At 41.7% G+C, this 71,489-nt stretch overlaps 5 protein-coding genes across 7 annotated transcripts in view; 4 read left to right on the top strand and 1 right to left on the bottom strand.

Annotated features, from left to right (window-relative positions):
• The window catches only part of LOC128502597 (connector enhancer of kinase suppressor of ras 2-like), a 162,232-nt gene extending 161,650 nt beyond the window's left edge, over positions 1–582 (top strand). Inside the window, exon 23 of the mRNA XM_053472436.1 lies at positions 1–582. This exon is cut by the window's left edge and continues 4 nt beyond it. Coding sequence (XP_053328411.1) covers positions 1–212 — 212 coding nt within the window. The 3' untranslated portion in view covers positions 213–582.
• Positions 583–12,960: 12,378 nt separating this feature from the next.
• Positions 12,961–18,656, top strand: APOOL (apolipoprotein O like). Its single transcript, XM_053473076.1, has 9 exons — positions 12,961–13,051; positions 14,796–14,900; positions 15,012–15,131; positions 16,116–16,170; positions 16,549–16,647; positions 17,045–17,136; positions 17,486–17,596; positions 17,728–17,890; positions 18,233–18,656. Exons 1-9 carry the CDS (start codon positions 13,040–13,042, stop codon positions 18,328–18,330), a joined length of 855 nt encoding a protein of 284 aa, XP_053329051.1. The 5' UTR covers positions 12,961–13,039; the 3' UTR covers positions 18,331–18,656.
• Positions 18,657–21,674: 3,018 nt separating this feature from the next.
• On the top strand, positions 21,675–27,559 carry LOC128503870 (protein SSXT-like). The gene is made up of 7 exons (XM_053474064.1): positions 21,675–21,830; positions 23,192–23,297; positions 23,518–23,703; positions 24,382–24,415; positions 25,124–25,212; positions 25,552–26,059; positions 26,726–27,559. The coding sequence occupies exons 1-7, from the start codon at positions 21,761–21,763 to the stop codon at positions 26,861–26,863; spliced, it is 1,131 nt and encodes a 376-aa protein (XP_053330039.1). The 5' UTR covers positions 21,675–21,760; the 3' UTR covers positions 26,864–27,559.
• A 1,445-nt stretch (positions 27,560–29,004) lies between these two features.
• Positions 29,005–41,063, top strand: ZNF711 (zinc finger protein 711). 3 transcript variants are annotated; one of them, XM_053473068.1, is made up of 9 exons: positions 29,005–29,140; positions 34,322–34,424; positions 35,817–36,347; positions 36,740–36,898; positions 37,041–37,187; positions 37,303–37,440; positions 38,167–38,214; positions 38,439–38,582; positions 39,612–41,063. In XM_053473068.1, the coding sequence occupies exons 2-9, from the start codon at positions 34,346–34,348 to the stop codon at positions 40,787–40,789; spliced, it is 2,424 nt and encodes an 807-aa protein (XP_053329043.1). In that variant the 5' UTR covers positions 29,005–29,140; positions 34,322–34,345; the 3' UTR covers positions 40,790–41,063. The 3 variants fall into 3 exon arrangements, with proteins under 3 accessions (XP_053329043.1, XP_053329045.1, XP_053329044.1); XM_053473070.1 differs by lacking the exon at positions 29,005–29,140 and adding an exon at positions 34,558–34,562 and having other exon boundaries at positions 34,330–34,424; XM_053473069.1 differs by lacking the exons at positions 29,005–29,140; positions 34,322–34,424 and having other exon boundaries at positions 36,231–36,347; positions 36,717–36,898.
• Positions 41,064–45,765: 4,702 nt separating this feature from the next.
• Positions 45,766–69,378, bottom strand: POF1B (POF1B actin binding protein). The gene is made up of 19 exons (XM_053473075.1): positions 69,289–69,378; positions 66,437–66,701; positions 58,292–58,357; positions 57,898–57,960; positions 56,892–56,951; positions 56,083–56,175; positions 55,091–55,195; positions 53,959–54,006; positions 50,518–50,648; positions 50,145–50,169; positions 49,716–49,793; positions 49,135–49,227; positions 48,741–48,854; positions 48,333–48,485; positions 48,047–48,166; positions 47,616–47,744; positions 47,238–47,302; positions 46,460–46,574; positions 45,766–45,932 (listed from the first exon to the last, which is right to left on the bottom strand). Exons 2-19 carry the CDS (start codon positions 66,653–66,655, stop codon positions 45,918–45,920), a joined length of 1,692 nt encoding a protein of 563 aa, XP_053329050.1. The 5' UTR covers positions 66,656–66,701; positions 69,289–69,378; the 3' UTR covers positions 45,766–45,917.
• Between the last annotated feature and the right edge of the window lie 2,111 nt (positions 69,379–71,489).

The raw sequence follows: 71,489 nt of genomic DNA, 5'->3' as shown, positions 1-71,489 counted from the left end.
AAGAAGGGGATCTTGCAATCGTCGACAGCCTCCTCGATGACCCGAATCTGACGTCAAAGAAGTACAAAGAATGGAAGCAAAAGAACCATGAGTTTTTCGTGGACATTTGTGAGTACAGCGGAACCCTGAAACCTCAGAACGGTGCCTCCGAACTCGTTGTACCGGCACCCATGCTGACACACACACATTCATTTATCGAAACACACGTCTGACGAGCAGTGGCACCGCGAACAATCCAATTGCCAGGTGCCACGGGGAAAAAAAAAAACAATCCAAAAAAAAAACCACTGTAATATTTGTATATAATGTAATCATATGGATTGTAAAAAAAAACATTGGATAAGAGAATAGTGCCACAGGATGCCTATGACATTGCATGAACAAGTCAGTGTTATTTCCTAATTTCTTTTTCTTTTGATGTACGTACCAAGATCTGCATTCCACAGAAAAATCCACGTTCAATTATTATAGAGGCCCAAGTACTGTACTGCAGTAACACGACAAGGACAAAATTCCTAAAACCCCCCCACATTTTATATATTTAGAAGTGTATCTATGTATATAAAATGGCAGTCGACCATTTCTATGATATTTCTTACTTTTCCTTATTCCATGCTTAAATAGAATTCAGGAACCGGCGTGGGTCATCGCTATCATGACATGAATGGTTTTGTAGAATTATCATCCCCAGTGCGGAGAATGGTCTTAGACGTAAAGAAACGGCTCAGCCCCTTAGTGCCTTAAGATGTAAATTGTGCGTCCTGCAGAAAGCGGCTTCCTTGTGCAATGGGTTGGCATGACGCGTACCAACTGGGCAAGAATGAACTGATGGTAACCTGTGAATGAATTATCTACATCTTAAAGGGGAAGTATTCCAAGTCATATCAATTAGAGTATTCACAAAAGGTTTATTGATTAATGTTTTATAAATGCAGCAAAAAACATCTTTTAAACCATGATCTTTTGTGATAAATATTTTATTGAACAAACATAAATTTGATTACATTTTTTTTTTAAATTATTAAAAGGACAGTCTAGTTATTTTAATTGTATTTTTTATGCAGGTTGGCGTCCCGACTGCCTCCACCGAAGTAGTATGTAAGCTTCTTGCACATGCTCAGTAGCAATTCCACTGAAGTCAGTGAATCATGAGCCAATCACATTACATCTCAAAGCCTCAGTATTCAGCACTGTGATTGGCTGATGCTGCTTCCATTGATTTCAACAGGAGCTCAGCTCCCTTTGAATAGAATAGGAGTTCTACCGATCACATGCAAGAAGCATATTTGGGTATGCTCCCTGCTTTCAGTAGCGGCAGCTGGGGGTGGAGTTAAATGAGACAGAAGGACCGGTTTGAGGCAATTAACCTTAAAATAGGGACAGTAAAATGCCTATATTATTATTATCTCAAATACAATACCAGTTGGTAAAAACTTGGTAAACTTACATTTATATATTAAGATATATATTATCGGCTGCCCTCCAATCAGAATAGAGGAATATGATATTGGGTTCCGGAAACCCTTCAACATGAAAATATTACGTTTTAAAAGATACTTCTCCTTTAAGATGGCTTTAGGACAATCCCAAAGAGAACTTGGGATCAAGAGGACTTGTACGTGCAAGATAATAGTATTTACTGCAGGATTACCAATCCTTCCACTGTGACTTTAGTGCCACTATCCTGTGACTTCTTATAAATTGTTATGCTGGTTTATAGTTTGAATGGGAAATGCAGCCGACCAGGTATATATCCACTAAACCAGAATGGGCGAAGTTATTTATATTTTTGTTATAGAAGGACATGCTGCTGAAATTAGCGCGGAATAACGGGCAAGCTGAACAATCCAATACGTTTGATAACAGCAGGTGCTGATTCCTCGGTTCTTCCAATTAACCACCGATCAATGGCTGCCTGTATGTGTCTCCTGTTATGTTATGTGACAAGTAGTTTACATTATCCTTTGATGATTAGATGGCCCTGTGGGACTGTGGTCAGACATGCTTGTGATAATGTATCATTTGTGGAACGTTCACACTCGGTAAGGGGGATGTGCAACCCTCATGCTGTGATTAAACTAACATTCCCATCAGTGAGGCAACGGGCCACCCAAGTCAACCGTGGGACCACCAATATACAGTGAGAAGAATAGCGGAATTAAAACAGGGTGTTACAAGATGGTTCTAAATCGACTAAAACTCAAATCTCCACTATATTAATGCATCTGCAGGTTTTTGTAGAAGATTTGAGATCTTTTAGGAAATATTTTAAGAAAAATATGTATTTATGGAAACATTGAGTAAAGGGTCCATAAACTCATCTAATCAGGCAATAGGAACATTTGCCGATTCCATTATTTGGTTAAAGATTGACTTTTGGTTTCAGATTCTTTGGAATCTCTGAATATGGAATTGGTGATCAGTGATGGTCCACCATTCTTTTAATTCAAGCACTGTCTACGACATTACAGTTAGATCAAAGTGACAGAGTCTGTGTAGACTTTCTCCAGAGCTCTCTTTGGTATTATAATCCCCTCTCCTCTCCCACAGTGGGGTAGTTTGAAGTCTATAGCTTCCCACGGTATTCACTAATTGCACGAACTTAGACATGATCATGGCCCAAACTGTGTGAAAATAGCCCAACAAAGCTGGAGGTACCCAGCAGGAATCCATACACTGACTCTTAAGTCCAACTCGATAATGAGGTTACGGAAATAACTATTGATTAAACCTACGGGGCGAAAATACTGTGGAAACGTGTCTAGACGCTCTACTGAACAGATCACCTGGTACTTCACAGCCTATTGAAAAGAACTTGAGCTACTAAATAATTAGCAACCAGTTTGAGAGGACTATCAGCTTATGCCTTACTCCCCTTGCCTTAGTTAATATAAACTCCCCATTAGTAATGCATAGCAAAGGCGTAAACATGATGTCCTATAATGTGAAGTGGGAATGTTCACCTTGCAAGAGAGACCCGAAGACAAATGCCAGTGTCATTATTCTGTTTTGGAACCATGGATGGATGGTACGTTTAAATACGTCACTGTGATAAGTGCACTTTAATTCCAAATGGGACTGACCTCTTAATTACACAAATATTCCTTTTGTCCTAAGAGAGATCGACGATATAGCGTATCCATCCCATTAGTATATCGGTTCTAGCTCCGACTGACCCGTTTAACTGTGATTCACTGTGATTTGTGGAATTAGGTCTCATAATGGAGCTTCCCCTTACATCTACCGCTGCCATTATTACCCCAAACAGCTGCCACAGCCATTAGTCATGAAAGACATACCATATACACATTTCTGGGAGGACTATCCCTTTAAACATGTCTGTCGCTGCTTTTAATACAACATTGACTCAAAAAACCGCGCTGTCACGCTGTACTTTACTAAGGTATATATTTATATTTGTGTTTTATACCTGGTAACCCAATTTGTTTATTTTAAATTTTTCATCTTTATACTTTTTTAAAAAATAGATATCTGGAAAAAATGCATGTAGGAATCTGGGAACTATATTTATCAATATAAACTATTTATTTGTCGTGCAAAGATGTTTTAAGGATGGAGAGGGTAGTAGATTAGTGGAACAACCACCCAGCAGAAGTGGTGGAAGTTAATACAGTGAACAAATTCAAACATAGAGGAAATAAGAGGCCAGGAGCTGATTATGATTCAAGGTTTTAAAGCAGAAATAATGGGCAGACTAGAATGGTTCTATTCTGCCGTCAAAGTTTCCTTTCCATGCATCTAAATATTTCTTTATAATATACCCAATTATTATACTCTATATGCCCCTGTCCATTATATTTTGATTGCAGCATTGTGGTTTTTGAGCTGGGTGGTCGAAGTGTGCCCCGGGACGCTGTCCCCCCTGCCCCATGGATGTTACGGCCCTCATGGATCGCTTCTGATTCAACGTTTTCCTCTGAATTCAACAATTCATAAAACATCCGATTATTGCCCCTGCACTTCACCTGAAAAGCCGACAGGGGGCAGTCATCACGGCTACAGCAGTTTAGTAAATAATTAAAACTCAGGGATAACAAGCCAAATTTTCTGTCCATTTCTGTAGCACAAAACTAGTGTGTAGATTGCATAGGTTTGATACGCCGATATGCGCATGAACGTTAGCTCAAAGATAACACTTTATTGGCGGCAGTAAATATTAATTGGGTAGTTAGGTGCAATTATGATGCATAGTAGAAGAAATAGTGCAATCACCATGGCAACCAATGGACCGTTCCTATTTCATTGTCATTTTTTTGGCAAGGATCCCATTGTACACGAACTAATCACTAGGTTATCTCAGCAAAAGCATCTGAAAGCATGAGCGGCCATAAAGTTATCATCTCATATTCGTTTGCTAATAGCAGCAAGTTGACAGACTAACAAAGGATTATGGGAATCGTAGTTCATCAACTAGTGGAGGACTAAAGGCCGCCTGGTTCTGCAGTGAACTGAAGTTATCCCCAAGCTCCTGTCTCCAAAGGTTCCATATAACCCATCAAACACATGCGTGAAGAACGCATGGGCTTACAATGTAGCTAAAACTTGCCCCACTGTCTGTTTGGGACTCGATTTGGGGGGTATATGAAGCCACCTAATGTGAAGTGAATCCGACTCCCAATACTACTTCTTACTGAATCAGTTCTGTTACCCATAAAACTACCTCTTGTAGACATCCATAGAGCTTTCCAGGTGCACTGAGGTGGCCATTCTCTATTAGTCGGGAACACATATTTCTGCATTTATTATATTATTTCTGTGTATTAATAGAAAAACTAAAAAAACTAAAATAAACCTCAAAATTGAAAAATGAAAAAAAAACATATCCATGAAGAGAAGTGGAGGATAAATCGGCCATTTTGGATACAAAATATCAGTGAAGAAGCAAGCTATAGTGATAACATTCCGATAGTTCTATGGAATATATTCATAAAGAAGGAATAAGTGAAGGACCTCCATACTGCATACCTAGGGACATAAGGCTGTGCCAAACACACCTAAAGTAGGCCTGGAGCAGAAGTAGGCCGTTGCAAACGGGCCCTAAACTCATGTGAATGGCATCTGTATTTTTATTTCTTACTGAGCATACCCAAGGTGTTTGTCCGCATATCTAATATTTTTGAGCAAAATTGAATTAATTTTCTCCATAATATTTCTATTATTAAAACAGGATACATATATAGGAAGGGGGGCCCTCAATAGATAATAGACAAGGGACGCGGGAATTTGTGTTACATGTCGAGACATCATGGCATCTCTGCATAGATGTGAAACTCAACTATATTAAGGGTTGTCTTAAAACCGACTTTAAGTGAACTGTCGCCATCACAGATTCTAGAAAGCCTAGTTTATAAAAACTACCTATAACTTGTGTTTTTGACTTATTAATCAGGGTCAATTATCGATTGACCTGAAGCCGAGATCAGTTGCAGTCTGTGGCAGATCCAGGATTATCTCCTGTCCTAAAGTCCTTTTTCTCACCCACCCTTACAAAAGGCTGCGCAAACCAATCAGCAACAATCAGCAACTTATCTATAGAAGAGAGAGAGCAATAAGGAGGAATAATCTTGGAGGTCCTTTGGACGTCTTTCTCCATGGCATACACATTAGGTGGGGCTCTAAAAACGGGAATATCGGTTATTTTAATGCAAATGCGATTACATAGATTTATTTCATGGACAGAACCGTAAAATACAGGATTTTTGGAAAAGTGACAGATCTGCTTTAATGACTTTTATAATAAAGATTGTTGCTCGATTGCATAGAAAACTTTAAACCTGGGAATTGTTTTAGGATTCGAGAACCACGGCAAATAATTTATTAAGAGAACAAAAAAGAAACACACAGGATATACGTGCTTAAGTCCAATTAACTAGACATTCTTACCACGATGCCAAAAAAACTCACAACTCCTAATGAGTCCGCCTGGAGGAATAAATAATGAAGCTTTCGCATTTTGTTTGGATTACTAAATTATGTATGCATCTAAGAAGCTTCTTGGAAAATGAAGGTCAGATTCAACAACCCGAAAAGAAAAAGCCATTAGGCTAAATGTAATAGTTAGATTGTTTGGAATAAAATTGTCTGATCCCAATGATGTTTTTGTTTCGGAGAATTGTGAAAATTATTCCACCAGATGACAAAAAAAATAAAGGATCATTTTAGCATTAAAGGTCTCTGGAAAGAGGACCCGTGTGTTCCCGGGAGCTATGTGTTCATCAAGTGATAAATAATAATAATGTCCAATTAACAAATTAGTTCAGGGTAGTCACCATGTAGTCATCACTTCTTGGTCTGTTGGCTTACATTCTGAGTACATGTGAGAGTTGAGCTTCTGAGCCCATGTGGAGGTCCACCCTGGGCTTGGTTCACCGGTGAGGTATGGTGGTGGGCTACACCAGCCACTTAACTCAGTATGTGCGGGGGCACTATGGACCCTTCAACTGCATCTTTTTTATCCACTTGCTTAAGCCTATTGTCTGGCAGCTGGGACCTTTTATTTATTATTATTTTGACATTTTATTACCATTTTAGAATGCCAGCCAAGTGACTGAGACCTGTATGGTCTATGGTTTTTACCAATATTGTTGTATTGATATAGCTATTCAAACCAAGTACATTGTCACTATGGCACATTTTTGCTTTTTGGATGCACTGAAATGGCCACAATGGATCCCAGAAGAATTGGCTTTTTGGTGTGGGGGGGGTAGGCTGTCCTTTTGGACACTAACCTCCCCTTGAAGACTTCAGAGGATCCCTTTTTGAGGCTGGACCAAGAAGATCTTTGCCTCTCTAACGTATTTTGGCTGGAGAGGGAAGGTGGAACATATCCATTCAAGAAGATGATTTGGGATCCGCTGATCTCCTGTGGCTCCTCTGGAATTTAATTTCTGTTTCACCTCCACCCCTTCACTAGATATGAGAATACTTGCACCTCATGCTTCAACGAAAAAAGGTGACCAACAGGTAGCTCTTTAGCTATTTGGGTTTATAGGGAGATGCAACAGAACGATGGAGGTGACCCTATCAATTTATGTGTAACTTCAAAATTGTAGGACTTAGCACTGTGCTGGAAAGCAGGGACGTAATTAGCGTAGACAATGAAATTAAGTAACATTCTGTAATTTGTGGAAAAGTTCTTCTTTTTTATAAGTATAATTAGTAGTCCTTACTGCCACCATAAAAGATCAAGAACGTGTAGAACGCCAGAATGCTTTATCAACTAGCATGCTATAGCTTATAAATTAAAGTATCCAAGTAAATTTAAATATTTATATAGGTGCATATCTTTATCATGCCTACTTCCCCAAAATATCTCCAATTCCAAAACCCTCTAAGAGGTAATACCAGGGATTACCAGGGATATGGTATGATGACCCATGAAGAAAGGCCGTGTCCAAGAACTCAACTTCAAGCGCAACATTACAACCGGGGCTAGGCGGACATCTGGAAAGACGTGTGTTGGTCAACCCAAAGATTCTACTAAGTAATTGTTTAATAGCAAATGACTTTCTTTGCTGAGTTTTTTCTAGGAGCTGATATAGCGTCTGTTGTCTTAACTCAAAGCCTAATCGCTAGCCAAAGGAGCTGCTCGTACATGAAGCACAAACACGTCCTATAGATTGTGTTTCACCAATGCAACAATGTAGCTAAATGCAAAGGCCGGTGACGGAGGGGAAAATGCACTAGAATTTCTATTGTTTGACGCCGATACTGTATTACCAATAAAAATACATGATCAAGATACTTCTAGGTTGTTGGTGACATGTATAAATGGAAAAGCTTTTTTTATTTTAAAAAAAATGCTTATAACTCTGTGAAAATATACATTTCTTGTACAATGGCTTGCACTTTACCTGCGTATATACTGTGAAGTAGGCTGTAGCGTTATTTTTTGTTATATTATTATTATTTCTCTTTGTGTAAAGAGGTTGAAGTATTAAAACACTAGTTTACGGCTGGTTTTTCAACCCATTCCTATATAACAAGTCTTCAATATATATATATAAGATGTATTTCCGGTAATTGAACACTAACGACATACAGGGATGTTACCGGATTGTGTCTGTTATATGTAATATGTTCCGGATTTCTGCAGCAATAGGTTATATACCAAACTCTTAAAGGACTGTTTCAACAAAGGGGTTTATTCACTAAACAGTGAGTTGTGGGTGAGTCGTCCTTCTTAGAGGCTCAAGGAATCAGAGATGGTTCCAGGGGGGCTCCGGTGCAGAATTTGATCTCGGGGCTGGGAGGCATGTCTCCCCATCCCTTTCTTTTCGAGATCTCTAAAGAAATTCCCAGTTATGGTTGCTCACCATTTAGTGAATAAACCCCAGAACCTGCTTCCTGCACCTTTTTGTTCAAAGGGGCACTTCATATTTCTGTACATAGAGGCTGAACTGTTATTTTTTTTACTCCATCTTATAATTATAATTATGATCTATTATTTTAACAAAGAACGACCTTCCAGAAATGTATTATTTCAGTGTTAGTTATGTGACGTATTCTGCTTTCAGACAACGAGAACGATAAATACAGAACGATTATCTCATTTAACAGTAGTACTTACAGGATGAAAAGTATTCGAAAAGGAATCTTTAATACAAATTGTATGTACAATATCAGACACACGGCTGTATGTAGGTTCACTAGTGAATAACGCAGGACCTGTCACTCAAAACTGTAATTAAGTTGCATTAATAAATATATATATATAAAAAATGTACATACAGTATATTGTATTAATATTTTTCTTAAACTGTTTAGCAGTTTTAAAGATATTTTAAAAATAAATTCCCTATGTTCATTATTATCTTACTAGTCTCTCCCCATCTCATAATAATTTCCAGCATGCATCTGCGTTCCGCTTACTCATTGGTTACTTTTTTTAAGAAGAAGAAAAAAAAAAAAGGTTCCTCGGGGGCGGGAATCATAAGGTATGACGATAATTAAGTATGGCACAGAGGCGACAGGAATTATATGTGCATGACGAAATGTATTATTAAAAATAACTTGAAATATGCAGGCCTGTTTTATATATATGTTTTACACGACATATAGCATAAATAAACATAAATACGAACGCAACACTATGGATTTCATAGCGCTGATCTTTATTATTGTCTAAAGGGATTAAATGGAAAAATAATGTTTTGCAGAGCAAACGAAAAACTTCTTTCTTCATGTGAAATGGGTAAAAACATTGGCTTTTTAGTACTGCTGCTTTCCAATGATGTAAACAATACAATGTATTTTCCATTCGCTGTGGTTTTATTTATTTGTAACTAGTCCATGTTGGGTAACTCTGGCACATAGGGGTTTCACAAGCAATACTACACCAAAATCCTACCTGATTTTATCTAAGAATCTTTCGGTAAATATTCTAGTATTGCAGCTGCCACGCCAACACAAATTATCAGGCTCCTAGCTATCAATGTAAGTGTGCAAAACTTTACTATTTCAGTAAAAATCTATACCGAATGTTCAATTATTTAATATAATCAGAATAAACTAAGGACCCATTTTTCCCAAGAGGTCATCAATTTTAATCTAATAAGATTATTAAAAAACAAATAATGAGGGAGCTAAATTTACAAAATAGTTAAATGGTAACCAATATGAGTGATTCTTCTGTTATTTAACATTATTATTTTTAATTTATTATTATTATTATGATTATTATTAAATTGCTGCAGTCTCTGTCAAGATGTGTTTCAGTTGGAAAGTTGAATTCAGAGCTTGGTCCAAAAAATGTCATTCAACCACATTTCATGGATAAACCATAGAAAAGGATGTATTCCCAAACAATTCACACGCAATGCACGAGGGGTATATTTTAACAGGATATGGCAAGGAGAAGACGTCTCACTCTATATTTTATATGCATGGGGGGTATAATCTCTTCAGTGGAGTTCTGAATCCCAATGACCCTTTTTGGTGCATACTTGGGAAATCTCTGGGTTTGACCCGGAGTCTCTGGGAAAAACGCAGCATCCCTGGGTCTCAGGGTCAGTTTCTTCTTTCTTTGGGCAGGGGACCAGCGTTTTTCCATACCCAATCCACTCTCCTTCCCAAAGGCTGTCAGGGGCTAGCTCCATATGCAGCTAGCCCTGCCACCACACATGGCTAGCCTTGCCTTTTCTTGATGGTACTCCCCCCAGAAAAGCAATAGTCCCAGGTAGCCTACCATTTAAAGATCCCATGTATGCCTAGTAGATGTCTAACCAGCTTTCCTTATCTCATGCCACCTCCACTCAAACCATATCCAATTTGTTCCTATATCGAGCTGTCACTTGGACCCTCCAGCTTGTCATCAAGCCTCTAATGACATCATCGCTTGGAGGCGTATCGGCATATTCCAAGTATATGAGAGCAATCAATGACTCCCGGTACAATAAACGGCCAATGGAAGATCTAATTTCCCAACGGATCAACCTATACTTCTTAGAAAAGATCTGTTTACCTGTGTGGTACCTTTTTAAGGATTTTGACGTTTCCCAAACACACCAGAAAAATGGAACATAAATGACATTCCGATGGCATGTGGCTAACCAGGTTATTTTTTTCCGAATGCCCACTTATAATATATGGGAACAGGAACGTTATGCCTTTCATGCAACCCCAAAGTAGGTGAAGAAGATAGTCCCGCCAACATTCATCTACTGGGACTTGCTCCTAGACCATATAAAAAACGAATTATAAAAATATGGTTAAAACATTTTATGGTCATTAAAGGTCGAATATATTTACAAACTGTGACTTTAACAGCCCATTGTGAAGATTCTATGTAATGACCAACACCAACGGCGGACTTATCATTTTTTAAAGATAAACTCAACCGAGTCACCTGCATTCAAGCAGGTATATCAACCACAACATACTGGTAGAAAAAACACCAATCGGGAGCCTTACTTACGATCTTGGCATATAGGAAGCACAATAGGAAGAAGTCGGTCCCTACGTACACTCATTCATCCCCACTATAGTTCTTGATCTAGAACCATTCACATAAAAGTCTGGGTTCCTTTTTTCACTCTATATATATATATATATATATATATATATATATATATATATAATCATCTAAATAATATGTGTTTACTTCTCTTAACGGGGTTGGGCATCCTGCCGCCGACAGCCGCTGTTCGCATGTCAGCTTGGGACGGACGTAACCAGATCCGGGGGTGCGAAGGTTGTCCGGCCCCGGTCTGCAGGGACAATGTTATCGAACGGGAATTTCTCTATGTGTTGTTCACTAGGCTGATACCTCAAGGTAAATTGCACAGACGTGTGTGTTGTAAGTTGCGCTGCAACATTAAAAAAAAAAAAAGGAACATATTGCTCTTTTTTTCTAATATATACACAGATATATATATATATATATAACTTAGTACAAAAAAAATGTATTTAAATATATAATCTGTACATTACTGAAAACATTTATTCCGCGTTAATCTAAAGTAGCTTTTGTTTTCAAATAATAAGTTTGGAATATACTGTTGTAAAACTTGGACTTCAATAAATTGAATTATCTTCACCGAATCCGACTTTATTGGTTTCATTTATTGGTATTAATTACATTGAGACGAACTCAAAGGACTGAGCCTTAGGGAAGAAAAGACGGGCCAAATGGGTCTTATTAAGACTCAAACATTTTCTTACGCATACCACACATTTCAGGCCGTTTAAGGATTTATTAGCATTTTTCTCGCCACATGCTGATCTCTAAATAAATATGTCAATAAATAGAATTGATTGGGCAACAGGGAAGGTAATACAGGGAGTCATATGTTGTCATTTAAGTGGACCCGTCATTCACAAGCATGCCGTTCATTACAGGTAAGTATGAGAGCCGTAGCTGGTAACTCTCCCGGGGTTTGACTTGAAGTCTCATGTTAAAGTGCTGCTTTTTCACGCTTACGCAGGATGCTGGGGTGCATATCCAGCCCAATCTGGAGAGTGGGGGTCGCATGTCAGCCAGCAGCCCACCAGGCATTTACCCACCAAGCCAGATGGCCACCAACTGGAGATACCGCACGTTCCCTGTAAGGAACCAAAACCTGTTGCATCCCCCCCATCCAACTCTAATAATCCATCCGAGTCTTGGTGATCACTCAGTGCCGGGTCGCGCATGTTGGCCAAGTTTAAATAGTAGTAGCTGCCATCTCCTGCTTTATCTCTATTAACTCCTAAATCACTGCCGGCCGGCCGCGCCTTGCTGTCAGATTCCAGCCCTAGTTTTCAATAGGTGTATTAGGATCTAAACATATACATGTATACGGTTTCTGAACACGGACGCCTCCTACGCGTTAAAGCAACACGGCTGTCGCCCTAACCTATTGCTAGGCGCCCCTTCATTAACATTTTTAATAGGTTTTTTTTCCCCAAATCTCTCTTTTTTACTATTTATATAGTATTGTATAGTTTTGTTGTACGCAGAAAGCCTGGGTCTACGGTTCCGGTAGAGGTTTTATTGGGATATTCACAAAGACCAGTGTGTTGCCAAGCGGTGAGGCCCCTAGCAACCATACATATTTGTATTTTTTCACAGGATGGCAAGCGTTCTTTTCTTTATCTGTACGCCTCAATGAGTCTATAGGTAGCCATTGTACAGCACTGGGGAATATGATGGCGCTATATAAACAATAATAATAGGAGCCCAGTCAACTGAGTGACTTCTGTTGTAAATATCCTCAGAAGCAAAGCCATAAGCTGAACGGAAGAGGATAAACGTCAAGCCGCTTACAGACAACAGAATTACAAAGACTTCCAACAGAATCCAGAAGGGAAAATAATTATTTCCCAAATGTAGTATAATAAGATATAAAACACACATTTATGTATATTATGGCAGGTGCAGCAGGTATCTGACACCTTCCTCCCCCCCCCCCCAGCGCCCGGTGCTCAGTGTGAAAGCGGCCAGAGCTTGTCACGTGATCACGTCGAGCAAGCAACGCGATTGGGAGGTTTGTCCCTCCGTGGCCGCCGTACTCACTGTCTGTGGTAGGAGGTGGGCGGCATGGTGTCCAAGGTGAGTCCCAGAGACCGTATGACAGCTCGAGAGCCGGCGGCGGTCTGAGGGAAAGTAAAGCCGGGCGTGTGCGGGAGCCTCTAAAATCGCAGGCCTGCCTCTATCCCGGCACACATCCCTGCCTACTGTCCCCTGATCTCACGGGGAGTCCCTACAGCACAGCTCCTCTATTCCTGTGTCTCTATAATACACCTCTGTATGAACCCCAATTACACCATATAGAACTGTCTCTGAGACCTCTCTGTGTATATAATACACCCCAATTATATTTATAACTTTAACTTTATATATAATAAACCCCAATTACATTCATAACCTTATATATAATAAACCCCAACTACATGTATAACTTTATATATAATACGCTCCAGTTACTATTATAACTATCTCTCTATATAATACACCCCTGTTACTATTATAACTATCTCTCTATATAATACACCCGGTTACTATTATAACTATCTCTCTATATAATACACCCCGGTTACTATAATATCTATCTTTCTATATAATACACCCCAGTTACTATAATATCTATCTCTCTATATAATACACCCCGGTTACTATTATAACTATCTCTCTATATAATACACCCCGGTTACTATAATATCTATCTCTCTATATAATACACCCCGGTTACTATTATAACTATCTCTCTATATAATACACCCCAGTTACTATAATATCTATCTCTCTATATAATACACCCCGGTTACTATTATAACTATCTCTCTATATAATACACCCCGGTTACTATAATATCTATCTCTCTATATAATACACCCCGGTTACTATTATAACTATCTCTCTATATAATACACCCCGGTTACTATTATAACTATCTCTCTATATAATACACCCCGGTTACTATTATAACTATCTCTCTATATAATACACCCCGGTTACTATTATAACTATCTCTCTATATAATACACCCCAGTTATTTAATAACCCTCCAGATCATCGTTCTGATTTTGGGAAAATTGACATCTTGAAATTCTTTCCTACATTCGCTTTAGATATGAATTAAAATGTTTATTGCTGCACGCTCCTGGGTTTTTTTCTATTATTATTTAAACAAGAGACGCCTTTTATTATAAAATAATCGCTCCAGACATGTGTTAGACGGTAAAAGCGAGCAGCGAGAGGTCCGGGATCTATCGCGCGGGATACTCTCCAGCATTAAAGCGGAGAAGCGATTAGCGTCTGTCACAGGCTGAGCCGCTTTCGCGGAAGCCGGGATTCACGGTATTTGCGCCCGCTGGCTCACAGCAAATTGTTCGAAGTAATGACTTCATTGGAAAACGCAGCGCAGTCGTAATTTGTCCCCGGCTTCTTAGAAAGTAGTTTAACTATATTACAGCTATGATGTCGTCACGATGTCATTTTTCTAATGTTTTGAAGTATACTGGGCCGCTTGTGCATTGCGATGTGAAGCTGATTAAGAACCCAATTGGCTTTGGGGAGGGATTTATATGAATTATGAGGCGTGAGTGATGTCATATATGTTTCTGCATGTCACACCTATCTAAGGCATAAATATTGGGGATTGCTCAGCTCGTCACTACGTCAAGTACCCCACGCTTGGCGAATCCAGTCTGTTCATCTCAATAATGAAAGTTCAAAATCATGATTGTGGAATAAATGTTGGCCACGATTTAATATTTCTATATATCTTGTTCTTTTATTGAAATAATTTCCATTGTCTTTTAATGAATCTGAAGACTTTTGACCTCTTCTCCAGATATTCAGATTGGCCGCTGTGCCGGCTGGGCTAGCCCTCACCTCTTATGGCTTGTATGCTGTGTCCGACCGAGAGCCTAAGGGTAGCCTCCTGCACCCTAATCAGGTAATATCCCTACGGCGATCCACTCGCCACCGTCCACTTATCTCCTTTAATTAATCCACGCCAACGCCACTCTAATTCCTTGATGTGTTAAACATGTGCGTCTCGTTACAGTTGTCCATTTATTCGGCTCCTTTGAAAAAATCCAAGTACGTGGAAGAAGAGCCGGGCCGTCTGCAGTCCGGGATCTCAGTCGTGCGGCAGACAGTTTGGCCTTTTGTTACCTGGGGACAGGTAAGGACGGGCAAACTGGTCGTCTGGTTCGATATCTGAGGAAAGCTGTGGTCGGGGATAATGCTTTTCCTTGAAATAGCCTTCCTTCACAAGCTCCGACCATAGACTGGTCAGTTAGTGCTGGGTATCGCGGGACTGATGCCGGTGGGCGGTCCCGCTGATGTCGGTGGGGGGTGCTGCCGGTGGAAAACTTCCCCATGTAAAGGGAAAATGGGCGGGGAGCAGGGCGTGTCAAGACCCCCGCGACCCAGAGGATTCGGGTCTTGACCTGGAGAAGTGGTGCTTCGACCGGAGCTCTCCGGGTCAAACCGAGAGAGTTCCCCGGTGTGGGAATATCATGTGGACGCAGGGAGTAAGAGATATTGTCAGCCAAACGCATCTCCAGCAAGGAGCTGGAGGGCAGGGACAGGGCAAATGCATTATTCTGTACAATCCCACCATGCATCTAAAAAGGGGGCCAATATGATCATTTAAAGGGCCGCTCAGCTGTTAGTTTCAAGTGACCATTCTATATGTTTTAGAAAATGCACCTGGGCTTATGTTGCTTCTCTTCAGGTGGTGACCCACTTACATTAATATTTCTCCATAATGCGTTCCTTGCATTTATAGCCCATAAAGGCTTTGAATCGTTTATAATCCGAGAGCATGTTTCAGAATAGCTCTTCTTCATAAATGTTGAGAGGAATCCGTGTCTTCCCCGTCTCCTCTCGGATTAGTGTGTTCATTTCACCGTCTAACCAAATTGCCTTGTGACCCAGAGTACCTTCTTCACAAGTCGTATTTTTTAATATTTATGCAAAAACAGTTTTTTCCAATGGGTTTTTAGTGGCGCCTAGTGGCCAGAAAGCAGAATGTGATACAGGATTGGAAAGAAACTTGATGTACATCCGTGACCTCTTCTAATCTGTATACGTGTACAGTATGCAGCTCTTACACTGGCTTTGATGTATGGTGTAACACTAACAGTTCCTGTATTTTGCACAGCATGTCGGTTCTTCAATCAAAATGAGTGTTGAAGATACTGTACAGTTTGGAAAAGGTGAGAGTCTTTAGCTGAAACTTTACGTTTATGCAATGTATGTGAGCGATGGGGGGTGAGTGTATGTTTTAGTGTTAAGATGTGTGTCAGTGTGTATGAGGTGGATTGGGGGGGCAAGCGAACACAGCTTATATATTTATTTAAGCTATTTAAATGATAGAAACTTATTAAAATATGAATTATTATATTAAAGATATTATTTTCACTCCATTGTCGTTTGGTTTATCACAAAAGTACCTTGATCCCTGCCTATGATAAAGTAATTATTAATTATACTTAAATAGTTGTGTAAAGGTTGGCACGCTATACGTCTTGTGTTACTGAGACGTAGGTCTTATTTTTTAACGTGATATTAATCTATATTTTTCCTTCATTCAGATAGTTATGTTTATCTAAAGAATCCGCCACCGGAATTCCTTCCAAGAGCGGGTATTATCGCAGTCAGCGGGTTAGCTGGACTGGTTCTAGCCAGGAAAGGTAAGTCATCTTATTTATTATTATTATTACTTTTATTTATATAGCGCCAATAATTTCCGCAGTGTTTCTCACAGTCCGCACGTTCAATGGGTCCGATAAAACTAGAATGGTGGGACTAAGACAAACCGAAACGCTAGGCAAGGTTACTCCTATACAGAGTTCACCAGGTGGTGATGGATAAGGGTCTTACTTTGCTTCAGGGGGACATGTAAGCAGGTGTATATGATGGGAGCATACGTATGTTATAAAAGTCATTCTGTGACCCCTATGGAGTCAGGTAGTGTATGTTACATGTGCCTTCGCACGATTGCAGATCTTTCTGTGACCCTTCTAATCCCTACAAGGTCGTTTTTAAGAAAAGTGGTAGTCAAATGCTTCACGTTTCTCATCGTTCCAGGGTCCAAACTGAAGAAGATTCTGTACTCTGCTGGTCTCACCGCACTAGGTGTATCCGTATGTTACCCAACGCAGGCAGTGATTGTTGCAAAGGTTAGTATTATTGTCTCCCATCAACTCTTAGTTTGGCAGGTTTTTTTTGTTTTTGTTTTTTTTGTAAAAACATCTGAATTAACCCTAATTACACAGTACTATCTTGAAAGAAGTTTCTCCAGTTTAACAACGTATTGTATAAACACCCTGTGATCTATGCCTTAGACTTACATATTTCTTTTCTTTAACACCTTGATGACAATTGACGGTCCGGGCACGTCATGCAGGACTGTCGTGGCATTAAAAGGGCCCCCAGCCATTGTCACGAAGGGTACAAGAAATATTTTCCTACAAAGTTCTCTGTTTTGGGGCAAAGTTTAGTTTTTTATTATTTATTCTTTTTTTTTAGTTAACAGGAAAAAAGATTTATAACGGAAGTCACCAGACATACAATGCAATTAGTAGTTTATGGAAAGCAAGTCCCAAGAAAGATGAGAAACCCCAGTCTGAAGATGCAAAGGTATCGTCCCTGAATTGGAAATTTTAGTTGCACTTGTATTTGCAGTAAGCAGTCCAGTGTTTTGTGTTGTTTGATCGGCTCAGTAACGCATTATACAGGATCATTTTATTGTGAGATGATTAACCCGACAGGTGGTGCCCCCTGTAACAGAGGCGGCAAATAATGCGTCCTTGCGGCACAGCGGCGTGGAGGAACGTGCCGACTCCAGCACAGCGGAGCCAGAGTCGGAGATACAGAATCCACTAAACGGAGAAGCAAAAAAGACTGAGAGTAATCCAGCCGCTGGCTCCCTAGGTATGAGATTACTGCACATTTATCCGCTTACCAGCAATGTTTTTATTATTATTAAAGAGAAAGTGCCGTGTGAGGACAGATGCTTGATACAGGCCTCTGAGTTTATGTTGTAAGACAGATCGCTGTACTGTAGTGTGAGGGCATTCATCCACATCATATATGTTAATGGTACATGTTAATGGTACGCTTCTATCTAAAGATCTTTTGCATAGAACGTAACAGATAATGGTTCGAGGTAATGCCGTGTTCTTAGCGGACAGTTGGTTGTTGGTCTCCAGCAGCTCCCGCTATTTAATAAAAGACCTACAAAAAAGCTTATTATGTTCTTTATTTTTCTAACAGTGTCAACCAAGGAGACAAAGTTCCAACCTGACACAAACCTTTTGGACCACGGACAGGCAAACCCCGAGGATGTGGATATGTACAGCACCAGGAGCTGAATACTACCGAGTAACTTATTCCGAAACCTTAACAGAACGGAAGAAACATGTAACTTATATAATATGTATTCTAAAGCACTTATTTTCTGCAAACCTAACACCTTCACAACTGTTTTGTATCATTTTTTAATATTATGAGCAGAAATAACACATGAAAATGATGCCGTTGTGTTTGCATAAATAAAATCACTTTGTTCTACGTGCCTTAGTATATGATGGCTGCCAAGATGTGTTACGGCTTCTTTTCTCTGTGATGTCAGAGTAGGAAGTATATAAATCGGATTCAGTTTAATTTAAAAACTAATAAATTGATGGTTTTCAATGCCGCGTTCTGTTATGTTTTATGTGAGACGTAATTGTAACTCGTTTTAAGTTTTACCTGACTAAACCCCTTCAGCATTGCGGATCCTATTCCCAAGCCTGTATTAAAATGCTAATAAAAAAATATAATTAAAATAAAAAAAAAAAAATACCCATGAACAAAATACTGAGAATTTACCATCGCATATAAATCTTACCTCGGTATCGTTGCATGACAAAGAGTTCTTCCAGATAAAGGACTTTCCCTACCCAGGGATCATATGTGTAGTAGTACATGGCAAAACCCACCTTTGAACTGCCTGAAAACCGGAATAACAAGACTTTGTTGGGTTTTTTTTTTATTTCTTTTAATAGATTTTCATTTGAAATACATGTGATTCATACAAACATACAGGGGTCTATTCACTAAAGCGAGCATTGTGTTTCAGCTCCTATATGTTTTGGCTGGCCCTGTATAATGTATAGTTAAATCAGAGTACTACAAGGTCTCTTCACCCATTGAATCATGCATTATGCAGGGTAAGCCGTTCCTGCTGGGGAAACCTGCCAATGTTAGCCCTCATAATGAATAGTGAAGTAGAAAGTGTCTTAAAAACTCTCTCTTTAGTGAATAGACCACAATGGACCTTGAAGAAGAAGAAAAAAGGCCACTGATCTATGTCACAAGTAACACGGAAACTAAATTGGGGAAGTAATATAATTACGGAATCATCTTTTATTTTCCCCTAGATTAATTTATCGCAGCTTCCTGCTCCATAATTGTTTATAACCCGGGCAAAGTAGAATCGAGAGGAATGTCAGGGCTGTGAAACTCCCCAACCTACTTCTGTCATCCGGTATTTCTGTAACGAAGCAGTAATAGTACGCGTGATCTCCAAAGCCGTCTTCAAGCAAATCCAAGTAGAAGAATAAAATGTGGTTCTAGCAGGGGTTAACAAATTTGGTTCGGATCTGAGTGCTGTTTTTTTAACCCCTTCATGACAAAGCCCGTACATGTACAACGCATTGTTTTTAATGGGTTTAAGAACAATCCATTGTCCTTAAGGGGTTAATCCATCAATCAGGTTTTTTTATTTTAACCCCTTACATATACGGGCTCAAAATGCATTGTTTTCAATGGGTTTAAGGACCGCCCATTGTCCTTAAGGGGTTAATATATTTAAAGGTCCGGTCATATCTCCCCTCACCCTTATCTCTTCTTAGATATTCTTTCACAGTCATATGTTCCAATAATATATATATATATATATATATATATATATATCATAATTACAAAATAGGTCTACGGATCATAAAGAACTTGCAAAATATATGCAAAATACAGAAAAATTTGAAAAGTAAATTCATTTATTTATAAATAAATAAGCAAAAACATTAATCCATTTAATAAACTGGAAAACATACACCTACAACTATATGATTTTTTGGTAGTTGCTATGGCAACAAGATCATGTTTGAAACTTTGAAACAGAACCAGAATGATTGATATGCAATGTCTTGTATTCATAGTATCTATTGTCCAAAAATCAGCCAAATTAGTTAAAAACATTTTTTTAAATCCCTATTCTCCTGTTTTTTGGTTTTTTTTTTTTAAAAAAGGGATATTATTTGTAAAAACATCTCATTTGACCTTTGACTTTATATAGCATATACTATGTTAACCTTTCTCTGTTATTGTGACCGCATGTGCCATGTTTTCATAAACAGCAAGTTCCTGTGGAGGAAAAAAATAGAAAAAAAACTATTTATTCCATTGACAAAATAAATGCTTCCGGTTCATAAATTTGATGTGAATTTCCTAGTGTGTAAAACATCAGTTATTTCACTTTAAAGAGCAGACCCGAGAATTGTTTTAATATTTGATGTCTGAGAATCTGGCGTGTTGCCCGGCAAAAACAAACGCAACTTTACAGGAATTGGTAAACCTTTCTATATAGCGTTAAGACCGTGGTGTATTGTCCGGGGGAACCTCCATTGGGTGGCTGACTGCCCCCCCCCAGCCCGGTGCAGCTCTCAATAGGGCTGTTGGTGATAACCAGAGTTCTTCCTTGAGAACAGCCCATTTGAGACCTCTATAGTATCTTTTCAGCACCTCTGATAGTGGAGCACTGGGGTATGATGTCATAAGTCACAAGGAATATTATTCAGCAGGCTAGGAATGATGTCTCCAGTGCTGCATTTAGTCATAGATTAAGCCGGTGGAACAACGCTTTTAATTTACCAGTCTATGCAATTCATGTTGCTGTTGATGGTATATTTTAGAGGTGTCCAGACTGCGGCCCTCCAGCTGCTGCAGGACTACATCTCCCATAATGCTCTTTCAGCTAAGGGGCTGGTTCAGAAGTATGCCAAGACCATTGGGAGTGCGTTCCACATCTCAACTACCCTTTTGCTTAACGATAGGTCCCTATTGCTCTTTATACAGATGGCTCATTGAGGGCTTAGGAGGAAAAGCGGTGCCATTTCCAAGTCTCTTTGTTGTGATTCTTTGGTGTTCCTGTGTCTTTGCCACACAGTCCCGACGATGGGTCAGTTGGGGAGATCCAATTTTATTTTTAAAAACAAAGGCACATTCATACATAACACCATAACCCCTCGCATAGGGATTATTTACCCCTTAATGGGGCAAATACAAAAATATGCCATTATCGGCTGTTTTCCAGCCCTGTAGAACACCGTGAAAGGAACGCTTCCGATTTGTTTAGTATCTTCTGGGAATAGAGTTTTACATTTAAGCAGAGCTTATGGAATGGGGGGAACATTTCTAAGCGAAAAACTTTTTTTCCCCCAAAAAAACATTTGCCATTACTCTACTTTCATTTTTTTGGGGGGAAATAACTATTTTCAGAGGCTTCGAGAGCTTCATATTTTTTTCATTTCCGGATTTCTGGGTTGACAGATTGTAGAAACCATTGATGAACAATGAACGAGATGACAGCAATTAGAGTGCAAAGATTCCTGTTATCAATGTTTGGTAGGCAGCTCGGGTTAATCAGTAATCTGACCGCCAAGGGGGGGAACTTCTCAAAGACAGAATCACAACGCATAAGGAACCAGCAAGTGTCGTCGTGTGTCCACCACCATCAAACTTCTCCAGGGGAAGAATAAAATGATCCCCAGGAAATTTGCACCATTTTCTGCAGTGATATGTTACTTGTTGGTGATGGCAGCGGCTGAACGTAAGAACTTTTTTTTTTTTTCCCTTCTAGGGGATTTATGTGAAAATTGCTGATATGGCAACCCTACTCCAGCGAGACCTAACTGTAGGGAAGGACACAAAATATGTTGATGCTATATGATTGTACCAGGACTTATCTCATTGAGGGTCTCAGTATGTTGACTGTATACGTCGGTTATTATGTTGATTTTTGTGTTTTGCGCTGCTTTTCAATCTGCCTCCCAGCAGAAGTGGTAAAGGTGAGGGAATTTAGACACGCATGGGATAGCCATATGGCTCCTGAATCTAAGATGAGGCCGATGAATACATTCTAAGCAAACAAAAGTGTCTATTATTTTTTTGAGAGTTTATACCCAGGAATAAGTCCTTGGTTTGTCTGTAGAAGGAAATGTTATGTTCCACGGCCGTGATGACGTCTGATGTTGCACAATCAAGAGCTTTATCCATAATGATGATACTACCAGCCCTTAATTGCACTGCGGCAACAAAAGTCCTGAATTGGGCAACACAACGAGTCCGCCCTGCGTTCTAAAAATAGTTTCATATGTGACGGGAGGCAGTAAAAAGTTGAATTTCAGTCATCTCGGTCAAAATGCAATCAAATTCTAGTTATCCCGTTTTGGTTGATAAACAGGGGTTCTTGAGAAGAAGAATAAAACAACCAGCAAGTGAAGTAAATAAGAAAAGCTTTCAGTGTGATTGTTTTTGATGGAGCCGTTGACTCGCAGCGTCGGGCCAGGCTAGCAAAGTGGTGCGCGAGGCACGTAGAAATCCCAGATTAGAATTACAGGGATAATCGGGGGCCAACTTGGCACTTAGGAACCAGATCTGCAAGGATGTGCGCTCAAGACAAATGAAATAGCTGAAAGCTCCAAGCTTATGTTTAATGTTATTTGATTTAATATATTATTAATAATAATATTAATTAATAATAATAATGTAACAGTTGTATTTTTATTGAGGGCTAGCTAGAATATATATATATATATATACCGTATATCCCTTACAATGTCACAGGTATATAATGGAAGTGGAGATCACATTTTTATAATATAATTTCATATTTCTGTTAACGGCAGACTCACGCAGAAGGACACCAATTAATAAATGTCTTTCACTGGGTTTCCTCCACTATCCTGAAAAGTTGTGGTTTTTGAGCACACGCCATACAGCGTCCCGTTGATTTGGTCATTTCCTAATTTTTAATAAACCTAAACTACCTTTCCCTAACTTCATTGGGCTGTCGATGAAAACCCACCGAATGAACGTTTGCTCTGCCATAAACACTTTTTTTTGTAAAGTTCTACCCGATGCTGTCCGCGTGTGCGTCAGAATAATGGAAATGCTTCTCTCCGTAAACAGCCCAATGTGAAAATGTGGAAGATTTTGGGAGCTGCGCTGGAGACCCAAACAATTTCTGCCCCCCGGACATCCAATGTGTTTGTAGAGATGCGACCCCGTACTGCAGGTGGGATTCTTGGGCTTAATTAATAAAGCATGAAAACCAATATGCACTAAAGTGAATATGATGAATATGATGCCTCGAGTGTCTCTTTAGTGGAGTCATATGTTTTATGACACGGTATTGCGCAATTCTATATCATTTGGTTATTTTTTTTATATTTTTTGATGATTTTAATTGCTTGTAACATTTTAGCACCATATTAGAGATGTCTATTTTTTTTCAGCTGTCCTTACTACAGGGGTCCAAACGGCAATTACTGGTATATGGGTGAAAAATGCGACCAGCTCTGGAACACGCTTGACCTGATCCTTGTCACGGTGCTTCCCGCGGTGTCCCTGGCTTTTGTAGTCGGTGTCGTGGCACAACTCATTCATTACTGCAAAACAAAACCCAGCAAGAAAACACGCAGGTACGTGTCCACGGGGTGACTTGGTACACCACATGCCACATGAATAGGAAACAGAGATACCTCTAGAAAAATCAGCTTTGGGAAGATATCAGAGGTTTTTCATAAAAAGTCATTGAAAAATGGTTGTATCTCTTGCTGATTAGGTCCAATGGCCAAGAGGAATCCATTGGTTAATAATGATAATGCATATTTTCAACTTTGCACTAGAATCATGTTTTATACATAACCCCAATGCTTCTAACGGAATTCTGCAATCTGAGCATTCTGATTGGCTGCCAGGAGTAACCAATAGGAACACACTGTAATTAGTCCCAGAAGTTACTTGGACTTCTCTACACCACTAGTGAGAGAAGATACCTGGATTCAATTATAAGGAATTATCTTCTAATTTCAACCAGACATGTTTATTTAACCCCTTAAGGACAATGGGCGGTCCCTAAACCCATTGAAAACAATGCATTTTGAGCCCGTACATGTATGGACTTTGTCATTAAGGGGTTAAGTATCCCTAAAAAATATATATATATATATATTTTTTTTTTTTTTTTTAAAGTCGTCAGAGAGAAAGAGTCACAAGCAATTCCCATCACAATCAGGGATACGTGCGGGAAGCTGACCCAAACCCACTCCATCCGAACCTGCCTCTGGTAATTTACTGTTTATAAGTTCATGATGAAGAATTGTCTCTGGGCGAAACCCAAAGAGTTCTCAGGTACGGTGACTGGAGACCCCGTGCTGACCCTGCTGACGTATCCTTCCAGATCTGAATTCAGGTTCAGACATTCAAACACGTTCAGCGTACCCAAGAGCTAAAGTTACACTGAATCTATCTGTACAGCAGCTCCGTGCATCATGAGCCGTATATTGTACAACCGTGGATTCGATAACATTGCCTGCCACATTAAGGCACAGATCTCAGTTTTAACGAGGTTTATTTTTTAACTAAAAATCTCCAAATTACTCAAACACACAAAATGTTGGTTCTGCTAAAAGCCGCTCTCCTTTCACCAAAAGCTGCAGAAGTGACAGCGCCGCTTTAATTGCCAACATATTTCCATACTAGATACTGAAATATGTAGCTCTTACTCTCGTTATTACATCCCATTAATGTTGCTACATTTAGTTTCTCCCATTCTGTTCAAATAAATGCATCCCACATTTTAGCAGAGTTTAACATTCTGTGAAACGCAAACACATTTTAACTACACATTTATTCCAGATTTATGAAATATTAAAGAATTTAAGAGAAGTAAGAAAAAAAATCCTATTGTTTTATTAAATACCAACATATTCATTAGTGGAATTGTAATTTGCCATTCATAACCCTTTTACTATGAAAAGCCGATTACGCAGATCTCTTGATGGCTTTGTTAAGAAATGTATTAATCTTTCTTCTTTTTTGTTTAATTACACCATAAAGGTTAATATCAATTTAGAGAAGTTGCAGCCATCGCAGGGGATTCCGCAGAACGCAGTGTTCCTCGGGAACCTAGGCGAACAAAGATTTCAGTATGTATTATCTTTCTTCACGTGGAACTGTCCAAGTTAATGTTCAAAAGAACTGTAGACGGAAGCATGAATGTTTTTGTTCGTGTTCTAGATCACAAGGGATTGTGGCCCCTACAATGGTGGATAAAAAAATTATTTTGGACAAGGGGCCCTTCCACAGCAGGTTTAGTGACTGATATTCCGACCCACGCTGTTACTGGCAAACACACCGGAACAAAGTATTATATTATATTATTACATGAACAAGGCTCCTTCATTGTTTATTGTATATGCATGTTAAGGTATGTATAATATCCTGTGCTTATTTACTATATATGCTGTGTATTATTCATGTACTAGGTATTCTGATCCAACTCCACCACAGAATTTTCCACCAAATACTCCTATTTATTTTCAATCGGCCTCAAACCTGGGAAATGGAGGGATCACGCTGCCACAGCAGGGGTACAATGTGACCAGCCGCCAGGAACGGCCACAGCAGGGGTACAATGCGACCAGCCGCCAGGAAGCGCCACAGCAGGGGTACAATGCGACCAGCCGCCAGGAACCGCTACAGCAGGGGTACAATGCGATCAACAGCCAGGAACCGCCACAGCAGGAGTACAATGCGACCAGCCGCCAGCAACCGCCACAGCAGGGGTACAATGCGACCAGCCGCCAGGAACCGCCCCAGCAGGGGTACAATGCGAGCAGCCGCCAGGAACCGCCACAGCAGGGGTACAATGTGACCAGCCGCCGGGAACCGCCCCAGCAGGGGTACAATGCAACCAGTCGCCAGGAACCACCACAGCAGGGGTACAATGCAACCAGTCGCCAGGAACCGCCCCAGCAGTTTAACCGCATTCCGGTATGTAATTCCATCTCCTCCATCATAAATCAACCCCTTTCATACTGCATGAATTACTAAGCGATTAGTAGATTAAAAAATAGAAAATTTACATGTGCTATTTCTGTGAATGTTCCTCAAGTTCATCAGTTTTAGCTTCATATAGTACCATGGAGGAGGAGAACATGGGATTATCCTAATCAGTACATCATTTCATTCAACTAGTAGTATTCTAAAACTAACTATTCTAAAATAACTACTATATACAGTATATAAACCAACCCCAAGCTTCCAGCTGAAAGACCGGGCTCGTAGCTTTCATGGGGTAAGAGGATCAGCTGCCCTTGACTTGATTGAGTTTATTCAAGAACTGAACATAGAATACATACAAGGCAAACACAGACATCTGCTTTCCGGGGTCAGGGTCTTCCTTCCCCCGGGCAGGGAAGTGACACGTACCCACTCTTTGCCCATGTTTCCATCTACTCCACCCAACTTTCATTCCTATGTGCAGCTTGCCCCATCCCTACACAGAGCTTCCCCCCACTGAGTAGCTTCAAGTAGCATAACTTGGGAAGTTCCCAACTATGTACACTATCACCATTACCTGTTCATGTATGACCTAAACATCGATACCTTCGCATGTTACCTCTACGGGACACTCATCCTTCCATTTTTCCCCGCTAGACCCAGCAGAACTACGACAGCCTGGAACTTCCTGACCCGGACTACGGACAGGAGGCTCCTTTTACCAGCTCAACAGACTGGTCAAGCAAACCTTTCACGTTTCGGCGTCCGCAGATTCGAAATGACTACAAATATTAAAAGGGGCCGCTGCTTCCTGCATGTTTCTAAGACGCCCCAGTGATAAATATGTATCTTTCTTCTTGGTTCGGGGGATGACATAATGTTTCCTGCTATCTCCGAGCAGAGCAAAGGGTAAAGGCCATTCACTAGAAGCCAGTAATTTCTTACAAATGATAAAGAGGATGCAGAATCCGCAACTTATACGCCTTTTAATCAGTAAACTGTGAGTGGAGACATCTCATCGCGTCAACTTAATTATGAGGTCGGCCCTTCCTAATGAATAGTTAATGGAGCAAAATTAGATTCTTCACGTTGGAGCAACTCACTATTTAGTGGATAAGCCCCTCTGTCTACCAATCAAACAGCCTGAATAATGGACAACCTTGATAATATATATACGTGGAGTGGGTCTCGTTTGTAGGCGTTCTATTGCGAAGCACCAACCATGATTTACACATTAGTCTGTAACATATTCTAAAGAAGCCGCAGCCATCAGAACAAAAGAAAGAAAGGAAATAATGCGGTATTACGGCCGGAGTGACACCCGGGGTCGAGGGGATCATTTGAGAGGTGGTGCGGAGATGAGCCGTCCTCTTTGAGACCGCTACTGATGTTTTGTATATATATATGTATATATATGAGGCTTAAATAAGAAATTGATAAAAGCATCATCACCTTCAGCAAATTAATACAACAAACACAAAAACAATAAAACATCTTTGCGCGCATTTTTCTTCTGCTTCTGTAAACTAATAGCGAGAAGAAAAACCAGAAGGATGAGTGAGAACGCCTCATACAGCCATCAGCAGGCTTTCACCTACAACCCAGGTGTCCGAACTTGATACCTTTTATTCTTAACACTCACTACATAAGTTGCGGTGGGGTAAAAGTGATGGAATACCCCTCCACTTATGACCAAGGAGAAGGAGAAGAATTACTAAATACACATCCGCATCCACCAGGAAAGCCAGAAGGACCTGCTTTTCTCATGTATACCATGTAGCGCTACCACCAAGGGATTCTGGGTAAATATACGTAAATCTATGTAAATAAGGCCAACAGCATCCCATTAAGAACAAAGCAGCTAGCTGTCTGTCTGTCTGTCTCGGGCTCTGTGTAAAGGCTGTCTAGTACAGGAGACATTTGCTCCAAGCAGTCTGTGTATAAAGTGGCTATAAAGGCAAAAGGTGATCATTGTTGCCTTTACCCTAATACCCTATTACTAACATTGAAAAAGATGCATCGTTACATAATATGTCAGGACCTCAGGGGTCTCGTCTTTGATTCTATCCGAAGAAGAGACCTCGGAGATCAGGAAAGCTTATGTAACTTTACGTTTGTTTTGTGTTGCCCCGGGTACAGGGTATGTTAGCAAAAACTTTTAATACAAAAAAAAAAAAATAATTTAATACAATTAAAGGAGCCGTGGCGGGTCTGGGGAGGATGCCATGGACAACACGGCTGTGCCAGGCCCAGAATACCAGGACTGGTTTACTTTTCCATAAAAGCACCAGCGTGACCAGTCTGGGTTAATGTGAATGAATGAGCTCTGGGGGAAGCTGGGTCTGGGCAAGTCGGTACACCACGCCACACTGGGTTTGGCAAGGAGTATAGAAGTCACTGCTAAGCCCAGGCACAGGGTGCTGGTTGGGGTGCTTGTGCCTCTAAGTGCCCTTCAGACTGGCCGGGGCAAGAACAGGCCATGCCAGGCCTGGTGCACCCAAGCAGGGTAGGGAAGCAGTATTAGGTGGGGTATGCCCGGGGCTAGTAGGCACTTACAGGCCCTGCACAGTGATTGTGACTCCAGGCCGCCCTCATATTACCACAGATGAAAGCCTCGGTCACGGGCCTGGTGCTTGCCCTATCCCCGCCGCTCCATGACCTAGGGGGCCTATAATAGCGGGTCAGGTGCACCCCGGAGGCCGCTTCGGGTATTGGAGGCCGCAGGTACAGCTCATGACGGCTGGTTGGATGTAGGAAGCCCTGGTCCTGAAGCACCTGGGTTGCTGGGATACAGGATGCCGGGCTGGGTACGGGATGCTCCGCTGAAGGCCGCCGGTGTTCCCCCTCCCTCTCCCCGAGCGCTGCGGCCCATGACGTAGGGCTTGTCGGCTGGCAGAGAGAGGCGGAGGCCGCGCCAGGCCGGGGGGGAGGAGGAGGCCGCGCCCGCTCCCCTCGTTGTCTCCGCCGCGCTGATTGGCCGCGGCCCCCCAGCAGCCCCCCGCTCCGGATCCCGCGGCCCCGGAGGTGGCTCCGGACACAGCGCGGTGAGGGGAAGCCCGGGACCCCGGCCAGGTACGGAGGAAAGGCGGGGGAGATGGAGCGGGCGGCCGGTACAGGCCCGGTGTGGGAGGAGGCCTCTGCAGGCCTGGGTATACATCACTGGGAGGGCGCAGGGCCGGCTAACGGAGATGCGATGGTTGGGCAGGCCGGGGCATCAACGTTATTCATTACCATTCAGATTGTTCTGCAAAATGCCCTCCGGGGCGTCGGTCACTAAGCAGGGTAGTCGGCAGATACAGTGTGGGGTATTTATTATAAGGGAGGGCATTCTGCAGATATAGGCTGGGGTATTATTATAAGGCAGGGTATTCTGCAGATATAGGTTGGGGTATTTATTATAATGGAGGGCATTCTGCAGATATAGTCTGGGGTATTATTATAAGGGAGGGCATTCTGCAGATATAGGCTGGGGTATTTATTATAAGGGAGGGCATTCTGCAGATATAGGCTGGGGTATTTATTATAATGGAGGGTATTCTGCAGATATAGGCTGGGGTATTTATTATAATGGAGGGCATTCTGCAGATATAGGTTGGGGTATTTATTATAATGGAGGGCATTCTGCAGATATAGGCTTGGGTATTTATTATAATGGAGGGCATTCTGCAGATATAGGCTGGGATATTTATTATAATGGAGGGCATTCTGCAGATATAGGCTGGGGCACTTATTACTAAATAGAATATTCTGCAGAGACAGGATGGGGTATAAATTACTAAGGGGGTATCTTGCAGAAGGAGTATTCTCTTCTACCTCCAGCACAGACAGGAATGGTCATGGTGTTGAATGTTACCGATGAGGCGGTCTGGGGTATTTATTAGTAACGGGGGTTATTGCGCAGAAACAGGCCAGGTGTTTCTGATTAATGGGGGTATTCAGCAATAAGAGGCCGGAGTGAATGGAGCGGCACCTCTGGGCAGCCTTTATAAATAAGAGGAAGGGAATGGGGGCTAGTTACCTCTACAGACGTAGGCAGGGGTCTTCAGATAGGGGCAAACAAGATGTATATCTATCAAGCGGGCACAAGGTTTGCCCCCCACCAGTGTCTCAAGAACCACAAATTCTCCACAGACCCCCTGGGAATATCGAGCATCCCTGATCTAGACATGTATGTGCCAGCAAACCTATAGATCAACGAGAAACACCACTAAACCAGCAGCTTATTTACCAAACTCACAGCACAGCAATATATATGAATGAATGAATGAACGAATAAACAAATGATCAATTGATTGATAGATGGAGGGAGTACACCGATCGCTAGTACCACCTCCTCTGTTTTACCGCGTTAGTAGTGGAGAGAAGAATGCTGCCATATAGCGGCAATTGGATGTTAATTTGCATAATTAATATATGTACCTGTTTCCTGAGCATCATGGGAGCTTTAATTCATTCAGCCGACGCTCCTTAGAAAATCTCCCATTCGTAGAGAAAGACTACCAGCCCTTATAATGTGCGGCTCATAAACAGTATCTGTCTGCGCCTAACCTTCTGATAACTCGGCTTTGATGAGAGTCGTTTAGTGTGGTTATTGTTATTAATTATCGTTAATTGTTATCAATGTTAAAGAAGTGCCTACATAGGGAGGAAAAAAATTGCACAACTCCAAATTCCACTGTTCTGTAAAATAAATAAAAACGCCAAATTTATTGCCCAAAAAATAAATACTATTCGAAAGCGCAGATATGTAGAGAGACATGTGATGGAAATGTACAAATATGCAAATTCCATGTGAGGAGCAGCGGGGATCATCAAAGTTCAGTGTATTACACCATCACTCTACTTTGTTATGTTTATGCACCCCATTTGGGTACAACAAGGAGTACACTTACAGGTCACCTGGGCTTCACCTTTAGCTGTATTTCCCATTACAGACAGTGGACCCCTGGATTGCATTACATACTTCCCACAGGTGATAACGGGTACTAATTACAGTGCAACATCTGGCTCATTTGCTATAGTTCATTTTGAAATCACCCTGCGCATGATTAACAGCACAGAAAAGCAATCACTCCCAGGATACAATGTGCATTTCCCTAATCGCTTCAGGTTTTTCATGGGTTTAATGGCAGGTCCACATGATGACTTCTCTTCTCACTTGTGGCGAGAGATATACCAAGAACACCCAACTGATGGGGAGCTTTTTGTTTGGCACAGAGAAGCAAAGGTGAGAGCCAGCACTCTCAACACCCAGGCAAAAACTGCCTGTCAGTCTGACCAATGTTATTGGTTCTAATGGCAGGATTGTGTAAATTGGTGCGGGGGGGGTTCTGTTATAACTAATGTGCATATGATCTGCATATTGTGTTTTGCATATGGTGTGATGCATGCTGGTCATAACTCACCGTCACTCTGTTGAAAGGCTCTTGGAGGCTGGTAGTGATTGTTTCCTTAAATAATTCTTGTATTTTGAGAGGGGGGTTGATCTTGGCATGGTTTAATTTTTAAGTAGATCTGTACTTTGTAAGTTTCCCTGTTGCTGGCTCTTTCATGATAGTAAAGCACTGTAGTGCTATATTGCAGTTCCCCTAAAGCTCCTGAGAAGGGTATAGGTTATTCCTATAATGATATGCTATTTTTTTTGTTCTTGATGGTTTTATTTGTATGGCTATTTACAGGCTGTAAATTCGAAGGTCTGAGTAAACTAGAATGGACACAGTGAGCCGATGCGTTGGGGAAAGAGAGCTTGGCCCGCAAGCTTACAATCTTCTTCTCGGGAAGCCAGGACACCAGCTCTGTTGTGTTTCTGCAGTCTGCTATTATTATTATTATTTATATTGTGCCAACTATTTCTGCAGTGCTTCTTACAGTCCCTACATTCAAAGGCTAAGACGAGACCGACTAAGATGAGCCGACACGTTAGGCAGAGTTGCCGGCTGACCAGCTTACAATGTTACCTAATCTCTTGCCCCGCTGCAATGATTAAAGTATAAAGAGTCGGCTCTGTATCTGCCGGCGCATATCAGTCCGAATCCATATAGAAACCATACCATCCACGTCTATAACACGCCTGGGGATCCGTACTCCGGGGCGAGTCCTTTACTATTATATACATACAGAGGGCCGTCTGGTGTGCGGCGCGGGTATGCTAAGCTGTTTGCTATATGTCGCTGCTGTTGCCATGGTACTGAATTTAATTGGCAGTTGTGCATTAAATAAATATCAGGGGATTGCGACACGTTAAGATGAACACTCCAATGTGACATTTGTGTCGATAAACGTTTTGCTGTAGGGAGTCCGGGGTAGGTGAGGATCTGTAGGGTTCTAGAGCCTTAAACGCAGCATTCTGTGGTAAGAACGTGTTCTGTCGGAAGGCATCCGTATCCGCTCCTTTCTCGTGTTAATCGGAGGCCATTTTGATATGAATCAGTCGGGGGATTTTCCAGGAGTTATCGCGCCGCCAGGAGCCTTACAATCAGAGCTGCCAACCATCAGAGGCTGCTTCTGTTCACTTAACAATAAAGTTTATACAAAGAATAGCCGGCGTAAATCGGGGCGAGATCGGCGGCCCACAAAAATATGATTTAAACATTTAATTAAGTAGAATTTGACGGCAGATCGGCCCGTCGAGTCCACTTATTTTTCCTGTGGTAAAGACTCAAACCTTAATCAGTCGTTGGTCTCGGCTTAGATTCAGGAGCATATCCCTATCCCAAGCATGTTTAAATTCCCTCATTGTATTAGCCTCTACCACTTCTGCTGGGAGGCTGTTCCATTTATCCACCACCTCCTCAGTAAAGTAAACTTTCATTTGCATCTTCTGTTTTTTATTTCACGGAGTAGTGGCTATACGGCTTGTGTAACCCGGCGACGTTGATAATGCATCCGCTAATCCATTAATAGACTCCGCTTAGCCACAAGTAGTTCAGAATAAAGTTTAGTTGAAATAACTCGCTTGCCATTGTTGTTTGGGCAAACACAGCTCTCCTTCCTAACAAGGCTCTTTGGTGCGTCATTTTATTTCTGCGGATCACACGTTGTCACAGATTCCCTTTCCGGACCATGAATAAGAAGATCACACGTTATCCTTAAAAGAGAAGCGCCAACTCCCCCCCGTACGGCAAAAAGAGATTTAAAATTCCTTCAAGCAGCAAATTTGTGGAATTCTCCCCAGTTTGTCTTTTTTTTTTTTAAAAAAAATGTATTTATATATATATATTTTTTTTATTACTCTATACAGCACTGGGTGGGATATATTATTGTATACAGCGCTGTGGGTATATTACTGTATACAGCACTGGGTGGGATATATTACTGTATACAGCACTGGGTGGGATATATTATTGTATACAGCACTGCGGGTATATTACTGTATACAGCACTGGGTGGGATATATTACTGTATACAGCGCTGGGGGTTAGTACGGTATACAGCACTGGGGGTTATATTACTGTATACAGCACTAGGTGGGATATATTACTGTATACAGAGCTGGGGGTTATATTACTGTATACAGCGCTGGGGGGTTATATTACTGTATATACAGCGCTGGGGGTTAGTACGGTATACAGCACTGGGGGTTATATTACTGTATACAGCACTAGGTGGGATATATTACTGTATACAGAGCTGGGGGTTATATTACTGTATACAGCGCTGGGGGGTTATATTACTGTATACAGCGCTGGGGGTTAGTACGGTATACAGCACTGGGGGTTATATTACTGTATACAGCACTAGGTGGGATATATTACTGTATACAGAGCTGGGGGTTATATTACTGTATACAGCGCTGGGGGGTTATATTACTGTATACAGCGCTGGGGGTTAGTACGGTATACAGCACTGGGGGTTATATTACTGTATACAGCACTGGGGGGGATATATTACTGAATACAGCACTGGATGGGATATATTACTGTATACAGCGCTGGGGGGTTATATTACTGTATACAGCGCTGGGGGTTATATTACTGTATACAGCACTAGGTGGGATATATTACTGTATACAGAGCTGGGGGTTATATTACTGTATACAGCGCTGGGGGGTTATATTACTGTATACAGCGCTGGGGGTTAGTACGGTATACAGCACTGGGGGTTATATTACTGTATACAGCACTGGGGGGGATATATTACTGTATACAGCACTGGATGGGATATATTACTGTATACAGCGCTGGGGGGTTATATTACTGTATACAGCACTAGATGGGTTGTAGGATTCCAATGAATTTGGTTTTTGTTCTGCAGGTTCTTGAATGTTCGGAATCAGTAATGGATCCCGGTGGCGGAGGTCTGGACCTGCAAACCCAAGAGGCCAAAATGCCTCACACCATGATAATGCAGGACTTCGGTAATTCTTTTTCATGCCCTGTAGCATTTCACTTATTAATTTACAAATAGGAAAAACGTGGTTTTTTTTTTTTGTTTTTTTTTTTTCTTCTAATCTCCCTGAAATATTATGTTTTAGAATTCCATTACATAAGTTATGGTGGGTAAAGGTGATGGGAAAACCCTTCCACTAAAATTAAAGGGGGGTAGTAGAAGTATTATTACACACTCATCTACAGACACCAGACAAGCCAGAAGGCTTGTTTTTCCCTCAGAAATCTCATGGTGCTGCCACAACCACAAGGGATTCTGGGTAGGCGCATGCAAATAAGGCTAATAATGATCACCTTTTGCCTCTATATCCACTTTATACATGGATCCCTTGATAGTAATTGCCCTCTGTACAGGACAGCCTTTAGGCAAAACTCAGGGAGCGGTGCAGTATTCAGATCACCGCTCACGGACAGCTGTTTCACCCCTAATAGAACTCATCAGCATGAGATTAGGATGCTGTTTTAATAGTTGAGGCTTGGAGTAGCCAAGAAATACGATTACATAAATTATGGTGGGTAAAGGTTTTAGAATTCTAAAAACTATCAAAATGTTGCTTTTATATAAATACGGGCATATTTACTGATTTTATGAAATTCACTGTCATATGTTGACCATTTAATAGCGCTGTCATAAATAAGAAAAAAAAAACAGAAATTCCACTATTTCCTTCTGCAATGCCTATTCTGCCCCCCCCCTTGCCATAGACCTTTTAAACCAAATATCTCCCCAAAATGCCCTAATTGTCAGTCGGTAAGCCGTGTAAGTGGGATTCATAAGTTAATTTACTAAAGTGACATTTCCCCATCAGATTGATCCTTATAATTACGTCTCATAATAATATTAATAATGCCCAGCTAAGCACTTCTGGGGAAAAAAAACTAAATGCAGGATTCTTCCAACCTCATTCTCTAATAAATAAAAAAATCGAGTTGCTGTTCCATTAATTTTACTCTGTAGGCAAATAAACCTTTAGCAGATCTGTCATTTATTCATTAAATTACATAAAAATAACACAAAAACATTTAAAGAAGCCTTTTTCAGTGTCTATGGAAACCACCGATCAGCGTCCGCTTTGGTGTCATGTGACAATTAAAATAAAATAAAAAAAACAGAGGGGAAAACACATGAAGTCGCCTATTTGAAAGGATGATCTCATCCCTCTTATTTAAAAGATATATCACAGAAACGAAACGGAGTCTTGAAATGTGGAACAATTTCACATTTTGATTGATTTTTTGGGGGTAAAACATGCTCAATAACCTGCTCGCCTCTTTGTAGACGTGTGATGTGTGATTTTTGAAGATGCATATAAATTCTCAGCTTGATAATGAACAATAATCTCCCCTGCTTCTTCCTCCAGTAACTGGAATGGCCGGCACCGCGCATGTCGATGGCGACCATATTGTGGTGTCCGTCCCCGAAGCCGTGTTGGTTTCCGACGTGATCACGGACGACGAAATCACCTTGGAACACGAGCTTTCCGATGACGTGGTCCAGGGTCCGGATATTATAACGGAGGCCGATGTCGTCACGGAGAGCGTTATCATCCCCGAGTCTATGCTGGAAACGGACGTCGCTATCGAGGAGGCGTTGGATGATGCCCATCACGTTTTGGAGTCGGACATTATCACGGAGACCGTCGCCGTTCCCGACCAAGTGTTTGTGGCCGATCTGGTGACCGATCCCGACGGGCAGCTGGAACATGTGGTTCAGAACTCTTTGTCGGATCCTCCGTCACCAACAATGGTTTCGCAAGAGGTTCTTGTGGCAAGCTGCGACTCAGACTCCTTCATCCAAGCACCCAACATGCAAGCCACCAGTTCCAACGTTACGATAAAGACAGAAGATGATGACGTCAAGAGTGCATCTGAAGACTACTTAATGATCTCATGTAAGTCAATTAATAATCCTCTTCTCCCCGTATCGGCTCCGTTGACCAGGCCTCCCCGAGTGTGGAGTGTCCGCTCACAACCTCTTCCCCGATTCGAGGAACGGGGGCCCTTGTTGTATGTGCCGTGGCCCTACCCTTTTGTATTGTATAGAATATCTGGCACAGTATATGTCCTAATTTTTCATACTGCCATATTTCCTTTTTTCTCAAATTCATTTTTTAATAAAGGTTTCAAACTTACAAGAGACAGAGCCCTCGCTACCTGCGCCAGGGATTTACCCCTCTCTTCCAAGCGCGCCGCGCGGGGTGTTAAAGTTCCCCCCGGCAGACTGAAGTCCTCGCCAGAGAAATGCCTGCTTTCTAATTTAGGAAAACTGATTTGTTTCGTTTAGTGGACGATGTCGGGGAGAAGCTGGAGCACATCGGGAGCGCGCCTCTAAAGATCAGCACGGAAGTGTCGCACAGGGACGCCTGTAAAGAAGACGCATTCGGTTCCGAAGTCATTAAAGTTTACATATTTAAAGCGGAGGCGGACGACGACGTGGAAATCGGTGAGTGTCTGTATATATCTTATATCGTATATATATGTTTTCGTTCACCTTTTCTGTTTTTCAAGCCCAATAACCCTATTATTTATTTCAGTAAAATTAATTGGTTTATTTGATGTTTTTTTTCCCCCCTTCTTCCATCAAGGAGGGACTGAAATCGTCACCGAAAGCGACTTTCATAACGGGCATCCCGTAGCTGGCGTGATTGAACAAAGCGGCCTTGGCCGAGTGCAGAGAGAGAAGATGGTTTATATGACAGTAAAGGACTCATCTCAAGAAGACGAAGATATTGGTAAAAGGAAAAAAAAAAAAAGAAGTTTATTTATTAGTCACTTCTTTTATTTTATGAGGGCTGCTCATCACAAGCTGTACAGCTCGGGGAATTGAATTTCCTCCATCCCTCTTAGGTTGCGCTGAAATAGCAGACGAAGTTTACATGGAAGTGATTGTCGGAGAAGAAGAAGCCTCTTCCCTTCCAGAAGCCCAAATTGAAGACCCCGGCGTAAACAAAACATTTGTTCCCGTAGCATGGGCGGCTGCGTATGGTAAGTAATTAACTCTCCATTACGCAACAGTGCAGTTTGGCTCATATCCTCTATGACCCTCATGTATGTCTTAAGTGCCTGACTTTATTAAGCCTTTCAGTCCCGTTAGGACGTACCAGTACGTCCCTAAACCTGAGCCAAGAAGCCCATAGGGCTTATTGCTGTGGCAGGGTCAACTATTGACAGCCTGGACTTACCGCTGTCGGCAGAAGCCAGCATCAGGGATTACCTTTCTGTAGGTGTCAGTGCCGACACCCACAGGAAGTTCACTGGAGGACCAGAGAGTCCTGCTTGCCTCTCCCAGTGCTCCCCCTGGTGGCTGATCGCACGTATTGCAATATGGAGCCCTCCTTGCTGATCACAGTGTGGCCAGCAAACACAGACCAGGAGGAGGAGAACCAAAGAGGAAAGAAAAAAAAAGGGGGGGGGGATATGTAATAAATTAAAAATAAATAACATTTAAAAGAAGCACAGCGATGTCACCATGACATCACTGGGATCAAAAATGTATGAGAGGTCACCAAAGGGATCTTGCCCTTGCCGTACTGCACTGGGAACAGTTCAAAAACAGAAAAACACACAAAAAACAAAAAGGAAAATAATAAAATAAAATATATATATTTTTTTAAAAAGTTTCCCTTAGGCCTAACGCTATAAGTAAACAAGTATATTAAAAAAATAATAAATTCAGCCAATTTATATATATTAATGTCTGCACTCCCACAGGAGAAGAACGAGATCTCCCTCGGAAATTCGGAGACTGGCAAGAAAATGGTGAGTTTCTCATCGATCACTAAAGGGATATGTGGGGGGAGATAATGGTTTCACAGCCCCCCAGTCTGAAAAGACCTTTAGTGTTATAGGTCAGGTATCTGTAATCATAATGGAGCCCAATGAAGAATAAGAGGAAGGGGTTTGATTCATGTAAGTCATTCTTTGGGGTGTTTTTTTCCTTTTTAAATAGTTATAAATGTGTTTATATTTTTCTCCTCCTGCAGGAAACATTATTGAGTCGCGGGTGGAGGGAAAGACCGGTCCGGCAACCCAGTACCTACAGATCTGCGACAGCGTTACGGCAAACCGAGCACTTAAACAGAAAACCAAGAAACGGAGAAGAGGCGACCCCAGACAGTGGCAAACAGGTACCCGCTTCCAAAAGAGTCTCTGAGCCTTCAATTCAACAAGCCAAATAGGCTAGCGCTAGGTGTAGGTGACATTTTGCCCGGTTCAATGTCATTTTTACAATTTTTAAATACCTTCCTATTCTGATATTCCTAATTCCAAACCTGGCATTACTTCGGCATGGCAATAGGATGGTATAGCTCATCCGTCACATTATACCCGTGGTTGCATATAAATAGAAAGGAGTGTTATGTGGCACACAAACTGAAAGATCCATCTGCAGAAACATAGTTTCATGTAAAAAACCTGTGGAATGAGGACATTTTTGGAGCCGATCTGCAGAATGTGTTTTGTAATTGGGAACTTGTTATAAATGGAGTCAGGAGCCGGATGCCCCGCAGAGCTCCCGGCATTTAGAGCGGCCGAGGACTGGGCTTCACCAAGGCTTTGTCAGTAGCTTTATGATCAATTGGCAGCTAGTTCTGTGAGAATGAATGAAGAATGAATGAATTACACAATTTAGTTTGTAAACCCATTCATGCTTTTTCTATACACATCATTGGGGCTTTTAGGGCTGTAGAACCTGCGATGCCCTCAGACCCAGCAGACATTCTGAGCTCCTAGACAAGAGGGGCATCAGGAGAGGAAAAAGAGATAGATTCAGGGTCCTGAAAAGGGACTATACCTCCATCACATGGACACTTGGCAGGTATGGTCCTGTGTATATTGACAAACCCCTGGCGACAGAAATGTACTTAAAGGCCAGATTTAAGTTGAAAAGGCATAATTTCCTGTAACGAAGAAACTCTAGTTCTGCACCACGATATATTTTGTAGGACTTTTGTGACGGTAAATGATAAAGTTATTATAAAAAGTAGATCAGGAGAACCCAACAGCGAACGTACCCAAGAAGAAGCATCTGCTGTTTCCGCTGCCCTTCCTTGGCTCCTTTAAGTTCATAGACTTTTTAATATTGTTTATTATTTAGCCTCATCTAGTTATTGATATTTTCACCGAGTAATTGTTTCCATTTCACGTTTATTACTCAGCTGTCATCATCGGACCTGACGGACAGCCGCTGACCGTGTATCCTTGCCATATATGCGGGAAAAAGTTCAAGTCCAGGGGCTTCTTGAAAAGGCACATGAAGAATCACCCCGACCACATGATGAAGAAGAAGTACCAGTGTACGGACTGCGATTTTACGACAAGCAAGAAAGTCAGCTTCCACAACCACCTCGAGAGCCACAAACTGAGCAGTAAGGTGGAGAAACCCCACGAGTTTACCGAATACACCAGGAGATACCGCGAGGCGAGCCCGCTGAGCTCCAACAAGCTGATTCTGCGCGACAAGGAGCCCAAACTTCACAAGTGCAAATACTGTGACTACGAGACCGCCGAGCAGGGGCTTCTGAACAGGCATCTGCTGGCGGTCCACAGCAAAAACTTCCCTCACGTGTGCGTGGAATGCGGCAAGGGATTCCGTCACCCGTCAGAACTCAAGAAACACATGCGGACGCACACGGGGGAGAAGCCGTACTCGTGTCACTATTGCGAGTTCCGGTGCGCAGATCAGTCCAACTTAAAGACCCACATAAAAAGCAGGCACGGCACGGACTTGCCCTTTAAGTGTGAACAGTGTCCCCAAGCGTTCACGGACGAGAAGGAACTCCTGCGGCACACGGAGCTCTTCCAGGGTCACAAAACCCACCAGTGTCCCCACTGCGATCACAAAAGCACCAACTCCAGCGACCTTAAGCGGCACATTATATCCGTCCACACCAAGGATTTCCCCCATAAGTGCGAGGTGTGCGAGAAGGGATTCCACCGGCCTTCCGAGCTAAAGAAACACAGTGAATCGCACAAAGGCAAAAAGATCCATCAGTGCAGACACTGTGACTTTAAGACCTCCGACCCCTTTATACTCAGTGGGCACATACTCTCCGTCCACACGAAAGACCTGCCTTTTAAATGCAAAAAATGCAAGAGAGGCTTCAGGATTCAGCCTGAATTAAAAAAGCACATGAAAACCCACAGCGGGAAGAAAGTTTACCAGTGCCAGTATTGTGAGTACAGCACCACGGACGCTTCCGGTTTTAAGAGGCACGTGATCTCCATTCACACCAAAGACTATCCCCACAGGTGTGAGTTTTGCAAAAAGGGATTCCGTAGGCCTTCCGAAAAAAATCAGCATATAATGAGACATCACAAAGAGGCGATAATGTAGCTGTTTTGTTGGTTTCTTTGTTTTGAATCATGTTGTGATTGTGTTCAGTTTGCAGGCGGTGGAATGATCTCATGAGATGTTCTCCTAGTTCTGATGCCCGTACGGGGCTGGCCAACAGGGGTCCTCCAGGCAACACAGAAACATAGCATTTGACGAGCCGAATGGTTTGGATATACTATCCAACCTGCCTGTTTTCAGTCTGCTCTATTCTTATAATACCAACGTACAAAAAGGTTTAAGACCGACACAAGTGACAGCTGCTTAATAGCAACACGTAGGGAAAAAACCCCATTGGTATACCAGTCAGATCCTTCCCGCGAGGGCAGTCGAGAACTGAAACGCAAGGCAAATTTCTTTAAGACGAGAGATCCACAAAAACAAACCAAGATGTAGCTCTGGTATCTCATGGGCCTCATCTGTAGAACTTGGTTGATATCCCTCTAGGCACAAGTGCGCAAGGAGGTCCATGTCCATACTCACCATTACAATCGAGGTGGCCTCCAAGAGATTCCTGAAGGGTAAAGGGTTGAGAACTCTAATGCGCTTCCTCGTTCTTGTAGCAGCTAGATCAGGGCTGTCCTGCTTTTCAGATGTTCTTCAGCTTTGCATGCTTGGATCTTTAGGCAGTGTATAGCTTGGTGGGGATAATGGGATTTGTAGTTAACAGCCAGACTTTAAACCCAACTTTAGCAGAGTTTGTCAAAGTTCTCAACATCTCCTAAGACGGCTCAGGATCTTCTCAGATGAGCACACGTGGATCAGCCAGTTTGTTTCTCAGATCTGAGCTGATGAACGAGCTGACTTGTGCCCATGTGAGATGAAGCAGAAAGCCCGTCATGTCGGGGTACTTGAGGAGCAAAGTTGAGAAACGGAACTGGAGGACCTCTATGGCTCAGAACTGAACTGGCGGTCGGAATAGTCTTTGGTTAGGAAGTTAAGTTTGTAATGTTAGAAATGTAACCTGTCCAATAGACGAGGGACTCGGAGATTAAGAAAGAGAAAGCCACCATTCCAAGCCTTGTGTGCAGAACACAGCGTTATTTTCAAGGACGTTGGGTAATTCGGTGACGCCAAGGCTCCTACACACATTGGGGAAAGGGGTGGTGTAGCTTTAGAGATCTCTCCCAACCATTTCATCAGTAATGATGTCTTAAACATGAGTCTCTGTGCGGACTTACACCCAGGCAATGATGGCCATGGTAACCACTTCTTTCTAGCCTAAACATTGGACAACTCCGACAGTAAGGTGCAGGGCGCGCAAAATATTCATACTTTTCTCGTGCCAACCTGTAGGAAAAGTTTGGGTTTGTAACATAGAGCTGTAAAATCTCGGTGTGTCGGCGGCCATGTTTACGGATGATTCTCTGAAGCTAGGAAGGGTTTCGCAAGATGCAGTATTAGGTCCTTTGCGTTGGTTAAGGTGCTAGAATGAACACAACGTGTACATAATAACCTTTTTATCTGGTCTCGCAGCTCAATGTCGTTTTGTAATCATGTTTTATTGTATGTTTTATTTTGTTTTTAAATATGTTCGTGGAATAATAATAGAGGACAGGCTTAGCACTTTTTCCACCCCCGACAGCATCGTCTTAGCAGCAATGGAAGGCTCGTCGGCCAGGTTGTTAAAACACTAAACGTCAGCATCAGTCGCAGAAACTACTCGGTAACATTTACACCGTTAAGCAGTCGCATCTACGGATTCTTCTTCTTCACAAGAAATCTATAGTCGCCCTCCGTTCCGTGGAGTATTTATCCAGTATGTAACCAGTATACAACCCTGCCGTCGGATACGAGTCCGGCGGTCCTTATGTTTACACCGTATACATTAAAAAATATGCATCCCTTTCTCAACAACGCCGTGCGATAGCATGCTGCAGTTCAACATGCGCTTATTACGAAACAGTCTAGGGCTATTTAACGAAAAGAAAACTGTCCATTAATGTCGTTCGTGCATTTTCATGTTTTTTTTTTATTGTTTTATATATTTTTTTGAATAGTTGCTCAATGTTTGCACAGAATTTCACCAAACTCTTTTTTTTTTTTTACCCCCTTTTCCATGAGAATACGTGGCGTTGTGTTTGCCATTTTTATTTTGCACCAGATGAAAAATCAGTTTAGTGTGATTTTTTATGATGATGATAATAATGAATATATTCAGAATGTTTTATTTCTGGGGGGGGAGGGGAGCTCAGATTTAAAACACACAAAAAAAAAACATTGTGGTTTACGTGGCTGTAAATGATGTACACTCTGGAACATAAAACTGTCGCCGTTAACGTGGGGTTATTTCTTAATGTGTTATATCATGATGAACAGAAAAAATAAAAATCATCTCTTGCACTTCATTGATGTTTAAAGAGTGATTTATGAGGCTAAAGTAATTTAATTATTATTAAAAGTGCCATTTTTGTAGATAATTAAGGCTTTCTTCCATGGAGAAGACCCCTAAAAGCAGATCACAATGCAGTCTGCAGGAGCTGTCGATAGGGTATATACCATAGACATTTAATTTTACATTTTAATGGAATTTTAATTTTAACAAAATTTGCCAATTTTGTTAATTCATACGAATGACCAAAAGCCAGGGGTGACCCCAACGAAAGAATTGGAAACAAAGCTCTCTTATTTTTCCTCCGCAAATCTGTCTTCGTCATTCAGACTTCTCGGAGCACTTCCACAAAGGGGCGGAGCCACAGAGACAGCCTCTCCTCCAATCGGTGGAGAAGGGGTACCCAGAGGCTCCACCCCTTTTGCGCTCCAGGCGGCCTGCATAACAGAGCAGCTAGTGGGGAGAAGAAGCAGAGATGCGGTAAAGGGGATGTGGAGGAGGCAGGGAGACACGGAGAGAGAGAGCGTGAGAGAACATGAATGAGAGCGTGCATGAGAGAATATGAGTGAGAGTGAGAGAGTGCATGATGGAACATGAATGAGAGTGTGTGTGAGAGAGAGAGAGAGTGAATGAAAACACATTTCTTTCCGAATGGAAAAAGCCCTCCATTAAATTTCATCCGAACTAAAAACCTATAGGAGTCTGAGAAAGATGTCATTCTAATACTAATACTGTACGTTGCAAGATTCACATGTGATGTTTTGGGTAAAATTCTTTATTTTTAAGAAGTTTACATCCATCATCCCAACAGTCAGAATAATATTTTAAACGGCTATTAAAAAAATGACAAAACTAAGAGTTTTTGCAGAAAAATAAACACGACACAAAATACCCTAGTTTTAAAGCAAGCAAAAGAAGCTATTTTAGGGATTTTTCTGTCCTTCTGGCGATACGGTCACTGCCTTGTTTAAATTAATTGTCAGCTCTTCAGTGACACTGATCTTTAAAGAGAAAGGGATATTCCAGTTAAAAAAAAGAACATTTCCGTATAGTTTTTCCATTTTCAAACATAATCTTTCTTAACAAGTCAGTAACTTGTGACCTTATTGTTGTTCCTATTGGCTGTGAGGGTGCTTTGGTGTCACCCAATAGGAATCTGAGATCCCTTGCTGTAGGGTCTCCTTGGTCCACATTCTGGGAGTAAATTTGAGGATCGATGGGGTGCAGTAATGAATGTGACATTTCATCTTTTTGAACATGAATATCCCTTTTAAGTATCTCTTTTATGCGATCTTTATTACCTTATAAAGGACCCTACCTGTAAACTCCTTAGTAAATAACCCATGCCCCAAACTCAACAACTATAATCCTTATTCAGAAGACGATTTAATAAGGATCTTTGCACGCGCCTACACCTTTCCGATTGCCAGACGAGACAACTGTTCCCTTTCTGGCGCTCAAAGTCTGAAGCCCGTTACATTCATGAGTGCTATGCAAGGTAAGTCCATAACAATATGGGGTAAAGCTGGCAAAACACAGAAAAAAAAACATTATGTTACAAACATTCAAACCCATTTCTCACTACAATGAGATCCAGTCCACATATAAGATTCCACTTTACTATCAGAGAGCAGCTATTTCTATTTTTAACGGGTATTCGTCCCACAAGATTCCTGGAAGACAACTTCCCGGCAACCGAGGGGAACTTGGTGGAACGTTCTATGTTCTATGAAGCCTATGCATCTGGTTGGGGCTTCATGAATGCTTTTGGGAATTTTTTGGGGGAGTCTTTGGATGTTTTACTCTTAGTAAAGAAAGTTCTTCTATGTCTGGTCACTACGCCTTCAGTTGACCTCCCAGAAGCTTGGTGGGATATCCCTGTTCAACTAATTCAACTACGGTATCAGTTTTTTGTCTTTCCAAAATCATCCTGATTGCACTGATCCAGATAAAAGTAAAGAAATACTCTACGTAGGCGGATCCAGTGTTGTCTTTCCTAACTTTCTGAAGAACATGCCAAGGATAAAACAACAAAAACTGCCCTATCGACCTAAAACATTCAATACCGCCCTATCGCCTTTTCATGTATAATAGGAAATCACAGTGAATTTTGTTTCCGGTCTGCGGAACGTGGAAAGCGGTGGAGAGCAATGTACTGATGTTGGACTCGCCTCCGAGTCCGCCATACTTTTTACTGCTGAGCACTAGGATATGATGTCATATCCCAGCGCTCTGTCTTTAAGGATGCATAGAGCGTGGTGTAGAAGGCTGTGGGGGGTAACACGGCCCTCCGTGGCGTAAATGTGTGGGTAGAGGAGAGCAGAGATCTTCCTTGTAAATCGGCCAATTGAGCCGCGGCCCGGCCGGGGGCCTGATTGCCCAAACCGTTTGGTGGCAGAGAGGCCCCTGGACCTGCCAAACTCAGCCAGAAGTCACAGCTGCTATAGATCGAGTGGGAAGGAGCGCATGTCCATCAAGCCGTGGTTAATATTTAGTACAAAAGATATTACACAGAACAGGCCTATTCCCCTCGGCACTAAGACGCTGGATCAAACTGCGTTCAGAAACACTAATGCTCTTCTTGCTAAAAACATTGTTTCTTAATCTGTTGCCTAACGCTGAAAATATATAATTTTTTATGATCTGTGGAATACGGAATGTTTGTTATTTCGGACGCTGCAATTTCCTTAACGTATAATTTTGCTCCTAGTTATGGACTGAACCCCCCCGACGCTGAAAAATTCAGAGGAATTCTCCAAATTCTCATCCTCCGCCATGTTGAAAGGAACAACGTGTTCTTTAAGATGTGTAGTCCTGTAACAAGAGAGAAGTCCTTATTAGCTACAAGAAATAAAACAATTTGAAATCACATCATCTTTCTAATTATTAAGTAAATTTAACTTTTCTTCTTTTCTTTAGTTGTTAGAATAAGGTGACTTTGTAAATTTCAAAGCCAACTCCTGTCACCCCAGGCATGTATCCACTACTTTCACAAACACAGTAAATGATGGTGACAAACCACTCTGCTGTCTACATTACATTATCAATATACCTAAGCACCTGGCAATCATAAACCTTTGCACCTTGCTAAGAAGATGGAGGCTTTGAGTGAAAGGTGATACCAACACACAGAAGATCTGGAGCTCCAGACCTCAGTAGTCTCTTCTTCTCATTCATTCCAGCTGAAGAAAAGGACTTTGTGGTCCTTCTACATTGGTCCAATAGAAGGTATCAGCTTCCACTAAAGGCTCCATCTGTACCCAGCTGGTGGTCAGATCTGCGCACCTAGCTGGAAATGGTGTCAGCACAGCTGGCTCGTAATCACCAGCGCAGATCCTTACCTGTTTCCATCCTGATCGCTCCTGAACAAGAATTGTCTGGCTTTCCCTCACCGGCGATGAAGTAGAATAATTGTAATCGGAGAGGAGCCCAAGGATGGGATACTGGTTCCTGTATCTGGAGGCAAAACGAAAAATAAAATCTGATTGTGTATGTAAAAGAAGTAAAGAAGATGCTGTTTGATAAGCGCGCACGCAACTGGAGCCGCCCCGGAAACTGTGTATTAAATTCAGCCATATGCCTATTCCATGCATATTTAAACTCCCTCAACCACTTCTGCTGGAAAGTTGTTCCACTTATCAACCACCCTCTCAGTGACGTACATCGTCAGCATCTTAAGAAATTTAAAAACCTTACTTATGTTCTGAGCATACTTGCATTAAAAGTAAGGTTTGAACCATCATCATCTAAAGAGATTTCATCAAAAAAATGTTTAAAAAAGTCATTTATTTGGAATGCTCAATTCTTGCCATTCCAGGGCAAAGCCGGTCAAGAAAAAGTACAGGTGCCGGCATTGTCCATAACACACTGTCCGAAAGAGAGGATCTGACGGTGCGCATGGACACTGCCGGCGACCGGCTTCCCTGCTCGCCGGAACAGAGAGAAGGCACACTGCGGGACGTAAGCACTGAAAATAAGATACTTTTTAATGAACCTTGTTAGGTAAAACTTAATCGTTTTCTTAAGAATAAAAAAAAGTTTACAATCCCTGTAATTAATTATGAATGAATTTATAATTAACAGCATGTCTAAAGAGTGATGAGGCGCTGCACTCGTTACCTTTTGGTGATAATAGTTTGGTTGACCGATTTCGACTCTCTCTCTTGCCGCAGTCTAAGGAGCTCCTGAGAACGAGAAAAAAGCGAAAATGAGACTAACGATGAAGAAGAAGAAGCCCCCGCAGCCTCCACATACACAGAAACCCCTTTTATCTCATAACATCTTAAATATACCGACAGCCCCGGCAACATGTGTCAAAAAGCCTTCTAACAGACCCAACACTTATTCACCAATCCTCTGAAGTAAAGTAACTCTTAATAAATATTAAATGATGATTAAATAATAGTTCTTCCCGCCAAAGAGTCTCAGAATTCCGGAGGATGATGAGATTGAGACACTCTGTATCAGCCGACGAGTCCTCGCTGCGCTCACGCTCACCTCCTGCTGTCTCTTGATCAGGGATTCCTTTTCCTCCAAAGAGGTCGTCAGCTCGAGGAGCCTCAACTGCAAATCGCTGCTGCTGCCGTCCCTGGCCATCATGTCTCGCTGGAATTTAGTAATTTGGCTCTGGAAGGGAAGGTGGAGGGTTCATTGTTTGGGGAAATAAACACATTTAAGACAGACAGGCGAGCCACAGATCCCAAGGACACCGGCCAGAGGTATCACGGGAGTTGGGGTGGATCGACTGCTGGAGACTGAAAAGTTGCCCAAATCTGGAATCTCTGTGGAATTTTTTTTTTTTATTTCTGTGTGTTTTTTAAGCAGGTTTTGGGAAATGTGCAGATTGGATAACTAATGAATATTGAAAGGTTAGGCGTGATGGGGTTAGGGTTACATTTTTCATTTTTGTACGGAGCTGGAACAATTACCCTCAAGTTGCGAATCTCCTTGTCTTTTTCCTCTGTGAGGGTGTTGATCATTTCCTTGTAATGTCTGGTTATTTCGTCCGTCTTGGACTGCAGGACTGTACTAGAGCAAGTCTTGGAGATCTGAAGAATCAGAAAAATTGTCGGAATCTGCATACTCCATATACACCGCTACAACGCAACGTGTCGAGTAGCCTAGAACCCACTCGGAAAGGAGCCGATACTCTTACAGGAAAATAATAGAATGTTACATAGTTGCTTTTTCAATGGTCCTGGTCTTCGGACTCACCTGAATTCTCAGATTCTCATTTTCCTGTTGCAGGGCATTCTTCACGTAATCAAACTCTTTCAGGCGATATTCCTTGTCGCTCTCAGCGTTACGCATGGACATGATGGTGTCTTCTGCGCTGCGGAGTTTCAGGGCACTATCCTTCAGCTCTTGCTGGGAGAAAATGCAGAATATTCATCATACTCGTCAATGGTTTCAGGCTTGCCATGTATGTCAATATGTGGCCCCCAACACTGATACTTAAAAGTCCTAATGATTTGCCAATCTGAAGCTTTCAGCTTTCAGATCAAAACTTGGGTCTTGAAGACCATTCCCACTTGGGTTGATGCATCTCCGATTTTGGCCATTTTGTTGTCTAGATGACCACTGTTAGCTACCGAGGTCCACCGGCCGGCTTGAGATCCATACCTGCTGCTGGCGGTTTTTCTCTCTCAGAGACGCCACGATCGCTTCATACTCTTTTATTTGGGCATCCTTGAACGTCAGATCTCTTTCCAACGTCTTCTTGTCCGTTTCCAATTTCTGTGAAAAAAGTCGAGACAGAGACATTTAACTATTTAAAGGGGTTCAACAAAGTACGGGAGGGAAGTTTATTCCAAAGGTGGAGAAATGTTAGAACAAAGTGGTCATCATCTAAAACTAGAGGGTCAGAGGCCCAACTTTAGTAATTGAATTAAGGCTTGTTTAACCCACACCAAACTTTGGGCTGTCCTCATCCGTCCAATTTATACCAGACTATTTGGTAACAGACTTTGCAAACTCTATTTCCCTTTAAAATGTCTTTAAAAGTCAAATAACTTACATTCAAGTCGTTTTGCAAGTGAGCCAGCTCCTCTCGTAGGCTGGAGAAGGTGGACAGCACGAGTCTCATTGATTTATCAGATGTTTGCCTCATCTAAAGACAATAAGAAAAACCGTATAAGGTTTAACGGCGTTGAATTGGCGCGGTGTATACGACAGGGATCGTTGTGCTACGTAATTCTCTTGAAATGACCCAGTTAAGGAGACCGGGCTCTGCGTAGAATACCATGGAAGATGGTGGGAGTGTAAGCGTGAGAAGGCGCGTAGAGTGGGCATTAAGGGTAAATTATTCGTGGTTTCGGCATTAGGAAGCAAAAGAGCAAAATAAATGTGGAGTCTTTAGTAAAAGTTGACACTAGACTTGTTGTCAGGATTGATGCTAGCATCTTTTCATCCCTCGGATTTAGATCATGAATACTGTGTTGTACGCGTTGGCTCGTAGTTTCCCAGAATATTAAGATGCAGCTTTTGCTCTGCGATGGTTGAGTTCACTCCTGTAATATCGTTCATCTGCCAAATACCACAGTACAGGGGGATAAAAGTTTATTCTTGGGAGAGGCTCTGCGGGGTTTGTTTTCCCACCTGCAGGAGGTAACGGATCTGCTGCTTGGTGAGCTCAGACACTCCTTTCGGGATCAAAGCTTCGATATCCTCCGCCGTCTGTAAGAAGATAATACAGCTGGGTTAACGTTATTATCTGAATATACTCCCTGTCTTGGCTTCCAAAATATGAGACGGAGTGACTCTATTATGAGGCTGTTTACATTTCAGGGATAATTCCAATCCATCTATATGTCGCAGTTGACTCACTGATATATTTTTTTTAGGTTTTTTTCAATAAAAATAAAATTGGCTGGTGCTGATTTTTTTATAATTTATCGATAGAGACGTTTACAGAGAAATGGTCCTGGGTCATGCCTGGAGCAGAGCCTCGCATATATACACCAATGCACTAAGCTTCTAAAATCTACCCCACCAACAATCCAAGACACACTTAGAGTGTTCATGTACCTGATACTCCGAATCTGAGGGTTTCCTGCATAAAAAAAAAAAAAAAAAAAAAATAAACAATAATAAAAGATAACATACAGAACGTACAGGGAAGTGATTAAACTTCATATAACTTATTACAGAATGTTAGTATCACGGGGGAATAGGTGGGCATTAGACTGGACCAAAAACTATTTGGATAAACTTTTTTTACATTCGGACACTAAATTTCGTTTCCTGCGCTTTTAGTTAGGACTAAATTCAGGGTGCTTTTTCCATTTGGTTCGATTTGATTAAAAATGTTTCCCCTGGTTTGAGTTTTGATTTAGTCCAAAACGAGATTCCAGTTCCCTGTTTTTTATTTTTCATTCCAGGGAAATTGATTCTTCGTTACCTCGCTCCGATCTTCTCCACATGCTGCATCAGGCAGCCGTACAGATCATTATTTTTACGGCTCAGATCGGCCAGAAGTTCTCCAAAATACCGAGCGTCCAACTGCTCAGGTCCTGCGTCCACGCTGTATCTCTGTACGAGAGGAAAGGAAAGAGATCTGAACGTTTAACACTCAACGTGCACAAAATTAAGTTACTCTACGAAACTATAAAACAATACAAACAAAGAAAATACTCAATAAGCGTTCCTGACGCCACCTCAATCAACCACCTCTTTCTGATATCTGATTCCTCAACATCTAACTCTATGGCAATTCCCTCCTAATCTACAATCATCTCTAAACCAGATTATGATACATTGTTACTTAAACCGCATTAGAGGGTGGTGAAGATTCTTCCCCGGGCTCCTGAGTCACTGATACCGTATCAGACATTAGTTGTGTCCAACAACTTTGACAAGCCCTTGAGGTCTACACAACGTATTGGAGTCGTTACATAACTTCATTGAATGGGAAATGATGAATGCGACTGCACACCTGCCACGTGTAACACTTTTGAAGATCCAGCACATTCTTTACAAGTTCCGCCTGCATTCTGACCAAAGACGCATCCATGGGCTTTAAGCCAAGCCAAGAAACTATTCTCTAAAACCTCACTGAATACACATCAGACCTGTTGACACGCGAGGTCATACATGATTCATACATCTTCACTGAGTTTCCATATTTTCATATAGATCACAGGAACTCTTCATTGTATAAGACTTGTGAATAAAATATTTTTTTTTTATCAGTTATTTGATGTCAGTTGAAATACTGTTTTAATTACTAGCTTTTATATCTAGTAGGTATTCCCGTTCTCAACATGGATCGTATACCTATCCCAGTGCTAAACTACCAGAAGCGAATGACTTATTCACATCGGATGAAGCAGACACTTTATTCTCATGTGTTGGGAGCGAAAGCCCTGTCAAAAGAATCATGTGCTCTCATAAGACTCTTTAAAGTTCCGAGACAGATTAAATGATGATGAATGGATGATGTAGGCCACGTAGGTCCAAAAGCTTTCTTCTGGACACAATTAGCTCACTGCATGTCACAATAACATATTAATGCTGCCTGTATTACCAGCTAAAAGACACACGGCTCCTTGGTAAATCATTGAGCTGATCTAGAATTACAGTTAACGTTGGCTCCTATCGTTGAACATTCATTAAAAGACATTCCTTGGCAATTTTAATCCTCTCTGTATAACCATAAAACGCATGCCATTGTGGGAATTGTTGGTCGCGTTTGGTGGGGCTTAAAGGTAAAGTCCAATTGTAGTGCGATTGTGGCTTGTAAAGTTCTGTAGAGTTTGTAAATGATGTTGGGATGTGAGAAGTGATGACCCGAGGATGCCTTGGCTTTGGCTTGTAGAAGACAGCAAGTGAAATAAAGCTGTAGGAGTAAAGGGGAAAAGAAGGGAGGTGTTGAGGTAGGTCAGTGGATGTGGGTTAGCCCATCGTGTGTTCGATAGAGGATGGTCCAATATGACACTGCGATAGAGGTACACTTTTGGATGTAGTGAGGAAGCAAGGAGATGAAGATGGAGATGCAGCGGCTGAATGTGATGTTTCGAGAGAGGGTGGTATGGGACAGGCGATAGGAAAGCTGAGAGGAGCTGTCAATAGAGAAAGGAAAGGAGAAACACACCCCAAAGAATGAGAGATAAACGTGTTCTGCCCAATAAACTCTCTGATAGTTCTGAAAAACCATCATTAATGGTAGATTTAAGGCAACAGCTCCTTCAGAAGCCTCAGGCCTCCTAATTTTCACAAGCGTATGAAGTGCAACAATGTTATTAACCGAAGATTCGTCTCTGAACTTTGGTCTCAGCTTCTTTCTTCCTGAGTATCACAGAGCTTCTGTACAAAAGTCACAAACACAGATTCTCTGGAAATCAGCGCTGCCCAACTCGGTGACACCTTTCATGCGTGTGAAAATGGTTTATGATCTGCAGTGTTCCTAAAGATCTCCTCCGATTATATTTCATTTTGTTATGTGTTTAGTTTAAGAAACGTCAAAAGACACACCTTTCCTCGTGTTTAAACTTGCACATCTCTGGTTTATAAGAAGAAAATAGAGCTAAATAAGTTGATGGGAATTTAATTAGTTTATTGAGAACAGGTTTTCAGCAAATCAAAATATTTCTACTCCCCCGGGGCAGATTCACTTTATTTTTTTTTGCCAAATTACAAATCTCATGAAAACCTTAATAACAGGCTGTAAACAAAATCCGAGGTCAATCTGGCGAAACCAAAGCAACTGCACGGTAAGGAAAATTTACTCCTTGCGGGTTTTATAAAATATTAAAAAAAAATTGACATATTAGCGAGTTTTTAGGGGTAAAAAAGTGACAGAAACCTACTAAGAACTTCAGAACTCTAGAAATTCTAGTGTGTCTTACCTCAAGAGCTTACACACAGCATCTAGAATATATCTGAATTAGCCTCTAGGGTAAAACGCGTCAGATGTTCTACCTTATAACCCTTAATCGGATCAGTGGAAAAGAGTTACGTTTATGGTTTAACCATATTAACTGGTTTTAGGAAGTGTTTTCCTATTCTCCTTTTCTCTTTCTTTGTGCTGATTATTATATTTATATATTAACATTTTTAATATTAACAATTAATATAATAATTATAATATTATATCAAATAATATTATAATATAATAATTAAAATATTATAATATTCAATATTTAGAGTCATAATTGTCTAAATTCACCAGTGGGTATTTTTCACAGGACAGAGCCCATCTTTAAGAGATGTTTATTATTTTATTATTTCTTCTTATTCTAATATTTATTCTTACATTTTAGTTTTTCTGACAAACATAATTTCTGGAAAAGGTACAAGTGCAAGAACATCTCTGACGGCAGTGAGATCACAGCCACCCACAACGTTTATTTTAGGAGTGAAAAAGAAGAGAAAAAAAAAAGAAAAAAACTTTTAAAGTTAAGAATAACTCTCGAAGTACAAAACAACCACCGTCTGTTTGGCAAGGACGTGTTAATGTCAGAAATACAGAGCGTGTGCTTCAGGGCGAGACGACGACAGCCAAAGAAGAACTCTCGCTTATCAAAGGCAGAAAAGGCTGAATAAAGAAAACATTTCATTCGATCGGGCTAAGCCTGCAAAGCTGTTTACCGCGCGTTTCTCACAATACACCGACGCTTTCCTTAGGGCCCAAAGCAAATGCAGAGCTGAGAGCCTCGCAGCTTCAACGCTTCAAGACTTGGAGAGCGTCCCGGTGGCGTGACTCGGACACTTTGTAACCAGAACACCCACAGAGTGCTTTAAAGGCGTAAACGCAGCCGTGCTCGGTTGTCGTTGATCGGTTTGCTTGCTTTAGTGGATTCATGGGGTTAAAAGGACGTTGTATTAATAACTAATTTCTTACCTGTTCATTGGATACTCGCTGCTGGGTTTTCTGTTCGGTAATAAACTCCTTAAGGGGGGAAAAAGAGGCGTAAATACACCAAAAAGGACACGAAAGCAATAGCCGTCTAGCTAGTGTTAACGGTCACATGACTGTAAGTGCCCAATGAAGACACTATAGAAATGTACACACAGATAAATGTATCATTGGTTTTATATACTAAAATAAATATTTCTTTATTTCTTTATATTGTGATAATATTCCCACAAGGCGGATAACTGGGGAGTGCGATCTGCGCATGAAGACTGCATTAAGAACTGTGGGGGGATTTATAAACAGTGACCCTGTTGCAAAGTTCTAAAACAGGTTTTATCACCATAGCAACAAATGGATTGTTCTATAATGCCCAAAGTATTGCAAATGGGAGTCGTAGTGCATGATACAGAGCATAATGGGGCAATACTGTCAGCGCTGAGCGCTCTCCGGGATTCTCATTGCTTCCTAGGACTCTCGGTGTCTTTAATCTGCCAGCAGGGGGAGTGTTGCTTGGTCACACCCTCTTACTGCTCGGTCTTACACCAGTCCCACCCCCTTTCACAGCCACACCCCCTTATTGCCTCCTATAAAGAGTCAGAGATGGGGAGCTCTGGCCAGCCCGGGAATGATAACTGCATAGAAGGCCAGCGCTATCCTTGCTGAGGGATTCCTCAATAGAAAAGGATGTCCCACTGAGCAATCGGACCATTGACCCTCCGTGCTAGAAGCAAAACAGAAATATATTGATCCTTTAGAAACAGTGGTCAGTTGCAGACCTTTAGAGGTTCATGGCCCTCCATGGTCCGGAACTACTAGACCGAGTTGTCACTAGCGTTTCTAGTACCCAAGGCAAACAATGCCTCAGCAAACTCTCCTTTCCTTGCATCTTCTCCCTAACATGGGAGAGAAGCTTGAGGCAGCACTCCACCCCACCCCACCCCAGTCCCTTAAACCTTGGACACTGAAATGGTATGGTACCCGGAATGAAGATTAGCGTGGTCTCTGTTTGTTATGCTTGCCATGCGGGGACTGTACTTTAGATAGATAGATAGATAGATAAATAGATAGATAGACAGACAGACAGACAGACAGACAGATCTAACTGTTATTACTGTACCTGATCGGTGGACTTGACTACAACCGTTGTCTGATTATTGTTTTCAACGATTTGCTCGCTTGTAGAGGATACGTTTGTTTCCACCGCTACGACGGACTGTTTTTCCTGCTCCAGCGACACAGAGTAACATACAGAGGCAAATTACATGCACAGTTCATACAATGTTGCAGAACAGCTTTGCATAATTAAACACGGTTTAAACAGAGAGTTCCGTAACCTACGAAGAGGGGCATATAATATGCGGCATGATGCAGCCACCAAAGTCCTAGTCGTGAGCCCATATGGACCATCGGCCGATATACAAATAAAAGACCATCACTATAGGCATTTGTCGTAAAGGGAAGGTCAATGAAAACAGAAATATTTTACTTCGAGGAGTTAATAGAGTTTGGCACTCAAGAACACCGGGATTTAGTTTGTTTCGTTTATTTGTTTAGTTTATTTGCAAACATTCCTCCTTCTATCCCTTCTGTTTGAAGACTGTTCCATAAATCGAAGAGCCATCAAGCTAAATGTAGGAATGTAGACATAACAAAAACTTAAGAAGAAAGATGGCGGCTCTAAAGGTGAGAACATTAAACAGAAGATCTTGGCCTGATCAGTTGGCAAAGACTTTGGGAACTTCTGTCTGTTTATCTTATTGACGCCTTTCACAAAAAGCGCATTGTGTTCAGTGCCCATGAAACACACGCAGCCACATGCTCTCTGAACTCAGAACAAGCTGAACTCGCTACGGCATCCCACGGAGAAGCCTGGCCGGGAACCTTAAATCCAGGTCACTTGATTAAATCACTGCATTGGTAATCCTACCACCCTCAACCAGTTATTGGCTTTCTCATCATTTGGATCACTACCAGCCTCTACCAAGTGCGATAAAAGATTTTTGTTGCTTTAATGGTCAACTGAAAGGGCCCAAGCACGGTAAAAATAAAAAAAAAACACACAAAAAAAACCCCCAAAAGTTATAATGGGTCATATATTACATGGCTTACCATCTCGGGATTCTGCACCCCAACTCTTCTGATGGTCTTTTCATAGATGACATTATTCGACGGGACGTAATTGACCCCCTTCAGAAAAGTTTGCTGGAAAAGTAAATATAGTGAAAGCTTTAGCATGTTTATCCTCCAAGCCAGACGTTGAAAGCCCTATGGAATGTATAGCTGAATTCTGTTTTCTCCAAGTAAAGAGACTAAGTGTATACATTTTGTTATTAAATTAAATAATAATAAATTATTATCTTTTATTTATATAGCACCAACAGTTGACGTGGTGCTTCTGACAATTCATACATTCAAAGGGTCTGACAAAACTAGAACTGACCGACTAACTGATACATTTGTTAATGAGGGTCCTGCTCACAAGCTTACAATAATATTGTTATAAGGTTAGCAAGAATCCATAGCTGCAAACTGGCCGAGATCACAATGCATCATGAAGCCAAGCTGTCCTAATAGAAAGCTCTGAGACAGTGATGATGTAAGGCGACCTCCTAGAGTAGCCCACCCAGAACTCTATTTCTTCTGGTTCAGGTAGAACGTTCTGTAGTTTTCAAAAGAAACAGTGTCTGGATGATTAAAACTAATTAAAAACCTTAATACTGGAATATGGCACAGATGTTTTTTTGTAGAAGAACTGTAGAAGAACTTAGATGCTGAGAGATGAAAGCTTCCATAGACGCAGGACATTCGATCTACATCAGCCTATTATGGGACCAGAAACTGAAAGCCAAACCACTTATATAAAACTAAACTATCTAAATTAAATACACAAGCGAAGGTTGATATAAGAAATATCGCACCTGTTCGGGATTCTGCACTATGTATCTTCGCACAGTTCCTTGTTGATACGGAGATATTTCCTGCAAAATAAAATGAGTTAACATCTACCAGGTGCTGTACCCGCTGATCACTGCGTTCCAAGAGAGGCCACAAGGCTGGATAAACCCTCCATTGGCACGGGCTGCGCATGGATCTAATTCCATTCAATCATCAAACTGGAGATTGTTTCTCTAATACCCTTCCTGCACTTGCGGCCGAACGAGAAAAACACTGCTGGATTAATGCTGGGATGAATTATTTTGTTGCTTATCGAAGCGCCTAAGAAACAACTCGCCTTTTGGTAAAAACTAAGTTCCTTTAATAGCTAAGGGCATATGTAGACAAGCTGCTTGGTTGGCGCTTTTCATACTCTAATTTCTAGTCTGCTCTCTAATCCTGGTGAGTAAAGCACGCTCAGTAATGCCTCTTGTTAGTTTGCAGGAACGTGTATCCTTATACAAGCTCAGACTTGGAATGTAGCAAGGAAAGCAAACAGGGGCTTATTTCCTAAACAGTGAGCTGATACATATCTGATCATAGCATGAACTTTGCATCTGTCCCTGTGTAGATGATGCAATGCGATGTTTAGTGAATAAGAACTCTATAGGATGGTCAAGTCTGGTGGGTGCCATAATGTAAGAAGCACAAGGCTCTACTAACATTCCCAGAATAAGTGCTCGATTCATCGCTTCCCTACTCGTTATGAAGGGCCAACACTGGCATGTTTCTCCAGCAATAAGGGCTGAGCTGGCCCACTATAATGTATCATTTAATGAGTAAGAAGGAATCTGATTTACCTATACATTATACAGGGCCAGCCAGGCACTTCCGGCAGAAGCTAAACTCAAGTGTCCTGCAAACTCTCCTAATAGTGAATAGACCCCATGCACTCTTACCCCACCTCAATTCACCCTGGCCATAGCAGACCTGTGAACCTCTCTTATGGCCCTTACATCTTTTTGCATGAAGTGCATAATTTTGTCTTACCTGCTCTTGGTTTTGAACAATGTATCTTCTTATTGTTCCTTGAGGGTAAGAAGGGAGGACCTCCTGTAAGAAGAAGCTTCAGTTACTATGAAAATCACCGCTGAGAAGGCCAATTTCTGTAGCGGATGTGCCATGGTGGGCAGCTGCTTTAAGGTAATGAAATTGATCATTATATATAATTTTTTTAATTGCCTGCATTTTTATTGATTTGTAGTGAAATTATGGTTTAGGGTATTACGATGGATCGGATCGGCAAAGAGTCAACAGGTTGTAACATAAGATTTCCGTGGTAAAAACTGTTCTTCTGAAACAGGGTATCACCACTGGTCCCATTCCATAAACCCAACGCTCTACACAAAGTGGTACCAGAAAGTAAAACCCTTGATTTGCATACCTGTTCGGGAGCCTGGACTATGTAACGCCTTATAGTCCCTTGCGAGTATGATGGAGATTGTGCTTCCTGTAAGAAAAGAGAACTTTAGTTACAATGTTTCATTTGAGAAGTGTTGCTTCAAGACGTGTGATGGTTCCCCATTTGGGATGGAAGGGCTGTCCCTTGGAATGTGTTATATTCTGCCCTGGCCAAAAACATACATGCAGATGTGTGACCTCGTAGTGCATCTCCCATGATCTGATGTTTATAAACCATTTTAGTTAAGATCCCAACAGTGGAAGTGATTTAATGAAGATGCCAGCGGTGGGGATGATCTAGCGAAGACCCCCAACAGTTGAAGTCAATAATCGTTACAATAAAAACACCCTTGAAAGGATTTTCATTGTGGGAAGTCAATGAAGTCAGTTCTATCCTGTAGACCCAGGATCTGCTCATATTTTATCTCCATCTTCACATATGATACGCCCATCCCCCCTGCCACCCATAAGCTCTTTCTCCTGTCCCACATTTACCCCCATAGGTGGCCATGATTTTTTTATATATTTTTTTCAGTACAGGAAAAAATTCAATGAAACGCCTATGATTCCTAATATGTGTCAGCACTTCTTCTGAAAGACTCTCCCACATTCTACACAACTAAATACTCCTCGTAAAAAAAAAAAAAAAGCGGCTAACTATCTAAAGAGTCTGTTAGCATCCCAGCCTGCTGAAACAGCCCTTCTGCCCCAGGCTTCTAACCATACTTCTCACACTCAGCAAAAAAATATTTTCAGGGTGGAGGAACTTCATGAAAGACAGTAAGAAAACTGGCCAACGTCTCATTTCGATTTATGTGTCTTTTTAATGAATTAAGTTGAAAGCAAAGCAAGACTTGGTTCAATGAGTCTGGAAAGTCATTGGGAGCTAGGCCATATGTCACACAAACAGAGGCAGGCCCAGACCGGCCATCACATACCCCGGACAAACGCGATGGGCGCTGGTCAACAAGTGCTCCATATCCAGCCCTTATCCAGCCGCACTTATGTCATTTGGTGAACCCAGTGTATACCCAGAATTCTTACTTTGTTTTGTTTATTTATTGGTCATTATTATTCTAGCAGCAACCCGGGAATCCGAATGTGTGTGTCTTTTATGTATATTTTTTATAATAATAATGATAATATATATAGATATAGATATATATATTTATTTCACATACAAGCTGGCTCTATTTGCCCGACGTTGGACATATGCCATTAAACATTAGTGAGTTAGGAGGGTTACGAGCCGATGACACATGTGATAAATACCCGACCTCTGTGTCAGGAATCCGAAATTCTTCTATGTCAGGCAGATGTATCTAATAGGAGAGCGTGAAAGCGTTTTTGACTTTTTTCCAGAAATAATATCCTACAGGCTACCGTAGATCTAACCTGTAAAGCAAAGCGTAGCTCATGGGTGTAAACACGCGGGTTTTAATGCTGGGATTATACAGTAACTCGCATTAATTCTCCTTGTAGAACAGGCTGGGCGAGTGAATGAGAGAAACCCACGGCTTCACACACCTCCTGGCGTGGGATACATGAAACGGAGAGGCTCGTATCCCATCTACTGCGTGCCGGAGCCCAGTGATAATGACATCTGCTTAAATTTATGGTCTGATTAGCTAAATGAGCCTATAAACCTATTTAAAAATTGCATCACACTTTTAATTATCTTCTGTACAAAATCCTACAAAACCAAAAATTCAACAATTAGGGCAGGCTATGATTATGCTAAATAGGCAAGAACTTATTATTTTTTTATTGAGAATAATTGAAAATATTTTTATTGCACCCAAAGAAGCGATTATGGATTAAATGTGGGCGACCTTCGCAAAATTATTATTATTATTTATGTTATTGTTTTATATAGCGCCATGATATTGCGTAGAACAGGAGGATGTAACAAGTAGTATATAACATAACAACGTGACTTACAGAAACAACAGTTAAGGAGGGTACTGCTCAAAAGAGCTTACAATCTAGTGGATCTATTTCTATTCTTGGTGTAAAACTCTGGAACATTCATTCTTCCGCTTTAATTCCTCCTTCTGTCCTCTATTATTTCTCCAGCTCGGACACAACGGCTGCCAAAGCCTGTATTGGGTCGACCAGCAATTATACAGCAAATAATCATCGTATTAGGACTAAATTATGAGTAAGTATCCTCAAAAACGGTTGAACACGCGACTGGAACGCATTGTAATTTTGTTGCCGCTCCGTCTCATGGCCCGGTACACGCTGGAAACCCAGGAGAACTTTTCCTTTAATGCTTTTAGTGAATGGCCCGGAGCACATAAGCGGGAGGCTTGAACATAAACGTGTTGGAACATCTCCTGACATACGCCTGAATCCTAGCACACTGATGAGCTGACATTTCCAAGACTAAGTTTAAGTTAATTTACCGCCTATTAAGGCAAAATTCCCTATTCCCTATGTATTAGTCTCTACCACCTCTGCTGGGAGGTTGCGCCACTTAATTTCCAGGTATTGTTCAACCAATCACTGCCTGCTTTTGTGTCACATGACAATTAAGTGTTCCTGACAAAATTATGAATGAAGCAAAAATTAATGACAACGTGTATTTTTTTTTTAATGTAACCCCGTATTAAATGAGTTCTTTTATTAGTGCGTATCACACCTGCTCCAGAAGGAAAGCCCGGTGGGGAGTAATTGTTAGGTGGTTCCGGGTGGTGTACGAGGAGACGCAGCCCCGCCATGAGAACAATAACACATGACTAAAAGGCAGAGCCGCGCGCCCAACGCCCGGTAATTGTATCCGGCAGCATCCCGACGCGCTTGGCGGCTCAGCGGCAGACACATAAAACCTGAAACCATTCCCTGTCGCTCCACCAAAACAGGCGTTTCCATCGAACGCCCGCCCGAGCGGACCGGGGCCGGACAAACGGAAGCCTCGGCGCAACCCGGCTCAAACCTCGATCCAGCTCAGCAGCGTGAGAACACAATCCCCGTTAAGCATTAAGATCTCTGGAGGTGTATTCTGGTGCAAAGCTTGGAATGTGGTCCTATCACCATGGCAACAGGTGAAATATCCCTGCTAAACGTGCCGTTCCAGGGTGCGTTAAACTGTGCGTCAGTGCTTTTAACAGAAAACTTGATTTTTTTAATAATTAAAATTAAAGTCTAAACATATGTTCCTAGTTTATCATTGTCATGGCTCTGTATTGGTTGGGTCGAGGGCCCGGGTCGGTCCAAAGGCCTTCACAAAGAGTCGGGAATGAAGCAGCGTCATGTAACGCCATGTTACGGAATATGATGACGCTATATAAACCGCTAATTAATAATAATAACCTCCCTCGGGGACGGCCCTTCCTACTCTCAGTATTAAGAATGTATAAAGGCATATTTTCCAAAAACACGTGATTTAACCCAATAGTGCAGATTCTGAGCGGCAAAATCTAATAATGAACCAGCCAAAAATCCCAACAAAAAATGCTATTATTAAAATGAATCCGGTTTCTAATGGGTAGCACTGATTTATACATAATCTGCTATTCTCCAAAATTCCTGTCATTCCACTCATTTAATGGTTCGCTACAACAACAAAAGATAGCATCGCCTCTGACGGCTAAAACATAAACCATTTAGCACAGAGAACGCGCAGACAATTAAACATCTTTGAACTCCAAGTGGAATGAACGCTTGACGGGGTTAACATAACGCAAATCGTTTACCTGTATTAACCCACTATTGACTGGACAGAACTGTCCTGAGAAATAATAGTTGTAGACTGCGTACCACTCCTCAACATTTCCTTATTAATATTGATTTATTAAGCTCTGAGGGCCTTTGTCTGAAAATTGGGACTGTCCAGCTAAAAACAGGACAGTTGGGAGGTAAGGTAGAAGGGGAGTATATGCAATCTATGAAGCAGAGACAGATGGCGTGGAGAAACTGGCTCACAAAAGCTTGCAATCTAAACTATTTCATTAAAAGAGCTGGAGTAGGTTTTACGTCTTGTGGTGTAACAATCTAGGAAAAAGACGAGCTTCTTCATTACAGCAGCAAAGATATAAATATACTTATGGGTTTTTGTTTTTTTTTAATACAGATGCATGGAATCTCCTTGCATTTGCTTTCTTTTCCCAGCTACTTGACTTCATTTGCCGTGTAATTACTGAGAACGTACATAAGATAAAGCCGGGCTCTACGGCGGGACGCGTCTATTCATTCTACGCTTTGCGTTCCTCGGCAGGATGAAGAATAAATCCTAGTTTATTCCAAAATACTTTTCCTGCCCTAAAGAACAAACACAGAAAACAAAACCGTGAAGATTCCATAGCTTTCCATCTCCAGTCACGTGGCTGAAAGGAACAGAACTACAATTTAGAATTGGATAACGGAAATGATCTCACAGATTCACGGAACACAGGAGTGATGGGAGTGATAAAGGGCCATTGGAACACAGGAGTGATGGGAGTGATAAAGGGCCATTGGAACACAGGAGTGATGGGAGTGATAAAGGGCCATTGGAACACAGGAGTGATGGGAGTGATAAAGGGCCATTGGAACACAGGAGTGATGGGACTGATAAAGGGCCATTGGAACACAGGAGTGATGGGACTGATAAAGGAGTGATGGGAGTGATAAAGGGCCTCTGTACCCTTATGAAGAGATTCCATTAAAAATCAGCCGTTTCCAGTTACTATAGTCATTTACAGCATTAACCCCATTAAACCAGGCCATTTCTATGTGACCCCAAACTTTTGAACCGTGGTGTATTTCTTTACTCGCTAGTTGTAGCCCTCGGGGTACATTTCTGACATACCTGTCCCAGGTGACCTGTACCTGTAACTCGTGTTTAATGTTCACACGGCCAGAACATGTATTAAAAAAAAAATACTGAGGTTTTTGTTTATTTTCAAAATACTTAAATCATGTCATTGGGTTTTACATATAACACACAACTTCTGCTAAAGTTACAAGGTGTTCTTATCACCATAGCAACCAACAGAATGTGCTTTTTAATCCATAACCCCCTTGACTATATGTGATAACGTGATAATGTATAGTTATACCAGAAACTTAGAATTTGACCCAATTGGGCCATCTGCTGTGGAGTCTCACACCCCAGCCAGCCTTTTTCTTAAATTCAGGAGCCATAAGGCTACGGGCCCATGCATTTTTTAATTCCCACCTCTGCTGGGAGGCTGTTGCATGTATCTACCACCCTCTTTGTACACTCAAAATAAAAATAAATTTCTGCAAAGCATTTGCAAACATTTTTACTTAAATGCAATATATTAACATAAAAAAATTAAACTTTATTTTCCAAATAACATTAAAATGTGTTAGCAAATACCGGTATATTTTTAATGCAGGATAAGCATAGGTTTTTTTTTACTCCCAGGTGAAAAGAAAATGGGGATGTTATATTAAAAAAAAAGAAAACGACCCCCTTGGCACACAACAAGCCGGTGCTAATAGCCGTGTTTCAGAGCAGACACGGCCTCCTTGTTTCCAGAAGCTCCTTTATCGGATATAATAATCGCTGAGTAACCACTTTAGAAACTCTGTCTGCCCTATAACCCCATCGCACATTCATTCTCATGAAGGTGCTGCTTCTCTGGGTCTCCTGACCACTTTCCTCTTTCTCTGGGCTTCCCTTTCTTCTCTCTGTCTGGGGCTGACACCCCCCAGGCGGGGGAGAACTCGGAGTAATATACTTGTCCAAAAACACTCCAACACTCCAGGCACATTAGTCTCGCCCAATACACTATTGCCCCGTGCACCCGACAGGCTCTGATAGGCAGTTGCCATAGAAATCGCACTTCTTCAATATTTCAGATATTCCAACAAACACATGAAGCCCGAAGTCTTGATTGTAATAACTGAGCTGCATGCGGTTATACAAAGAGCTGTAAAGGCGGATGATGTTATCATCTGTAAAATGATGTCATAATATAACAGCTTATTCTTTTTGATATGAAAGGTGTGTTCAGATTTATTTAATTTTTTTGCTAGTAAATGTCAAATCAGACCAAAGGTTCCCTGTTCAGTGCTACAAACGGAGATAAAAGAAGCCGAAGACGCGTTCATTTCACACGAGATTTCAACATTTCAAACGACGCGTGAAACCCGCCGATGACTCACTCGTGGAGATCACACCTAAAGCCCCGCGACATAAAGAGTTTTCCGGGGAAAAAGACACAAGTAGAACATTCCCAGATTTTTGCTAATGAGCCTTTTTTTGTTGTTTGTAATACAAGAAGGAAAGTCTAGGGAGAGACTTGCAATGGAGGGAAGTCAGGAATATTGTTCTTAATGCTGCATTTAGCTATGAAAGTGTTAAATTAAATACATTAAGTGGAACCGCACCTTTAACCATTAGCACGCTAGGTACGTGTAATATTTATATATATATATATATACACGTGCGTGCAGCCACAGCCTTAAATCATGGATTTCACGGAGTACAAAGGTTATTTGGACAGCAGGAAGATTTCATGCAAAAGCTCGGGAGGTTAATATTAACAGCTTCACCGCCATGACAGCCTCTGGAGGAAGAGGAATGCGACCGGTTTCACTATTCCCTTTTTATTTATAGATTCATTTAGGGTGGTTTGTGAACTACTAGGGCTAAGCTTAAAGGGACAGCCTAACGCCCCAGACACCCCCTCTAAAAACGATGAACCAGTCACCGGATGATGAACAAGAAACCAAAACTATGTTCCGGATCTCGCCATTTAAATGATTATGCTTTTAAGAAAAGAATTGCTAAATAAACATATTTATACAAATAAAAGGTTTGGGTCACTTTCATGGAAACCAAGGACATTTCTCACTGTAACATAGTCACAAAAGGGTTTCTAACCATCAATTAGCCTTTTAACCTTAAACTCGGATCAGGGAACACAACGTGCCATTGGAGCACAGGAGTGATGGGAGTGACAAAGGGCCATTGGAACACAGGAGTGATGGGAGTGATAAAGGGCCATTGGAACACAGGAGTGATGGGAGTGATAAAGGGCCATTGGGACACTAAAGGAGTGATGGGAGTGATAAAGGGCCATTGGAACACAGGAGAGATGGGAGTGATAAAGGGCCATTGGAACACAGGAGTGATGGGAGTGATAAAGGGCCGTTGGAACACAGGAGTGATGGGAGTGATAAAGGGCCGTTGGAACACAGGAGTGATGGAAGTGATGGGAGTGATAAAGGGCCTCTGTACGCCTATGACGAGATTCCATTAAAAATCAGCCGTTTCCAGTTACTATAGTCATTTACAACATTAACCCCGTCTGTGCTGGATTTATGATCCATTTCATGTTATTTTAATAGATACAATTTGCTTTTCTTTAATAATAATAATAAAAAAACAAGTGACCCCAAACTTTTGACACGTAGTGTATAAAGTATGATGTCATCTCTAATACGCAACTAGAACACAACATCTATAGATGTCATTTGTTACAATTTATTTTTTGATTTCTTTCCCAAACTGACAACACGATGCACAGGAACATGCGCAGGAGAGCTGGGAATGTGAGAATCACACGGAGCTGACAGAGTAAACAGGTGCGGCCGGCGGCTCGTAACGAGGGACCCGGGAGGGTGTGATCGCCGAGCGCAAAGAAACAGAGTATTTCCCCAAACGACTGTTCGGTTCCAAGAGAGAAGATACAATTTAATACACAAACAAATACACAATATGGAGTATCCTGTTTCTGACACACAAGTCATTCATTTTGGGGGACTACAACTCCCATAACCCTCATCCAGAATAAAAAAAAACATATTGCTGTCATATGGCTGGTTGGGCTTCGGGCTTCTTGAGTTCTGTATTTTGGCCCACGGAAAACGTTTACGTTTTTGGATCGCTTTAAAAAACACAAATTTTAACTCCTTAAACAAGAAGCCGACTGAAAAGCAAACAAGCGAGGCTAAAAATATAGCTTTAGAAACATTTGTAATGCGAAATAGGAAAAGAAATCTGGAAATTAAGTATATTCTGCTCACGGGAAACGTCTGGGGCAGACCACGTACTGATGCATGTTTGAGTACGGTCACTGGATTAATCTCTGCCACCTCTGCTGGGAGGCTGTTCCACGCATCTACCACTCTCTCAGTGCAGTAAATCTTCCATACATTAAATTTTTCTCACCTGAACGTGGTGCACTTGGTGAATCGGCTCGGGGCTCCAGGCGAGCGACTGGTATCCCGGAGAATGAGGGCGCGGGGACAGAGGGCTCCCGGAGCTCCCATCGAGTACCTGGACCATCTTGGTGACGGGGCTGTACGTCCTCACCCGTTCATAAAAGACGTTGTCCTTGTCTGAAACGCTGCCGTTCTCCGACACCCAGTAATTGGAAGACGTCGACATCTCTCGCCAGCGTGGGGGGGGCCCTTTGCTCAAAACCTTCTAGAACCTTTGAAAATAGAAGAAACTCTCTGAATTACACTAAACTTCAACAATTTAGGAACGGAAAAAAAAAACATGGCGCCCGGCAATGAGATAGAGCGCCCAGCACAGTCCGGTGTCTACGCCGGATTCTAAGTGCCATTTAGCGGCCCCATGACGTGGACAGTTTAATGTCACCGAACAATAAGAGTACTTGAACTCATGGCCTGCGATTCTTGCCGCTGATTGGTTGCTTGAATCAACCAATGAGTGGCAGGAAAGTGGCTGCACTGGGGCTGATTAGCGGTCTTTAGCCGAATGCATCTTGTGCATGGAAAATAGCTGGGGGAGGCATATGGGGTAGTCTGCAGAGCCCCCCCCATGCATTTACAAGGGGGGGACGCCGAATAAATTTAAAGGGACCGTGCAGCTATTATTAACGTGCATGTGATACGGCGTCTCGTTTACACGACTACATTCTGTGCGTTTTGTGTAGCATTATGGACACTTTTGCACCATTTCTCCCCCCTTTTGCACCATTTCTCCCCCCTTTTGCACCATTTCTCCCCCCTTTTGCACCATTTCGCTCCCCTTTTGCACAGGTGAAATGTTTATGGGGCGTCACTTTTATCTGCTTCAACATTATTAGAAAAAAAAAAAAAACCCAGGAGAGCGGAATCAGCGTGTAAATAAACATTATTAATTTCTATTATTTTTTTATTATTTATGGATTTTTATAGCGCCATCTTTATTTAAAAACTGCGGGGCGCCGTGCTCCAATTAACGTGCCGTGTTTGGAGGCGACCTTGAGGTTAGGAACAACACCCAGCCTCCTCCGGACCGTGTTCATCTACACAACAGAGTGGGGCTTAAAGGGGCATTGGCACAGTTTATGCCCACCTCTTCTTAGTAACCTCGCCCTGCACCCACAACCAACGTTTCCCACGTCTGTTTCCAGTACTCGCTAAATACGATGCCTTTTTTGATGATGTCATTTTGTTCTTCTGGAAACAAAACATCTTTCAATCAAAAATGGTGTCTCCCTGCCCCCACTCTGTTCTTCGAGTCATAAATAAAAATATTTGCTAAAAGCATTTCTCACGCGTGTTCCTTTAACGTGTTGGGGAGTCACGGTATCCTCCTCCGACCTCTGGCAAAATAAACTGGTTGTACAAATGTCTGTTTTATCTACAGTGACTGGGCGGCATTTTCTGCATAATTAACAAACTTTTTTAGTTGTCGTTTTTTTTCTAATCACCCGACATGCTCTGTTGGAAGGAAATTCCATACATCTACTACTCCTCCTGTAATCTACTCCTTCTCTCTAAACATGAACATTTGAGGGTTAAAAGATGTGAAATCACCATGACAACCATGACAACCAAGGCAATATTCTTGCTGACTGTTACCTTTTTGCCATAACTTCACATCCCACTTTATATACATCAGAACTTTACAATATGGTAGTGGATGCATGGAGTAGCGTTACAGAAGATGTGGCAAGACAGGAGCTACAGCTGTCCCATTAGGATTCTTATCTGACGCCAACTTTCCTGTGTTTTGAATTTTGCCTAAAACGCTGAACTTCGCATGCCGAGACGTATACACATTCTCCATTTACGCCCCCCGTTACATACCCCCCCCCAGACGTTATTAAGCATTAACTGCGGGGTATCCGCACTTCTCATGCATCAGCTCCCTGAATGTTTTATGTAGTATTTTTGGGGAGATCACGTAGAAAACCAGACCATACAAAAAATGTTAAAAATACATAATAATCATTTTTGGCTTTTTTTTCCAACAAATTACGAAATTCCACATTTTTAGCTTATTTAATCACCGTGTCTTAGAGTTATTTAATGTAGTCAATAGCATGACTCCCCTGCCAGCTGAATACATTATATTAACATATAATATGACGCACAGATTCCCTCCGACCGCCACTGCTAATACCCAACAAAATTACAATTTCTCAAACCCCCCCCATAATTACAAAAAATCCCTATTTTAATAGAAAACCATGTTATTAAAAATACAGACACTCAACAAAATGCTCATTATTTCATCGGAATGGCAGCGTCTTCAAATGTATCGCAAAAACAAAAAAATAAGAAAGAAATGCATCAATGCTCTGAGGTTCTCGACAAGCAGGAAAGGGTTAATATCATTCGATCCATATACATATATACACATATATACTGTGCATACAATAAGGCGTGCCTTTTAACCCCTTATGGGTTTCGAATCCTTTCTGTATTAACTATTTCAGTGACGGACACACACACCCCCATCCCCAGGTTAACCCCTTCAGTACCAGAGCACCTGCTAGGCCTTTTAAAAAAAGGGGGTTCATTAATCTAAATTAAAAGGGAAGTAAGAAACAAAGTATCCATCCGGGTTTACTTTAGGGAAGTAGATAAACAATCAGGGATTTGGATAAAGGATACATTGTAGCTGTCACGGGTCTAACCTGCTGAGCGCAAAGCCAAGGGAAGCTCCAGGGTGTTGGCACCGACACCGCCTGGTAAGTAAGGGGTTAATGGTCAGCCTCTACTGCCCCTTGGCTTCTATTACCCCAGGCAGGGGTATTTATAAAGAGACAGAAGGCTTTATACCTGGGGAGCGGGAGTCCCTGCGCTGCTGCAGCTCTTCCTGCTCCTGACTCGGCATGCACTGGGTTTGTTGTGTGTAACTTCCCACTGGTCTGGAAGGTAGGGGCGGGACAATAGTCCGAGTTTGAGCTGCTATTGGCTGAGGGAGATATCAGGCAGCACACGCTGCCTTGTGATTGGCTGCCACAGGGGGGGTTACTGCTTGCTTCACAGGCAGGTGTGTTTACCTGGCTGCTCTGTCACTGTGCAGACAGGGTGTGACCGGGGACCCGGCGGGAGAAGCTTTATCATGTCTTTAATACGGGAGCCAACTGACATTTTTTATAATGAGCAATTCTAGCTAAGTGTGGAGCAGTTGGCAGGGGCTTTCAAAAGGTTTCCATGGCAACTGCTCCACGTTTAGAACTTTGCCCAAGAGCTGCGTGGTAAAAGAGTAACTGGCTATTGCTTATGCTAAATGCGGACATCAGGTAAATTCCCAGATAATTGGCAGAAGGAAAAGAAGCGTGTAAGGAAGTTTTACATTACTGAGAGGGTGGCAGATAAGTGGAAACGTGTCCCAGCAGAAGTGGTAGATGTTAATACAGTAAGGGGATTTAAACATGCGCGGGATAGGGCCGTGGAATATGATAGCGCTATAATCATCATCATCAAACACCGGCCTCGGGAGGGCATGTGTCCGCAAAAAGCTCCTGGGGCAGAAGTTGGCCCTACAATATTGTCCGTAATATTTTATTACAAAGCAGATGAAAGGTGTTGGCTATACATGTCATCGGCTAATATTTTTAACAAAATCCCATGAATTTGTTCCATAATATCAATGCGTTTCGGTAAACGCTAAATCCACACGTTTAATAACACATTCTAAGAACAGAAGGGGTCTGAGGACTCTGTGTGATTTATCTGTACTCCGCTGTGGAATATGATGGCGCTATATAAAACAATAAATACCGTAATAATTATAATCGGGATATATAAACCTGATGAATGAATGGATCCCTCTTACAGGGTAACGCAATGCCTGTGAAAATGTGATGCATGCTGGGAAATTTGGCTGCATTGCTTAGCACCCGATCTGCAAGCAGAAATGGGATAATAATGGCGGGTTTTACTGGTCTCATCAAAATAATCTTCTGAAATTGTGTCAATCGATACTAAAAATAACCTCGAAATGTTTTACCCTCCTTATCAGGAAAATGTTTTTCTCTTTTCGCATAAGATGTAACAAAATATTTAGTTTTTTCCCATGATTCTTTGCCCGCTGGATCGGCGGTAAATGTCACCCAAGCTTTTAATGATAAAAACCAAACACAAACCACCGCAATAACTTTGGTAAGGGGACTGGGCAACAAATTTTTGTATTTAAGTAGTCCTGTGTCCTGGTTTTGTGTGCCAGGGCCTTTGAACCTCTGCTTCACGTTTTGGTTTTCTCACCTTAACCTTAATGTCCCCCAGCTGGTAGTGGGTGTTTTTTTTTTATTTTTATTTTATTACATATGTATATACTGGCCATGGCCTGTTAAGCGTGTTCTTGAGTCTTTGGTGTGTGTGTGTTTGGTGGGTTTTGATGAAAGGGGTTGTGTTTGTGCCTTTTGGCTACTACCCCACCTATAGAGAGCGAAGCCTTAGAAGATGAAGATCGGTACCGCTGTCCTATCTGGCCTTATGATGATCATTAGAAAACACGGCATCTCAGGCTTTAACCCCTTAAGGACAATGGGCGGTCCCTAAAACCATTGAAAACAATGCATTATGAGCCCGTACATGTACAGGCTATGTCCTTAAGGGGTTAAAGATTTGTCTTTACGAAGAACTGTAAACGTCAGAAACAACTCTTCCAATTAAACCAACGATATCTTCTCTAAGCCCTACACCTTGGGGGGAAACGAGAGCGATCCATCAGTGATCTGTGGATCCAATTCTAGAATACAACAGGTGAAAACCCTTCGACACTTAAAAAGACCACCTCTAGTGAGATTATATCCCCAAATATCTCTGGCTTTGTGCATAGGGAGAGTGGTTTCTTCCTTTCACAGACCCATCTGCCCACTCTCCTTAAACTGGTTAAGGATGGAAAACAGCGAAAAGCACAGCCAAGCAACTCTAGCATACAGCTGACCCTTTGCCTACAATATTCCTTCATCCATTACAGTCGGGGCGAGTGAAGAATCCCTTTTGTTGCCTCCTTTTATACCTCCCGGAAT

This window comes from Spea bombifrons, chromosome 8 (assembly GCF_027358695.1).
Source record: "Spea bombifrons isolate aSpeBom1 chromosome 8, aSpeBom1.2.pri, whole genome shotgun sequence".
Taxonomy (NCBI): domain Eukaryota; kingdom Metazoa; phylum Chordata; class Amphibia; order Anura; family Pelobatidae; genus Spea; species Spea bombifrons.
This window is presented reverse-complemented; position numbering and strand designations above follow the sequence as displayed.

Bases quoted from the DNA above. Each gene is read 5' to 3' on its own strand.
- LOC128503870 (XM_053474064.1), top strand. From the start codon at position 21,761: ATGATCCCCAGGAAATTTGCACCATTTTCTGCAGTGATATGTTACTTG. The intron at 25,213-25,551 runs GTATGTATTATC...TTCATGTACTAG, and splicing joins CTAGGCGAACAAAGATTTCA to GTATTCTGATCCAACTCCAC. The intron at 26,060-26,725 runs GTATGTAATTCC...TTTCCCCGCTAG, and splicing joins AGCAGTTTAACCGCATTCCG to ACCCAGCAGAACTACGACAG.
- POF1B (XM_053473075.1), bottom strand. From the start codon at position 66,655: ATGTCGACGTCTTCCAATTACTGGGTGTCGGAGAACGGCAGCGTTTCA. The intron at 48,855-49,134 runs GTAAGTTATTTG...CTTTTTTCACAG, and splicing joins ACTTGCAAAACGACTTGAAT to AAATTGGAAACGGACAAGAA. The intron at 47,303-47,615 runs GTGAGCGTGAGC...TCTCGTTCTCAG, and splicing joins TGATCAAGAGACAGCAGGAG to GAGCTCCTTAGACTGCGGCA.
- APOOL (XM_053473076.1), top strand. The intron at 14,901-15,011 runs GTAATATCCCTA...GTCTCGTTACAG, and splicing joins GCCTCCTGCACCCTAATCAG to TTGTCCATTTATTCGGCTCC. The intron at 15,132-16,115 runs GTAAGGACGGGC...TATTTTGCACAG, and splicing joins CTTTTGTTACCTGGGGACAG to CATGTCGGTTCTTCAATCAA.
- ZNF711 (XM_053473070.1), top strand. From the start codon at position 34,330: ATGTTCGGAATCAGTAATGGATCCCGGTGGCGGAGGTCTGGACCTGCA. The intron at 37,188-37,302 runs GTAAAAGGAAAA...CATCCCTCTTAG, and splicing joins TCAAGAAGACGAAGATATTG to GTTGCGCTGAAATAGCAGAC. The intron at 38,583-39,611 runs GTACCCGCTTCC...TTTATTACTCAG, and splicing joins CCCCAGACAGTGGCAAACAG to CTGTCATCATCGGACCTGAC.